This window comes from Lactuca sativa, chromosome 8 (assembly GCF_002870075.4).
Source record: "Lactuca sativa cultivar Salinas chromosome 8, Lsat_Salinas_v11, whole genome shotgun sequence".
NCBI lineage: Eukaryota > Viridiplantae > Streptophyta > Magnoliopsida > Asterales > Asteraceae > Lactuca > Lactuca sativa.
The window spans coordinates 76,059,643-76,131,731 of NC_056630.2; positions in this window are offsets into that span (position 1 = coordinate 76,059,643).

Genomic DNA, 72,089 nt, shown 5'->3' on the forward strand with positions numbered 1-72,089 from the left:
AGAACCAGACACTATGTGAAGCTGCTCGATCCATGTTGATCTTCACAAACCTATCAAAATGCTTCTATGATGAAGCCACTATAGTCGTTTGCTTCACTCAAAATAGATACCTGATCAACAACATGTAACACCCAAATTTTCAAATAATTTTTCACAATTTAAAAACACACTTTCAATATAATTGTTATTAAACTATCATTGTCTGACATAATCAGTTCATAACATCACATCCCAATATCATAAAAATGAAAAAAAAACTCCTCATGTGTGTACTGATCAAGCCGGCGCCTTCCCGCGATCCTCACTGGTACCTGAAACACATAACACAACACTGTAAGCATAAATGCTTAGTGAGTTCCCCAAAATACCACACACAACATATATTAGGCACTCGAGGCTATAACTCTATTTGAACCTCTGGTCAATGTGTCTCAATGGGACCCACCAGTCCCATAACTCTATGGGCCCTCTGGCCCTAACTCTGTGGACCTTCCGGTCCAAACTCTGAAAACTCTGTAACATACATAGCATAAATCACATAGAAATCTCATCATTCAAAAGCATACAAAATACTCAGTCACATAACTCTAATCACCACTCTAGGTAAAGTATAGTGAGAAGACTCACCTCGGGTAACATGGTAAATCTCGAACTCTGTAAAATCGAGTCTACCTCCGCCTAATCATATAAAATAAACACTCTAAATCAATACACCTCTAAAGGCTAGACTATTCCTTCTCTTAGTACTCTCAGAAGGGTAAAAGACCATTTTACCCCTCTCATGGCTCAAAGACCCTAAAGTTGACCTAAACCTAAAAGTCAACAAAAGACAACTCTCCGGGTTACGCTGCTCGTACCAAACATGTACGTTGGGCGTACCCGACGTTCTCACAGAAACGGCGTGCGCGACCCCCTACGTCGTGCGTACTAGGATTACGCCCCGCGTAACTCCCACTTTCAGACTCTAAGCTCTTGAGGTCTTAAACTGTTAAGACTCACGTCCAACTTCTAGATCTGACCATTTCTAAGCCTCTTAATCCATAAAGTTGGTGACTTTAATCCTTTGCATGGCCGGACAAGTCACTAACACCCATAACATTCCATTTCCTAACTCTAGAAAGCTCGTAACTCAAGCATGACCTCATAACAACGAACAAGATGGAAACTTTATGGATCTATAACACAAATATCACTGAAATGGGACAGATCTAGGTCCATGGAGTACATTACACTCATAAAGTCTCCACCTTTGGGACTTATAACCCAAGAAATGGTCCATGCAATCATCTAACCAAATAAAGAAGAGAGTTTTGAACTTTATACCTCTAGATGAAGCTCCCTTCACTGTAGATCTCAGATGCAAACTTGCACTTCAAGCCCTAGCCTCCATAAGCTCTTTTCCTTCTTCTTCACTAACACACCAAGACACTTTTAGCTCAAAAATACACACATACAAGCTAAGGACGATGGAAGGCTCTCTCTTAGGGTTTCACTCTTTTGATATGGAGGCTGAGGTGTGAGCCTTAGCATCCTTTAAATAGTGCACAAGCCAACCATTTAGGGTTTGCATCTGGACCCGTTACACCTAGCGTAACCCTAGGTACGCCCAGCATACTCAGGCGAGTCAGCGTCCAAATTAAGCGCATGAGTACGCGCAGCGTACTCCCAAGTACACCCAGCGTACTCATTTGCTACAAGAACTCTCTCAAGGGACCAATCTTGACAACTTGCTAAAATGGAAGGGTTAATTAGCTTACCTGAATTTCGGGATGTTACACAACAGGCTTGAAGTCACTAATTATGAAGTAATGAAAAAGAGGAAAACCAACATCAACTTCTTTCACATCTTTGGATGTCGTTGCTACATCAAGAACAATAGGGATCAACTTGGCAAATTTGCACCCACGGTTGATAAAGGTATCTTTCTTTGATATTTCCTTCACAATGCAGAGATAGAGGATAGATTCAGAATTCTATTACTTATTGTTTCAGAGGGGTTGAGAAGTAGAAGTTTGCATATGCTGTGTACCAGGTCGGATTGGAAGTCACGCAAAGGAGACAACATATGGCTAACAGATGAGAGGTATTTCATATATATAGCCTGCAGAGAAATAGAGTTGCATATGGTGTGTACCAGGTCGGATTGGAAGTCATGCAAAGGAGACAACATATGGCTGACAGACGGAAAGAAAAAAATGATATTCTACAGACCTAATTTATCGGAATTTACCATTCGCCCCATCCAACCGGAATTAAGGACAGAATCCGCACATCGAGGAAAAGTGAATCCACAGTTCTAGATACGGGTTATTTAATGTGACCGGTAGATTCCCATGTATATCTCCCTGCTCAACCTATCCGAGCGTCGTGAAATCAGGTTAAACGGATCTAACTAGGTCAAAGTTTGTCAAGTCCTTAAATTCATTAGGTTCAACTTTCCCTAGTCAAGTCCATTTAAAATCTTTCGTGCCTACCAACGCATCGAGCACAAAGCGTAGACGATTCAACTTAGGTACGTTACGCCTATTCAGATTGCCCGTTATCACTTTCTAATTTCATTTCCCAAAACATCTCCTGCAAGCACTTTTCATAACCAACATATTTTTTTTCATTTTCTGATTTTCTAATGTTTTTGGATTTTTTTTTAAATTTTCTAATTTTTGATTTGTTTTTATTTCTCCCCCTAAATTTGTGCATAGGAGAGAAACGAAAATAATTGCGCAAATTTAAACTATCCTAAAACAAAAATTAGTCTTTAAAGTGAATCAGCTTAAGAAAAACTCAGGAGTATAGAGAAGAAAACGCAAACCGTAATTCACCGATTGAATCTACATTCAGAAAGTCTGAGAACAACATGCGTAAACTCAAAACAGATCCGAAAATTCTTCATGTCATTAAGCACAAACCCCATGAGTGATCACTTCTTTTCTTCCCTTCCCGCAAAGGACACATTCTCCCAAACAATGTTTTGAGTGTTGTATAGTTGAGAGATGCCTCCTATCATGTGCCTGGAACAACTACTACCAACAAACCAAAGTCTGATGATATGCCTCCATAGCTGCTCCGACATAGAGCGAGATTAGTTGGTCTTTGGAAACCAGTCCATTTTAAAACTGGGTCGACCTTTGTCATCCTTGCACGGTACTCTCTCCCATGACATATCCTTTTTATCACAAACAGAAGATGAAGAAATATTAAAGCCATTAGTTGATTTAGGAGAGTGAGCGTTTGGAACCCATTTGTAGTTGGGTTTAACCCATTTCTTTTTCGATCTAATTGGTGGCTCAGTACTTGCTTTTGATCTTGATGTCGGCCATTGAGATGACTTTGATTTTGGCTTCACGAGAGCATCTCTTGGATTTGGCTTTTGGGCCAACATTCCCTTCTTGCCCTTGGGATTTTGATTCTTGGCCTTGTGGGTTTGATTCTTGGCCTTGGGAGTTGAATTATTGGCCTTCTTGGCATTCCAGTCATCAATGTCTGATCGAGATCGCGAGGGGTTTCTTTTGGAGTATCTCCCTCTTGGCGCGTTCTACCAGCCTTGTGCGTAGTAAGGAATGTATGCGCGATTTGGACAATTTCGGGCAATGTGACCAGGTGTTCCACAGTGAAAACAAGTCTTTTTCTTCACTGAGAAATTGTTTCTTCCTGCCCCTGGTGGCGTATCCTTGCCTTGTCTCTGATTTTTCCCACATGCACAATTGCCACAAGAACTCTGTTGTGTTGGAATTGGTGGGCTATATTTCTCAACGACAGGTTGATCAGAAGCAGTTGACTTCAAAGCAACAGATTCAGAGTTCAAGGAGTCATTGGTTTGTTCAGTAGTGCTCTCTTTGTTCTCATCTTCTGCTACTTTACCTGCACATGAAGCAAAAACATTAGTATTTTCAACATTAATAACTCCTCCTGACACAAATCCAGCTCGTTTTCCATATCAAAGATGTGGCTCCCTGTCAGTTTCGTCCTGTGTCATAGGGATGGATGTGTAGTTATGATTATAAGGAAGAGGTACACTATCATACCCTAGACCCTTGTTTTGATTTTCTTTGAATTTTAATTGGGTTTCATATAAGGACTCGACTGTCTGACTTGACGCAATATAATTTTTGAAACTAACATCTGTTTTTCCACACTTAATTTTTAAAGCGTCAAGTTCTTCAGTTACAGCAACAAGTTGTCTCTTAATATAATCATAATTTTCACACTTGTTGCTATACTCTTCCTGAAGCTTCCTAAAGTCCTTCGGTTTTGCTTCTAATTCAGTCTTCAGGGGTTTCTGTCCTTTCCTAAGTTGATATCCTTCATATCTCAGGTCCTCAACTTATCTTTTAAATAAATCAATTTGTTCCCGAAGAAATTTAATCGTGGCTTCACAAGCTGGAGTACATGTAACTTTAGTGACCGGAATGTTTTCAGAACTCATTGTTTCTCTACACTTCAAAGCATCAAGTTCTTGAATTACATCAGCAAGACTAAGATGATTGAGATCTTTTGTCTTCTTAATGATAGCCACGTTCATATCCCATGATTTCGGAAGTGAATTTAGCTGCTTTTTGTTTATCTCGGACTTAGTCAAGAAGATCCCGGCTATATTCATATCGGTAGTAAGTGTAGTAAATCGCTGCAACTGAGTTTCGAGGGTTTCTCCAGGGATATAATCGAACATGTTGAAATTTTGTCTTAACATCTCCTGACAACTCTCATTCATGTCTTCAATTCCCTCGTAAACTACAAAAACTATTAAAAGCACAACTAGAACTTAAAAGTCAAACCCAAGAAAAATGCCCTTTGACTATAAACCACAAAAGTCAACCTTAAAAGTCAAATTTAAAAAGTCAAACTCAAAGGTCAAACTTAAAAGCCAAACCGAAAAGCTAAATTTGAAAATTTAAAAGTTAAATGAGAAAGTCAAAGTTTAAAGTCAAAGGTCAAATTTTAAAATTCAAAGTCAACATTTTAAGTAAAAAGTCAAAAATAAAATTCAAAAATTAAAAATAAAATTTTTGCGATAAAACTAACTAATTGCGAAATTTGAAAGCAGGAATGAGATGTTAAGTTTAAAGATTCGAAGGGATGACTGTAGATGTAAAATTGTAAAAGTCGAATATAGTGTATTGTATAGTTTCGCATTTTATGTTATTTTACTAAGTCATATGTTTTGCGAAGTGAAAATGTCTAGACTTAGTATATTTTTTGTACACTCATGTTCCCTATAAATAGGGACTGAGGTTAGAAGTAGAAAGAGACTTTTCGTAACAGATATCTCTTTTCTGCTTATTTTGTAATCAGTCTTTATCAATATGAGATCTGATTAATATTTACTCTTCGTGTTCTTAATCTTCAATCACTCAAATCTGACTTTGTTTTCTCAAATCTCAATAACAATTCTCATCAATGACACAAATGGCTTGCTAGTCGACTTGGTAAGGCACGAGCTTGTTGAACCAGAGGTCTCGAGTTCGAACCCTTGCAACTCCAAATGCGCTTCCTAATTTTTTATATATGCGAAGCGAGGCGGATAAGAAGCTGCGAGGCAATGCGATGCGAGGACAAGGCTGCTGAGCGAGTCTGCTTCTTGCGAGGCCGTAAACTCCGAGGCCGCAAACCGAGGTGAACTCCTCGGACCGCAAACACCGGCCACAATCCTCCGGCGATTGTGAACAGTTTCCGGCCGTGAACTCCGAAACCCTAGCCGTCGGCCACAAACTCCGACCAAAAACACCGATTTTTCGACTTTGAAGCTCCAAAACTCGATCAAAAACACTTTTTTATGAAAAACACGAAGAACAAACCCCCCCTTATTTTTCAGAGATCTATCCAAAAACGCAAGAATATTTTGAAAATAAGATCAAATAATGCTCCAAATCTGAGAAAATTGACTGATACAACTTGGCTCTAATACCAATTGTAAGTCCCTAAATTCGCCTGTGTATCAATCAGATCCGTTTGATGGTGCGGAATCCCAATCAAACGGATGATGTCAGATCATAATAAGAAGATAAGGAGAAGAAGAATATTAAGAATCTTGATTTTATTGATGATATGAATGAAATTCCTTACAATAGATTCTCTCACACAATATGCTCTCTCTTCCTCTCTCTCTCTTAGCCGTACAATCTCTAGGGTTCATCAACCTCTACTCCTCACCCTAACACCTATATTTATACTTGGAGAACATGAGCCAGATAACATGGGCCGTAAATGGGTTTACGGCCGTAAGGTGTTTATGGCCGTAAACTCAACCGTAAACATGACCGTAAACTCCAGAAATATTACAGAAAAATATAATTGCCCAGAAAAGCAAAGTATAAACCATATTTTGACCCAACAAAACCAATCATCACCTACTAATACTTCTACTCCAGTCCGTGCTATTGAAGTAGATTTCAAATTCCTCTTTCAATCTCAACCTTTTTCCTTAGAATCAGAATACCTTACAAAAACAGCTTCTCCTTATGTCTATCAACCTCATCAACCGTCACAAGATTCTAGTTCCACCAAAGCTTAGGTTGAGGAGGAACCATCTTCGAATGATTGGGTAAAAGCAATGCAAGAAGAGTTAACTGAGTTTGAATGCAAAAATGTGTGGGACTTAGTGCCAACACAAGATAGAGTATAGTTTATCGGTTCAAGATGGGTTTATGGGAACAAGAGTGATGAATATGGAGTCATCATCAGGAATAAAGCCAGACTGGTTGTCAAAGGCTAATCACAACAAGAAGGCATTAACTATGATGAAACCTTTTCACATGTTGCCCCTTTTCCTAAATTGGATCACTCCTTTCCAAGGAGACACTTTCAGGAGTACAAAATCACCAACCTGAAACTCGAGCTCGGATCGACGCCTATCCGCGTAACTCTTCTAGCGACTCTGGGTCGTCAGCAACCTCTGTCTAACCTGTTGTAACTGCTCCGTCGTCTGAAGCACTATCTCAGTGCTGCCCATCAGTCGCTGCCCTACCTCTCCCGAACAAATGGGAGTCCGACACCTCCTCCCATACAATAACTCAAAGGGAGGCATACCAATGCCCGAATGGTGGCTGTTGTTATAGGAAAACTCAGCCAAAGGCAGATACGTGTCCCAACTCCCTCCGAAGTCCAACACACATGCCCGAAGCATGTCCTCGAGCGTCTGAACCGTCCGCTCACTTTGTCCATTCGTCTGTGGGTGGTAAGCGGTACTGAAATGCAGCCAAGTACCCAAGTCCTCCGGAAGGGCCAACACTAGGGCTTCGCACAATCTCTGGAGAAGTGTCTCGAATGAGGCTTGCTGCTCCGGGCCCCAATTGAAAGCCATGCCCTTCTGGGTCATCCTGGTGAGAGGAACAGCAATCCTGGAGAAATCCTGAATAAGTCTCCGATAATATCCGACCAACCCTAAGAAACTCCTGATCTCCGAAGGGGATCTCGGCACCTCCCAACTCATCACCGCCTCAATCTTGGCCGGATCGACCAATATCCCGTTTTCGTTGACGAGGTGTCCTAGAAACTGGACCTCGCATAACCAGAAATCGCACATGGAGAATTTGGCGTAAAGCCTCTCCAATCTCAGAACTCTGAGGATCTCCCTTAAATGTTCCTCATGCTGATCTTTGGACCTCGAATACACCAATATATCATCAATGAACATGATCACTAAACATTCCAACATCGGCCTGCATACCCTGTTCATGAGATCCATTAATGGTGCCAATGCATTGGTGAGTCCAAAAGGCATCACCATGAACTCGTAATGCTCGTAACGAGACCTGAACGTTGTCTTCTGGATATCCTCATCACACACCCTCATATGATGATATCCAGACCTCAAATCAATCTTGGAGAACCAAGACGCTCCCTGCAACTGATTGAACAAATCATTGATCCTCGGTAAGGGGTAACGGTTCTTGACCGTCAGCTTGTTCAACTCTCGGTAATCAATGCACATCCGGTGTGAACCATCCTTTTTCTTTACAAAAAGGATCGGCTCTCCCCACAGCGAACTACTCGGCCGTATAAACCCCTTTCCTAGCAGCTCCTGATGCTGCGAGGATAACTCCTGCATCTCTGGAGGTGCAAGGAGATAGCACGCCTTGGTGATAGGCATTGGCCCCGGAACCAAATCGATACGGAACTCCACCTGCCTTTCGGGAGGCACACCCGGTAACTCCTCGGGGAAAACATTTGGGAACTCCCGCACTCTCGGGACCTCATCGACCGACCTAAGTCTCTCTGCACCTACCCTAGTATTCATCACATAAGCCACATACCCACTACAACCTTGCTGTAGACTCTGCCTCGCTCTCGCGGCTGGACAAAAATCCGAACCAGAATGGGTACCCTCGCCATAAACCATAAGGACTCCCCCACTAGGGTCTCGTATGGTCACCAGCTGTCGCCCGCAGTCGATAACCGCTCGAAATCTACTGGACTAGTCCATGCCGACAATGACACAGACATCTCCCATAGCAATCGAGACCAAATCAATCGGTAGCTCCACGCCGAAGATCTCGAGTGCACTTCCTTGAATCACATCAGTGGCATACACTGCTCTCTAGTCAGCTATGGAAACTTGCAAAGGTCGACTCAACACCTCTCGACGAATACTAATGTGCTGACTAAAGGCTAAAGACACAAAAGACCGACTCGCACCCGAGTCAAATAACACCAAAGCAGGTACATAACACACAAGAAATGTACCTACGCATATCGCAACATAAGCATAACACCATAAACTCAAAATAAACAGAGGAAAGAGTACATACCAGACACAACATCGGGAGCAACGCGAACCTCCTCCGCTGTCAACTGAAGGCTCTCCCACGAGCCTTCGGCGCCTCGGCCTTCACCGGCAGACTCTCTGTAGCTCGAACAGCGGCAGGGACAGTTCTCTGAAAATCTCCCTGTGCTGACCCTCGTAACTGCGGACACTCGGCCTTCTGGTGTCCGTTCTGGTTACAGTGAAAACAAACTGCAAACCTCTTGGGGCAATCCTTGACCATATGCCCCTCCTTGCCACACTTGTATCAAGACCCTACTGTGCACACCCCCTCATGACTCTTTCCGCACTTGCCACACGTGTGGCCCTTCTGGTTCCTTGATCTCGAATCGGCGGGCTTAGCCCGCTTGGCAGCTGACTGGGACTGTGCTGGTCGCCGATCCCTCCACTGAGACTCTGCCTCCTCCCTGGCCTGAGTCTCTAGCTCAATCTCCCTCTTCCGAGCATTTGCTTGAAGCTCGACAAATTTCCGGTACGCCGAGTTCACCACGAACTCGCGGATGTCTCTACTCAAAATACTCAAATACCGACTCATACGTTCCTGCTCGGAAGACACGTGCTCAGGGCAGAACATCGCCTTCTCATGAAACATCCTAGTGATCACAGTAACAGACTCAGTACCCTGCTTGAGGGTCAAGAACTCCTGGGCCAAACACTCCCTTTCCAACTCATCACCGCCTCAATCTTGGCCGGATCGACCAATATCCCATTCTGGTTGACGAGGTGTCCTAGAAACTGGACCTCCCGTAACCAGAAATCACACATGGAGAATTTGGCGTAAAGCCTCTCCGATCTCAGAACTCCGAGGATCTCCCTTAAATGTTCCCCATGCTGCTCTCTGGACCTCGAATACACCAGTATATCATCAATGAACACGATCATTGAACGATCCAACATCGGCCTGCACACCCTGTTCATGAGATCCATGAATGCCGCCAGTGCATTGGTGAGTCCGAAAGGCATCACCATGAACTCGTAATGCCAGTAACGAGTCCTAAACGTTGTCTTCTGGATATCCTCATCACGCACCCTCATCTAATGATATCCAGACCTCAAATCAATCTTGGAGAACCAAGACGCTCCCTGCAACTGATCGAACAAATCGTCGATCCTCGGTTAGGGGTAACGGTTCTTGACCGTCAGCTTGTTCAACTCCCGGTAATCAATGCACATCCGGTGTGAACCATCCTTTTTCTTTACAAAAAGGATCGGCTCTCCCTACGGTGAGCTACTCGGCCGTATAAACCCCTTTCCCAGCAGCTCCTGAAGCTGCGAGGATAACTCCTGCATCTCTGGAGGTGCAAGGCGATAGGGCGCCTTGGCGATAGGCGCTGGCCCCGGAACCAAATTGATAAGGAACTCCACCTGCCTCTTGGGAGGCACACCCGATAACTGCTTGGGGAAAACATCCGGGAACTCACGCACTATCGAGACCTCATCGATCGACCTAGGTCTCTCTGCACCTACCCTCGTATCCATCACATAAGCCAAATACCCACTACAACCTTGTTGTAGACTCTGCCTCGCTCTCGCGACTAGACAAAAAGCCGACCCATAATGGGTACCCTCACCATAAACCGTAAGGACTCCCTCATTAGGGTCTCGTATGGTCACCAGCTGTCGCCCGTAGTTGATAACCGCTCCAAATCTGCTGGACCAGTCCATGCCCACGATGACACAGACATCTTCCATAGCAATCGGTACCAAATCAATCGGAAACTCCATGCCGAAGATCTCGAGTGCACATCCTCGAATCACATCAGTGGCATACATTGCTCTCTAGTCAGCTATGGAAACTCGCAAAGGTCGACTCAACTCCTCCGCTGTCAACTGGAAGGCCTTCTCGCGAGCCTTCAGCGCCTCAGCCTTCACCGGCAGACTCTCTGTAGCTCGAACAACAACATGGACAGATCCCTGAAAAGCTCCCTGTGCTGACCCTGGTGACTGCGGACACTCGGACTTCCGGTGTCCGGTCTGGTTACAGTGAAAACAAACTGCAAACCCCTTGGGGCATTCCTTGACCGTATGCTCCTCCTTGCCACACTTGTAGCAAGACACTGTTGTCCACACCCCCTCATGACTCTTGCCGCACTTGCCACACGTGCGGCCCTTCTGGTTCCCTAATCTCGAATCGGTGGGCTTAGCCTGCTTAGCAGCCTACTGGGACTGTGCCAGTTGTCGATCCCTCCCATGAGACTCCGCCTCCTCCCTGGCCTGATTCTCTAGCTTAATCTCCCTCTTCTGGGCATTTGCCTGAAGCTCGACAAATGTCTGATACGTCGAGTTCGCCACGAAATCGCGAATGTCTCTCCTCAAAATACTCAAATACCGACTGATGCGTACCTGCTCGGAAGACACGTGCTTAGGGCAGAACATCGCCCACTCATGAAACATCTTGGTGATCACAGTAACAGACTCAATACCCTGCTTGAGGGTCAAGAACTCCTGGGCCAAACGCTCCCTTTCCACCGGGGGAACATACTCATCACGAAACGTAGTGGTGAACCTCTCCCAGGTCACCGCAGCGAGCCCTGCTAAGGAATAGTGCGTTGTCACAAATTTCCACCAGTCCTTCGCCCCCAAGAGAAGCTGGTTCAGCGCGAACCGAACTCTCAGATGCTCCGGACACGAACATGTGTAGAAGCACCCCCTCAATGTCCGAGATCCCCCTCATCGCGACTATCAGATCTTGAGTCCCATCAAACTCTGGTGGCTTCTTGTTGCTGAACTCCCGGTACAGCAACCCGTCACCCCCCTGCGGCCTGGTAGCAGCAACGGCCGCAGAGGCTGCAGCAACAACAACATCAGTAAGAGCAGCATACCGCTCATCAAAAGTCTCAATCAGTGTGGTCTTGATAGACCCAAACATCTCTGGAATCTCAGCACGGATGGCAGCAGCCACCTTATCATCAATCATCTGAAGGAGCTCCTCATCGCTCACACCCCCTTGCTAGTCCCTGACATGTGGCGTGTCCTTACGATAATGTCTCTCTGAAATACAACACAAGATATCAGAGACTCGCTCGACTGTACACACACTCGATATCCCAATCCTACTTGATCCCTGGTACCCTAAGGATTCTTACTTAGGTTGGGCAGTGATCTGGTGCCTTCGGTAGTACGGGGCCAATACTACCGTCCACACCGCATCAATATTCACCCAAAGTCCTCCTCCTAGGATCCCAAATCCCAAGTACTCTACTCTCTCTCTATGCATAGTCTACTCTCTAGCAGATCTCTCATAAGCTCCTCACTGCTATCTATTCACTCTCAAGCATCTCCTAGCAGCAAAATCCCTAGGCTAAGGCATCACAAATCAGCACACTCTAGTTCTAATAAGAATACCTAGCCTACTCTAGCATGCATATCATATCATAACATATCTCATAACTCATAATGTAAGGGTATTTTCGGGAGCTAACTGATCGTACACACTGCTCTCCTCTGTGCTTTCAAAAACCTTTTACTCTTAAGAAAATTTTTGTGAATTTTATTTTCAAAATCTCTCAAATCCTCGGTTTGAGTTCAGATACGCCCTAAGGTGCACCCGAATCCCTGAAACCAAGGCTCTGATACCAACGTGTAAGACCCAAATTTTCAAATAATTTTTCACATTTTAAAAACACACTTTCATTCATAATTGTTATGAGAATATCATTGTATCACATAATCAGTTCATAACATCACATCCCAAGATCATAAAAATGAAAATAAAAATAAAAAACTCCTCATGTGTGTACTGATCAAGTCGGCGCCTTCTCGCGATCTTCAAGGTACCTAAAACACATAACACAACACTGTAAGCATAAATGCTTAGTGAGTTCCCCAAAATAATACACACAACACATATTAGCCACCCGAGGCTATAACTCTGTTTGACCCTCTGGTCAATGTGTCTTAGTCGGACCCTCCAGTCCCATAACTCTATGGGCCCTCTGGCCCTAACTCTATGGACCTTCCGGTCCAAACGCTGAAACTCTGTAACATACATAGCATAAATCACATAGAAATCTCGTCATGCAAAAGCATACAAAATACTCTATCACATAACTCTAATCACCACTCTAGGTAAAGTATAGTGAAAAGACTCACCTTGGGTAACTCGGTAAATCTCGAACTCTGTAAAATCGGGTCTAGCCTCCGCCTAATCATTGAAATAAACACTCTAAATCAATACATCTCTCAAGGGTAGACTATTCCTTCTCTTAGTACTCTCAAAAGGATAAAAGACCATTTTACCCCTCTTATGGCTCAAAGACCCTAAAGTTGACCAAACCCTAAACGTCAACAAAAGTCAACTCTCCGGGTTACGCTACTCCTACCAAACATGTACGCCAGGCGTACCCGGCATTCTCACAGAAACGGGGTGCGCGACCCCTTACGCCGCACGTACTAGGATTACGCCCCGTGTAACTCCTAGTTTCAGACTTTAAGCTCTTGAGGTCTTAAACTGTTAACACTCACGTCCAGCTTCTAGATGTGACCATTTCTAAGCCTCTTAATCCATAAAGTTGGTGACTTTAAGCCTTTGCATGGCTGGACAAGTCACTAACACCCATAACATTCCATTTCCCAACTCTAGAAAGCTCGTAACTCAAGCATGACATCATAACAACGACCAAGATGGAAACTTTATGGATTTATGACATAAATATCACTAAAATGGGATAGATCTAGGTCCATGGAGTACATTACACTCATAAAGTCTACACCTTTGGGACTTTTAACCCTAGAAATGGTCCATGAAATCATCTAACCAAATAAAGAGGATAGTTTTGAACTTTATACCTCTAGATGAAGCTCCTTTCTCTATAGATCTCAGATCCAAACTTGCACTTCATGCCCTTGCCTCCACAAGCTCTTCTCCTTCTTCTTCACTAACACACCAAGATACTTTTAGCTCCAAAACACACACAGAAGCTAAGGACGATGGAAGGCTCTCTCTTAGGGTTTCACTCTTTTGATATGGAGGCTGAGGAGTGAGCCTTAGCATCCTTTAAATAGTGCACAAGCCAACCATTTAGGGTTTGCATCTGGACCCGTTACGCCTAGCGTAACCCTAGGTACGCCCAACGTACTCAGGCGAGTCCGCATCCAAATTAAGCGCATGAGTACGCGCAACGTACTCCCCAATACGCCCAGCGTACTTATTTGCTACAAGAACTCTCTCAAGGGACCAATCCTGACAACTTGCTAAAATGGAAGGGTTAAATAGCTTACCTGAATTTCAAGATGTTACACAACAGGCTTGAAGTCACTAATTATGAAGTAATGAAAAAGAGGAAAAGCAGCGTCAACTTCTTTCACATCTTTGGATGTCGTTGCTACATCAAGAATAATAGGGATCAAGTAGGCAAATTTGCACCCACGACTAATAAATATATCTTTCTTAGATATTTCCTTCACGATGCAGCCCATAGAGTTCTGAAGAAGCGAACCAGGGTGATAGAGGAAAGCAGTGATGTCACAGTTCATGAATGCAATGTGAGGGTTCTGGATCCAAACCACTTTGGTCCTCAAATGGTAGTACATTTTGATAAAATGAACCAATCATCACCTGCTAATACTTCTACTCCAGTCCATGCTATTGAAGTAGATTTCAAATTCCTCTTTCAATCTCAACATTTTTCTATAGAATCAGAATACCTTACAAAAACAGCTTCTCCTAATGTCTATCAACCTCATCAACCATCACAAGACTCTAGTTCCACCAAAGCTTATGTTGAGGAGGAACCATCTTTGAATGATTGGGTAAAAGCAATGCAAGAAGAGTTAACTGAATTTGAACGAATCAATGTGTGGGACTTAGTGCCAACACAAGAAAGAGTATCATTTATTGGTTCAATATGGGTTTATGGGAACAAGAGTGATGAATATGGAGTCATCATCAGGAACAAAGCCAAACTGGTTGTCAAAGGCTAATCTCAACAAGAAGGCATTGACAGTGATTAAACCATTTCACATGTTGCAACAATCGAAGCCATTAGGATTTTCTTAGCAATTGTTGCACACAAGATCTTTAAGTTTTACAAAACGGATGTGCAGTGTGCATTCTTGAATGGTGAACTAGATAGGGATATCTATGTTCAACAACCTCCTAGATTCGAATTTCCAAAGTTCCCTAACAATTGCTATAAGCTTTAAAAGGTTGTATATGGATTAAAGAAAGTGTAACAACCCGAAATTTCATATCACATCTCGTAACTCAATTGTATTCCAATTCGATCAACCAAATGTCGTTTCCAAATTTGTTTCCGATTCTGCCATTTTATTTAGTCATTATCTTGTATTAACCTAAAATGACTTAAGGGGTGTCTTAATGCCATTAGGAATCATTCTAACACCCCATAGTATTATCGGAATAATTCTAGAATCGACCATATCGGGTCACAACAATTTGGTCGGGTACGACCAAAAGCCTCGCCTAATGCCGGTATTAGGTAGAATTCCACCGTGTCCAAAACTTAAACACTATATAAAGTGTTTTAAGACTCCATTTGAAGCCTTTGGCCAATTTCTCATAAAACTCTTCCAACCTCTCTCCTCATCCATAATCAAAGGTCCAAAACAAAGATTTAGGGCTTCAAATCAAAGAGGTATCATCTCTAACATGTTATTCAGCATCCTTAGACTTCAATTTGATGAATTAATTAAGTTTTGGGACCAAGAACATGAGTTTACGGCCAAGGAGCAAGCTTGGGCCGTAAACTCCACAAAATGGGGGTTTTAAGCCAAATTTACCCTTCCAAATCATAGTTGGGACTTAGATATGACCTTGAGGCTTCCAAATCTAGATTTGGAACACATTAAACATGAATTTTATGGGACAAAAGAGAGTTTACGGCCAAGGTTTGTTCTTGGGCCGTAAACTCCTCTAAAATGGGGATTTAATGCCTTTAAACATGTCCAAATGTCTTGAAACTTAACCAATAGCTTTGTGGTAAATTCTTGATCCATCTAAAAATGGTTTGGAGACCTTAAACACATCAAATGTCATACATATTGGAGTTTACAGCCTAAGCACATAGCCTATGGTCGTAAACTCATAAAGTGATGCCAAAAATGCTACTAATTCACCCTTAAGGCTTGGAAAAATTCCTAGAATTTCATATGAATGTTTTAAACATCAAAATTTAATTTTTCTCAACCATACTAGAGTTTACGGCCAGAGAGTATGTATCTGGGCCGTAAACTCATACAAAGGTGTTACTTGAAGCCAAAAATTGATATCAAGCCTTAGAAAATTAGTGAGAATCACATGTTATTGTCCTTTGTAGCTCAAATTAATCATTCTTGACCATGGGTGAGTTTACGTCTGTAAACTCCAAGTGTGTGGCGTAAACTCCCTTTTAAATGGTATAATTACATTTAATACATTCCAACGCATTTTAGTAAGTCATTCCAACAATCCCCAAGTCCATTCAAGCCATTAAAACCTCAAAATCACACCAACATGAGTTTACGGCCGTAAAATCATGTGTGGGTGTTTTTTGTGGTTGTAAACCCATTTAAATGTTTACTTTTGGAAAGTAAACTCAAGTCCCAAGTCCCTAGTGCCAATTCACGTCCGTAGATATCACCCGGGTCACTCCAAACGCTCGTTTTGAGGTGTTTAACCTCGTTGGAGTGTAATGTCCCAATTAATTAGTGATTGTAAGTCTAATTAGTTATATATGGGCATTATTACATTTTACATAGGGACATCGCAAGTAAACAATCCCCGAACCAACGCCTAGTATCCAAAACCGACACATTTCCGAGTCCGGTGAGTTCATACCCTTACCTTTTTCACTGATTTTCACTGTTTTCAGGGGGGAACACAAGCAAAGTACAAGGGTTCTTGTACTCAAAACTTATTTTCTTGTGTGTGTGTTTCACAATTTATATGTTTTTAATACTGATATACGTAACTGATAATTGGTAGAACATACAGATCATATAAACATTTATTTGTGAAACGGGTTTATAAATTGTTACGCTTTATATATTTCACAAATGGTATCCACATTTTATCAGTTAAAAGCATGACATTAGAACACATGAACAATATAATTTGTACACAGTTTTGTCCTCGGTAACATTCCACAGAGATACGCGAATGGAGGATTATCCTATTATTACTAGCAAATTTGTTATTTCTGTATGATTGGAGACACGACCTCGGCGAACACTCCACAGAGATACGCGAGTGGAGGACTACACCCGTAACCAGAATCTCTGGGATTTAGAGAGCGTGACTTGAGTGTATAGATCTATACGGGGCTGACTACCCCACACCTGGCTGCTAGCTACAGCTGAACCGAAATGGTTCAAGGGTGACGAAAGTCATAAGTATTGTGGACTACTTATTGCCACAGGTTCAGTCTATAGTATGGTTATGGAACTCGCAACTAGGATAACAGAGATTTACTTATAGTAATAATGAATCACTTATTACATTTTACAGATAACCAGGTTTCGGTTTACATCTTTTACATCTTTTACATAAGCTAACCAACATTCAGGAAGGTATGGGATCTTCCTGGGAAACCTTGTACATAACTAGGTCTAGCAGAATACATCTTTCACATTGAAAACCAGCATACAGGAAAGCATGGGGCATTCCTGGGTAACATTTACATAACCAGAAAAGTGTAACCAACTGAATAACATTACATCTTTTACAATAACTAACATTCAGGAAAGTATGGGACTTTCCTGGGAATACAATGGTACATAAACAGAATGGAACAATGAAATTGGATAACCAAACTATACCTTACTTTTGTGAAACAACAACCAACTTTTAAGAAAATGTGGGATTTTCTTGGCGTGTGTTACATTTCAGAAACAGTAAGGAAACATAAACATTTTCACAAAACAAAACTACTTATGAACTTACCAGCGTTATGCTGATTTTCAAACCGCTTGTGTTCTCAGGTCAATGATACTACAGGTACCCGAAGACTTACTTGATCCAGGACAGTGTGCATGAAAGGCTCGTTCGTTTTGTTCATATCTATACTATGTATCACAATTGTATAAACAATGTCTTTTGAAACAAATTGTAAAACTTTTAATATGTAATGTAATGTTTGTTTCACTTTACTTATTATGTACATTGGATTTGATACTCAACATGGAGTCAACCCCGGAAATGTTTCCGCCTTCGGTTTTCGGGGTGTGACAGAAAGCCCCTAGAGCATGGTATGGAACATTGTCCAAATTCTTGGAAGACTCCAAATTTCAAAGAGGTTCTATTGATCCCACTTTCTTTAGGAAAATCCATAACAACCATCTAATCTTCATGAAAATCTACGTCGACGACATCATATTCAGTTCAACTAGCAAGGACCTTAGTGATGAGTTTGCTGAGTTGATGAAAAGCAAGTTTAGGATAAGTATGAGGTCAACTGCTTCCTAGGTCTACAAGTTCGTCAATATCCTAAAGGAATCTTTATTAGTCAAGAGAAGTATATCAAAAACCTGTTGAAGAGATACTCCATGGAGAATGCGTCAACTGCAAAGATACCAATGTCTAAATCCTACTAGCTTGATTCAGACCTTGATGGAAAGTTTGTAGATCAGAAGCACTATAGAGGAGTGATTGGCTAATTACTATATCTTACAACTAGTTGAGCATACATCATGTTTTCAACATGTATGTATGTACGCTTTCCAGTAAATCCAAAGAATCACACCTCATGGCAGTCAAAAGAATTTTCAAACATCTGAAAGGACCTTCTTATGTGGGTCTATTCGATCATGTTAAACACAACTTTTATCTCCAAGCCTCTAAGATTATGGAGGATTCAAGCTCGACAGAAAGAGCACTTATGGTAGCTGTCAATTCTTAGGAGGCAGACTTGTAGCTGGACTTCAAAGAAGCAAACATGTGTTTCAACATTTATTGTTGAAGCTGAATACGTTGTTGCTGCCAGTTGTTGTTCTCAAATGCTAAAGATGCAAACACAACTGAGTGATTATGGATTCAAAATGCAACAGATCCCCATTTATTGTGACTCTAAGAGTGCAATTACAATCTCTCACAATCCAGTCAACCACTCAATGACCAAGCATATTGATATCAGGTATCACTTCGTAAAAGATAATATTCAAAAAGGTCATATTGAGCTTCATTTTGTTCCTACAGATGAAGATATTGCAGATGTGTTCACAAAAGTCTGGATGAATCCAAGTTCTTACACTTTCTAGGATGACTTGGCATGCTTAATCCAAATTCTCTAGGCATTTGAAGTTTTTTTCAAAACTTTTTTTTTAGAAAACTCCAAAAATGTTTTACTTTCTTTTTTATTTTACACAAAATAAAAATCCAAAAAGATTTTACTTTCATTTTTATTTAACAAAAAAGAAAACTCCAAAAAGATTTTACTTTCATTTTTAATCTACACCAGACAAAACTACAAAAATGTTTTATTATGTCATTTTTCTTTACTTTAAACAAAAAAAATACCAAAAGCATTTTATCCCTTAATTTTTTTCTCTTCCAAGATAAGGCAAGTTGTTATCACAACTATGCAAATGAAGAAGGATAATTGCTCCACATTTTAAGGAATTTTCAAAATACTAAATTATGTGGCTCTTCAGTTTGCTTCAGTACATAACTAATATTTATATTTCAGTGACCATTAACAAGCTTCATGGTTATAGTCTACTTAGATTTATAACATACATCAATTACTAATGTTATGTTGGATAATTTGAGGCGAACTCTAAAGTTTAGTTAAGCCAATGTTTTGTAGTATATTTGTGGCTTCCATGTCCTAGTGAACTCATGAGACAAAAACACGAACTTGTGTAGTTTGAGGGACATAAAAAAATTTGCTCTATGAATATCTATACCTAATAAAAAGCTTTTAAGTTAAAACATAGCGAGTTAAGTTCCAAGTTTCTTTGCTTAATTTCTGCACTTTGAGTCGAATTATATATTTTTAATAAGTTATAGTACAACAGTGTAGTCAATCTGTGACCTTTGGGACTCGATGAGTATTCCACCCGGGATATATATTTACATCTACTCACCTAATTATAAAAGCTTTGGTTGATCGGAAGAAATATCGTTTAAAAAGGTTTCATAGATATTCATGAACTCCATTAGTGACCTAAAAGATTTTGAGCACTCCAATGAATTTCTTAGAAAGTCACGAACTAAACTACAAATAGAAATAAAGTTGGAAATTATTTGCTTCTGTACTTTGTCAAAGTTAGAGTTATAAGAATAAATTCAAGAAAAAATCAAGAAAATAAAAAAAAAACAAAAAATAAATAAATAAAATTTTCTATAAAAATATAAAGAAGCATAGTTATATTATTATGTCAGTTATTATATATAGTATTTTTCTTTTAAAAATCGTGCCACTTGGAATTTGGCAATACCTTTTGAAATGAAAGGGGTAAATAAAAGGGTATAGGTGGTAAGAATATCAAAAATGAATGTTGTTCAAAATAAGTGTGGAACGTTTATGACGATTATCAATATTTAGGGTTTGGTAAGTAACTAGGCCTTAGACACAAATATACACATTGCGGCAAGACATAATTTCTGAGTACAAATCGGGTTATTTTGTGTGATGTTAATGAGTTCAAAAATTAATAATCAAAAAAGGAAATCTTTACAATGCGAAGTGAAGGATCATAAACAAAATTTAGTTTCTTGATAAATCTTTAAGTGACAGCAAGATAATCCACAATGCTTCTAAATCAATCATCCTTCTAAGTTTTAATGTTTCCTTAAGATTAGTTATTCCACATGCACACACTTCACCACATTTTACTATCTCCGTCTCATATTCTCGATTCACATGCATACACATCACCATTAAAGAAATATTATTTAGTCTTTGCATTTCATACTTTCTGTTTAAATCATGCCTTAGAATCTAAGTATAGCAGCTAAGTTAGATAGATAATATCACTTACTTGATCATGAAACATCCTTAGCCAAGTGAAGCATATTATGACAAGTGGACTATCCTCTTCAAGTAAACCATATGTGCTAGTATTGGTTCATGGAGCATTCTCGTCTTTAGTGAAGAAGGAAAAGATCAAAAGCATTAAAGGAAATTTGTGAACCATCTTGGACCAACGGGAAGCATCTTGGAGCAACTTCATGCACTTGGACCAACATGGAACAACTTCAGGGACATTGATTAACTTTGACCAACTAGAAGTATGTCAGATCAACTTCACCAACTTGATCACTTGAACCATCTTCATCCAACTTGGTCCAACTGCATGATTTTGGACCATTTTCACTTCTTTGGACCATTTGGGCAAATGAATGAAGCATCTTCACTCATCTAAATTATATTGAGGCATCTTGCACCATTTTCTTCAACTTGATCACTTGGACCATCATAGACCATCTCTACCACCTAGGATCAACTTGAAGTCACTTGGACCATCTTAGAGCATCTTCACCTACTTGGAACATGTTCAAGAACTTGGATCATCTTCAGCCAATTGGAGCATGTTCAACAACTTAGAGAATCTTCAACCACTTGGTACAACCCATCCATATGGATCAACATGTCCACATAGAACATTGCAAAGGTGCCCTGTGTGTTTTTAATGTTCCATGCCCATTTTTAATGGATTATATACGTGTCACTTAGGCCATTTAAGTTTCAAGTAGGTCATGCATGTTTCAAGTAAGCTATGAACGTCTCAAGTAGGAACATGAAAATTCCTTAGGTGTCATGTACATCTCTAAGATAACATCCATGCATGTTCCACCTTTTCTTTATTGGTTCTCAAGTTATCATTCTCTTGCTCGTAACTCAAGTTGATATTCTCCTATTTATACTTGAGTGTCATCCAAGCCTTCTGGGTCTACAAGCTGGCCCATGCAAGCCCCATTACGGCCCGTTGAGAAACCCTAGAAACCTCAACCTATAAATATTTTATTTCTTTCCGCTTCTACTTGTGATCATTTCATTCCTTAGATTAACTTCTAGTGTCATTACCTCTTGGTCCAACATCTCAACCTCGTGGCCAAACATCTTGTAGGCTTAAAATCTTGTTCGTCAAACTTCACTCACATGCTCAACATTATTGGAACATCACATCCTTGCTTTGAGCAACTACTGGACAAAACCCTACTTTAGACCTACTTCTCCATTTCGTGAACAAGACCTTGCAGCAAGACATAGGCGCAACTCCAATCCTTTCACAAGCATCTTGGTCTAACCCTTGATTTGCAGCATCTACTAGGCAAATCATCATCTTGGGTCAATCTGTCCATCTTGTGCCAATCTCTTCATCTTGTGCCATCCTACCTTGTGCCATAGTTAACCTGTTCTTGGAAGAAACCTTCTTGAACCAACACCATTTTTGTGTTCACCCCTTTGGCATATCATCCCAAAAAAGAATGTGCAACTTCATTCTTAGCACACCTTCGGCTTCATGAGCAACTTCTTGGTGCAACAGGCATCTTGGATCAACCTATGGCGCAACCTCACCTTATCTTTATGAAGTCCTATTGCACCATCAGAACCTACAGCTTCAGTCAGCAGCTCCTCCGCTTGCGCATCCTAGAGAGCTTTGGGGCAACGCCTCGTAGCAGGCCTTGTCACAGCACCTCACAACCTCTCTTGGCACAACACCGCTTGTCGCAACTTCGGACTCGTAAAACCTCTTGGTGCAACTCCTCCCATTCCCTTTTACGACATCTAATCTCTTGCGCCATCACACCTTCTTGTGCCGTATACCTTCTTACACTATACACTTCTATTGCGCCACATAACTCTACTTGCACAATTCCCTTCTAAAGCCAACATCAACATTTTTTTGGTGCATCTGATCAGGTCTCTCACTCCCTTGGCGCAACATCTCACATGCTAAAGCTCTTAGCCTTAAAACCCTCTTGCGTCATCTCTTACTACTTGCAACCTTCCTCCTCGTGAGCGTCCTCCCTCCTCGAGAGCAATCTCCCTCTTCAGCCTTCTCATTGGCGCTTCCCCCTCTCCCCCTCCTTCTTGCGCCATCAATTTTTTTTACTATTCTTTTTCATTTATTTATTTATTTTTGTAACTAAATGTTTTTGGATTAAACAACCAATTTTTTTTTAATAATTTTTATTCTTTCCAAAATTTAGTATTTATCTGATTTCAAAAGATATCAACAATTTAAAAAAAAAATTATATTCTGAAAGTACCATTTTTCTAAGAAAATTCCATTCAAAGTTTTCTTGATATTCTATATTCATTTAAGGCCAAGACTTAGAACCTTTGTTTTATCATAACACACTTTCATATGATTTACCAAAATATCAAAGTTTTTATTTATTTTTTCCGTTTGTAGAAAAAGATCAAGTCTTTCATTTTTATTGAACAAGATGAGTTTGCAAGTTATTCCTATCTTTTACTTTATTTTTCTATCTTGACAAAACAAATTTTTGTCGATATCGTGCAAATTTGAACAATTTTTTGAATCAATTCCATTTTTTTTTACAATTTTCATATTGACAGTTAAATTTTCTTTAAGAAATTATTTCAAGTTCGAGGAAGATGTTCTCTCGAATTATTTTTAAAGTTCTTTTTGTGTGTCTGCTTCAACAAAAAATTCTAATAAAGCGGAGAGAGAAAATGGTAAAACAATATTTCTCCTTTTACACACTTTTAGGACTCCTTATTTCAATAACAATCACATAGAGAGGAACTGTTGGAAATATATAATTGTCACTTGAAATAAGTTGAGTATTGATTTACATTTTTTAACAAACATTATCAGAATTTTGTAGGTTGGAATGATCTGGAAGATTCAACAAGTGTTTGAAGAATCAGATGTTAGAGCACTTGAACTTAACATGGAGCACCTGAACTTCACTTGGAGCACTTGAAGTTGACATGGAGTAATTGATGTTGACATGGAGCATTTGATGTTGACATGGAGCACTTGCACTTGACATAGAGCACTTGCTGTACACAGAGCATTTGAAGAAAGCAAGTTAGACCATCATGATCTCAGATGGCACATCTAGATCATATGTCAGGCATCATGATATTGGTGGATCATCTGGAATATTGATGGATCATCAGAAACATATTTGGCTCTTCCACGACTAAGTGGTTTAACAAGACGGTGATGGATCAACATGAATACTGGGTGGCTCCACTCAAGTCAGTGGATCAACATGATCACATTGATGACTCAATAAGATTGCACATGGCTCATAACATATGATGATGGCACGTCCAAATACTCAATGGCAATAATTTTCATCGATGATCCATCTTGAACATGTGGTTGTACATTTTCAAGTTCAAGATACATTCCTACATTCAAGAAACAACTCAACTTGATCCATCACACTTCTGGAAGTTGTTGATATCTTAGAAGACAATGGAGCAACACGATGCTCATGTTGCTCATCATACTTTAAATGTTGATCAAGAAGGCTCAAAAAATATGAAGACTCAAAACATGAATGGAACCCTAATGGAATACTAACGAAATTAGAATATTCCACCAATTCTATATTAAGTAGTGCAAAGGTGTCAACTAATGACTAAGTCATGATGACGTGTCAACATTTGATTGTTCAAGACATGTCATGGGCTTCTACAAAGCCTATAAATAGGCCCCTTGAATTCATTATAAACTAGCTCAATTCTGCTTTTGCTGCTTCAATCCTGCTCATTTTGCTCAATTGTTGTTTATGCTAGTTTTCAAAGAGCCATTTGAGTGTTTTAGTGTGTTTACTATTCAAACACTTGTAACTAAACCTTTATGAATACAAAACACTTTTGAATCATTTATCTTGAACATACAAAAACATTTTTATCAATAACTTGGTTGATTCATAACTCTTTATATTTCGCATTACACACCACTTGACAATTGTGAAACTTTGTTTCAGTATTTTCAACACTTGGACTCTTCAAGTCTTAGTTTTACTAATTTTCCCATTTCTTCAATAACAACAAAATGAATGATTCAAATACAGAATCGGCTCTGATATCCATCAGATCATCTCTCTATATCAGTTTAAAGGCCCTCTTACCACCTTCTAGACTCTCAAAAGTGCAGTTTGGAGTTTTATTTTCTTTAGGAACAAATTAGCGTTGAAGATATGTCATTAGGGTAATTTTTAGATCTATTTATAGCATTTAACATCTTCATGGCATCGTGAAAGGGTTGCCACGCCATGGTAGATTGTTTCTTCCCGTCCACAAAAAATTCCTGACGCACCGCATCGTGGTAAGTTGTATCACGCCATTGTCACTGTGAATTGTCATTTCCTCAAAACACGAAAGTTGTCCTACATTTTGTCTAGTTTTCATAACATTTTAAATCTCATCAATCTGAGTTATGACTTATGAGATATGGGAAAAACATTGATGAGGGTCAAACTGTCCAGCAACATCCTTCTTGCGTCTTTTAGCTCCTTTCTCCTCCTTTTGTATTCCAACTCGCACTTTAACTATAACTGAACATTTCACATCATATTAAGTATCATATATCTTGAAATATAACATTTTTACTCAATGATATTAGGATAATGGCATATAATATATATTTAAATAAGGTCATATCAAAATACCCCACAATATTCTTTTGGTTGTCCCCAAGCAAAACTGATATTATTATTTTCATACCATCACATCAAAACACTAGCCACCAATATCGCAAAAGACAATCCATTTTAAAATTCTCCGATACATCAAGATCGCAATGCATGTATTTTTGTGTCTAATTCCTATAAACTTCCCAATCCTAAATACTCACAATCCTCATAAACACTCCTCTACTTTTTTGAACAACATTTATTTTATGCATCCCTCATAATATATCATCAGAATCTTTCTTAACCTCGATGTAATTTTTGAATAAGCTCGCAAGAAAACAAATGGATAAATAACCTAGAAAGAAAAATTACAATAAATTGAAATACTCAATTGACTTTTGGCAATTTTTTTTATTTTTCAATATCTGTAGTCTCCAGAATTTGTAAGCTTTTATTCACTCAACATTTCTCTTTTTTTTTTTTTCCTTTTTTCAAACATCTGACTTTTTTCATACAAAACTCGAAACCTAAAGAAAAAATATATGCTTAAGAAAGGGAACTTAATCTTCAACCCTTATTGGTTAAAGACATTAGTCTAGAGTGCAATGACTACATAAGCTTTCATGGATACATTTCTTATACACGATGCTAAATGTATTATGTACCTCAAACATAGAAATTTTATGTTTTTGTCTCATGATTTCACTAGGAGAGGGAAGCCACAAATACACTAGAACAGGGAAGCCACAAATACACTAGAGCATATGTTGGCTAAAATTAACATCAAGGCTTGCATCGGATTATTCAACAAAACACTAGCAACCTAGGTCTCAATAGAACAATATAACAATTTTTAACTAGATTCAATTTTTATACCATTATTTCATGTCTTTATATAACAACATTTTTAAATCCTAGTCATTTTCGTTTTTTTTCTCTTTTAGTATGATTGTTGTCTTTTTCGATCCCCTACCCCATACTTAAATTATACAATGCCCTCATTGTGTATAAAACAACAACATATAAAATAAAAGAGGGAGAAAAGGAACAAACTCGCCATGGGTATATAGTTGCATGAACCAAATCGACTGTAGTGGTTTTCTTCGAAATGTGAGCTGGAATGATGATGCTTCGGATTTTGTTGGAAACTAAAAACAGGAACTACTTAACTTTTATGCTCATGTCGGGACTTGGTGTGCGAAATAATTGGTGAAAACATCATATAGCAATACAAAATGTAAAATCTGGAATTCGTTTCTTGGGAAGTTTCTTCACGGAAGCGATGGCAGCACATCGTGGTTACGCATGGACCACGGCTTGGTAGCTGAATAGTGGATTTTTCGCGACTAAAAAGTGAACTCTAGTTGTGTCGACCAAACACTCGTCTCGTCTCTCGTATATTCTCTTCCCTTTAGTAGTGGACTTTAATAAAAGCTTCGATCCCTCTCTCATGTCGGTAAGTGACCCCACACTTATGTGATGTTATGCTTCTCATGAAAATTTTCTCTTCACAAAACCGCACTCGACACAAATTGCTGAAATTTTGAAAGCATTTGAAGGGCAAACTATTTCTACAAAGATCTAAAACAACAAAAGCATCAACATGGAAAATAAAATTAAAAAATAAAAATAAAAGCACACTAAAATAACAATAAAGGATATTACAATCACTTGTGTATTCGTCGAAATCATGCAAAAAATGTTGATTAAATTTCTTGCATGCAAGAAGTGGTTTGTGAAAACAAAAACTTTTGGGAACTGTCAGGCTATTTCCTTTGTTTTCTTTGTACCATTAACTAATACGTAGCAGAAGAATTGACCCAAATATTCAATAGTAGCAAGACTTCAGTCTTCCACTTAAGCATCGCAATACATTTTGCTATACTACGCCTTGTGGAATGAGTTGGACAAATCACCAAAATAGTAGACTAAACAGGTCAAGAATTCCCTAATAGCTTGCAATTTCAAACTCATGCGAAAAGGTAAACCAATCAATGCGTATGATCACAAATTCCTTCACATAACAACGAAAACCTTCCCGAAAAGTAACATGTTATCAAAGAAAACAAAATAAAACTAAAAAAATGAAAAAACAAATAAAAAATAATCAAATAAACTAAATTAATTGCAAACCATTCAAAGACAATGGCGCCAAAAACTTGATGTGAATTCTTATGCACTAGTTTTTTATTTATAATTCCTAGTCTATCGCATCTCCTCCTTTTGCATTCTATCTCCCATTTTAACTGTAATTAAACATTTCAAAGCATATTAAGTATCATATATCTTAAAATATAACATTTTTACTCAAATACATTAGGATAATGGCATAAAATATATATTTAAATATGGCCATATCACATTCGTCTTCCCATCTTTCGTTTTCAATACAGTAGCTTCCTTTCACGTCTTTGGTTGTTCAACTCCATAAAGTTTTTGGATTTTTACTCCTTTTAACTAAAATTTCACATTCTTAGGAGTAGATACATGAGGATCAACACCCATTGATTTCATGTATTGAATCAAGACAATATTCCACTAAACTACCAATTGAGGCATGGAATCAGGAATCCTTCCAACTGACAGAAACTTAGTTGGATCATCAATAACATTCTTTGGGATTTGTAGATGAGAAAATTAAGCAACTTTGAACTAATCAGGAACTTGAATTCCTGCTTGTTGATATGCTTCACGTAGAATTAAACTCCAAAATCTTACACTCGCTACCTCTGTCATCTTCTTATAATGCTTAACATGCGTACTAAATTCATCCCAAAGCAAAAAAGAATTATCTACCTTTAATCCATAGTACAAATCAGGCATAACATAATACAATTGAAGCTTTTCTTTTTCGATCCTACAGTTCCTTCCCATCAAACAACAACTGATAACAACAAACGAAACACACCATATCGCATGTAATTTTGACTTTCCAAAATCAATAATGATAAAAATAGGAGGATATTACCCCATTTCATTCAATATCCAAAGAATTTGATTTAAAAAAGGTACTTCATATGGACCATCATCCCCCAACGAAATAATTTGAGCAAACAGCTTCTTCACCAACTTCTTTGTTCTTTTCATTTCCATCTGAAATGTAACCACATCAGCAGTCTTATTGTAAATCATAGTAGAACATGTTAACGACAACCACTACATTAAAATGGAAAAGGATGTAGATAGAGCAGGAGAAAGAACAAAATCGTTCAAGCATCGAAGGAGTATCTTTAGTTCTTAAGGATAAGCAGACAAATTTGGAACAAACTAAATGTTTGTTGATAGAATCTTCATTTGTAGAATCTAAACAACTTCGTCAGTTGTATTGAATTGATCTACAGGAGTCTGAATAGTAGACATGATAATCGGCGTAAAATGAGAATTTTGTAGAGAGAATTTTAGGGTTAGGGTTCTTGAGAATGTTCAAAAGTGTAGAAAAATTGAATTGGAACTCTAATAAACCCTTTTATAAATGGTTTTTTTATTTATCGAAGTTAATGTATTAGCAGCATAACATCAGCATTATCTTGATAACAACAACAGTATCGAATATTTTTTAAACTTTGACAACTCAAACTTCGATAGCAATCATGTAACAATCTTCTATAGCCAAGGCATGGTCTCATTCACTTATGGGTATTGTAAGTGAAATCATAAACTAGGCTTTGCTAAATTTTGATGTAGGTTGGTAATACCCAAAACCTCGAAGATTTCAATGCCAATATATACCCGAAGAAAAGGAAACAATCAAACAAAAAAAATTGGAGAAGTCGTGATATCAAAGAACCTTGATATAATGGCAGTAAGATCATGGGAAAATATTCTCTTCCTTTGACATCAACAGAAATACCAAAGTGCTTGTGTGGCTTAACGTGAAGTACAATCGAATACTTGTAAAGAAGTATCGAAGGGCCTCTTTTAGTCAGTAACGAAGATATGTTTTATTTTTCAAACATGTTCGCAACTTAATATAAGAGAAAAAAATGCAAGAAAAATTCTTGAGTGATCAGAGTAATCAATATCAAGTAAGTTTTGGTAATTTTTAAAGTGACTAAAGTAATGAAAAAATGTTCAAATATAATTCTCAGTTCATGAAAATACAGTGCTGGATATAATTTGGTAGAAATGACTTGGGATTAGCCAACTTCAGTAAGATCACACAAAAGAATGAAAATTAGATTTTGAACAATACAAATGCTACATTGAAGCATAAAATTTCATCTGTATTGTTTTGTAGGTCTTACTATCATCGTGGTTACAATGATTTAAAGATCACCAATACAAAGTTGTGGCACACCAACATCGTAGTTGTTTTTTACTAAATATGTCTTAGGATATGCATCATTGTGTGTCAACAAGTGATAGAAATTTGAGATAAGAAGTTGGAAAATGACTCTTTCACAAACTTATGGTGACAATAAGGAAGGTCATTAAGACAATTTTTTAATAACCTTAACTCCAAGTTGGTTCAGACCCAAAATGTCAAAGGTTCAATAAAAATCATGGTTGGTTAATTCATCAATTCAACTTAGTTAAGAAAATGAGCCATATGTTTAGGTTTGTGCATACCCAAGAGGTCATCGGTTTTCAATATTGGTTAGGAGAATCATAGTACCTATGCTATGAAATAATGACCAAGCAATTATCTCTAAAGTCCAAAATGAGTAGAAATAGGTAGCTCTATGACTCTGTTAATATAACATATTGTGAAGAAATTCTTAGAAGAAGAAATTTCATTAACGCTTTGCAAATACAGAGTCTATGAGGCATAATATGATATGTTGCATCACACTTCTAGGGACAATTAACAAGTCAAATTGTATCAAATAGTACTTGATCCCTATGAACTTCGTTATTTCATGCATAATCGACAAGTGCTAAAAAATCTTGTATGCCCAAAAGTTATAAGAATTACAAAATAAAAGAAAAATATTTTTGTATTTTTGAAAAGTTTTATAAAAGAAAAATCTTTTTGAAAATTTTGGATTTTTGAATGAAAAAACAGAAGATAAAGAAAATCATTTTGGAACTTTTGATTTTTTTTTGTCAATTAAAATACAAAAATAAAGAAAATCCTTTTGTGATTTTTGATTTTGATTGAAAAGAAAAAAATGGAAAAGTGTATCAAACCTTCAATATTAAGACAGGTTTGCTGAATGATTCATAGAAAATATCAAAATCAAAGCTCTGTCTTTGAATAGTAATCTATGAATAATCTTGTTTTACTGTTGAAGTATCGTAGTCTGAAAAAAAGAACTTAGATATTTAGATCAAAATTTGAGTTCGATTTCGGAATGTAACACTTCCATCATTCCCAATTACTAATATCCCATGAAGAAATTGAAAACCTCCAGTTCTACTCTCTCAATCAAGTTGACAACATCCCAAGTCAGCATCAGAATATGCTTGAATGAAAAACCATGTATCTGTAGGATACCAAATCCCAAGTGTAGGAGTTCGATTTAAATATCGAAAAATATTCTTCACATATGTAAGATGTGGCTCCCTAGGATTGACTTGCTATCAGTCACAATTACACAAAGAAAACATAATATTAGGTCGACTAGCTGTTAAATACAACAAAGAACCTATCATGATTCGATATGTCTTGAGATCAAAATAGATTTATCTAAGGACAGATTCAATCTTGTGACAACAATCGTAGCAACTGTTTGCATCTGAATAATTAGTCCTTAAAAATCATTCGATTAAGTTCTGTATGTTATTCTCCTGATTGATAAAGATGCCTTATTTCACTTGTTGAATGTTCAAACCCAAGAAGTGATTTATTTTGCCCATCATGCTCAACTCAAACTGACTTTTCATTAGATTGTCAAATTCCTTCGACAATGCAGGGTCAGTAGAACAAAAATAATATCATCAATATAAATTTAAACAAGCGTAAGATGATCCCCTAGTTTATTGAGAATAAAGTAGGATCAACTGATCCTTTCTTAAGTTTGGAAATTTTTAAAAAAATTAGTTAAAATTGCATACCATGCTTTTGGTACATGTTTTAAACTGTAAACAACTTTGTCTAGAATACACCAATGATTAGGAAATTTATCATTTACAGTCCAAGTGGTTGGTCGACATACACCATCTCCTCAAGAACTCAATTCAGGAATGCACACTTCAAGTCCATTCGAGAAACATCAAAGTTCTTGTGAGCAACATATACAGGAAAAAATCTAACAGCTTCGTGCCTTGAGACAGAAGATAAAGTTTCATCATAATCAATCCTTTCTTGGTTAGGATTACCTTTAATAACAATTCTTGTCATATTACGAACAACATTCCCTTCTTTATCACTTTATTATTAAAAAACCCATTTAAGACAAACCATAAAAACATTTTTTGGTTTAGGAATCAATCTCTATATTTTATTTCTATCGAACTCAGCCAATTCGGCTTGCATTCCAACAACCCAATCAGGATGTTCTAATGCCACTGTAATTGCCTTAGGTTCAATCTTAGAAATAAATACATTAAACATACCAAACTCTTGCTTAACATCAAGAACTACATTTCTAGCTCTAACATGTGCTCTTGTTAATGAACCATAGTTAGGATTACAAAGAATATGTTCTTTTTGATGATCATGAGTCCATTTCTCCATTGGAGAATAAGATGGATCAAAATCAAGATCAGCATCCTGAAAGATTTCTTCTGCATATGAAAACTCAAATGCAACAAAAGGATTATCCTTAATATCATCAATAATATATGCATTACATTGAGCATCTTGTTTATCTTCAGCATGTATAGAATTGAAATATTCAACATGTGTTTGACCTTGCTCCCCCTGAACACATGAATCAACTATATGTTGCTCCCCTTCAAAATAGCACTCAATATCAATTGCTCCCCCTCAACTGGACCGATATCAAAGATTGACCTTCTTCAATATGAGCATTTGGTGTCGAAGTTACATGTTCATTTGATCATCCATAAGTAACTATCGAATCATCAAAATGTTTTGATGCCTCAAGAACTTGATTATCTTCAATATTCACTTCAACATTGCTTTCCTTGTTAGGAATACCAAAGACTAGATCAATGTCAACATTAAAAGTAAGAATTTGTTCAGAATCCTAATTACAATTAGAAAGAATTGATTTTTGAGGAAAATAATTTTCAACTCGTTTAAAATAATAATTATCAAATGTCAAATTGAATGTTTCTTAGATGTTCCTTGTTCATTTATTCAACACACGATATATAACTGAATTTTGTGAATATCCGAGAAATACTCCTTCATCACCTTTGGCTTGAAATTTTGAAGATGATCTTTTAAATTTATAAAAAAACACCTACAACCAAAAACATGGAAAATTTTAACATTTGGTTTTCTTTTATTAATGATTTCATAAGGCGTAATATTGAATCTTCGATGAATGAAACAATGATTTTGAGTGAAACTTACAGTAGAAATAGCCTCTTCCTAAAAGTATTAAGGTAGATTCACATATGTAAGCATCATTCTAGCTACCTAATACAAGAATCAAATTTTCCTTTCCACAACTCCATTCTGTTGAGGTGTATATGGTGCTGAAAAATAATGAGAAATGCCAAGATTTGTCAAGAATTATTCAACAACATAATTCTTGAATTCTATTACATTGTCACTTTGTATACATCAAACCATTTTCATCAAACTCACATCGATACTTTTGACAATGTCAAAAATCAATTGAGTTGTATCATATTTTTTTTGAGGAAAATGAATACATGTCAAACATGAAAAATAATATACTATGACCAAGATGTACTCTCACTATACCAATGGGTCGAAGGCACTAACATCTGCCCATTACTTCATATGAAATTTTTATAGTTCAATATGTAATGGTTTTTTATTTGGTATGTATTGATTTACATGAAGACCATGGGGGAGCGCATGACACTTGGTAAGAACATGAGGGGGAGCCCATGGACCTTGGGTATAAGACCATGGGGGTATCCCATGGTATCCCGGTTGAAGATCATGGAGGGTGTCCATGGCAGATTTTAGTGTATATGTGCATGGCATTATATGGTTATGCGTTTTGTGTATTTTGGGAAACTTACAAATCAGGAAACTCTAGCCCTAAAATATGAAATACCTAGCCTATCTCCTACCATGCATCACTAATATATCAGTAATAACTCATAACATAACTAAGTAAGGGTACTTTGGGAAATCACGGTTCGAGCTCTGGCTGATTGTACACACTACTCATTCTCATTTTCTCTTAGAAACTCTTGCTCGTTTTAGAAAAATCATTTCTTTTGAAAAAATTTCTCAATTCCCCAGTTTGACTCCAGACATACCCGAAGGTGTATCTGAATCCCTCAAACCAAGGCTCTGATACGAACTTGTAACACCGTAAATTTTCAAATAAATTGTTCATTAAAATCGCATAATTCTCATAAGACATCTCACAAAAATCTTGTTTATTTAATTTACAATTCGCAACTCCATAATTGTTTGATACAAATCCTGGATCCTCAAAACATAACTCTTTTACTGGTGTGTACAATCAAGTCGGTGCCTTCCCGCGATCCTGAGAAAACCTGAAACACATAACACATAACACGGTAAGCACGAAGCTTAGTGAGTTCTCCAAAATACCACACATATTTCCTAAGCCACTCGAGGCTATAACACAATAAGACCCTCCGGTCAATGTGTCTCAGTGGGACCCTCGGGTCCCATAACTCGGGTGGACCTTCCTGTCCTAACTCAATAAGCACAGAATAATACATAACATAAATCACATAGACATAATGAAGGATATCACAGTACTCAATATAAACACATAAGACCCTCTGGTCACATAAGAATTACCACACTGGGTAAAGTATAGTGAGAAGACTCACCTTGCAAGCAAGCAAGCAATTATCCTCGAACTCGAATCTCGAACTAGCCACCACCAAACACATAGGGTAAATATCACTAATTAAAACTCGATTCTCGACTCTAAGTAACCAAATGTTATTCTTCTCTCTCTAAATCTTGAATTGGGTAAAAGACCATTTTACCCCTCCATGGTCTCCATTACTCATGATGACCAATCCTTAAATTTGATAGAAGTCAAAATTGAGTCAACATTCCATGTTTAACCCAACTCGTCGAGTCCCCTCGTTTCCTCAGAAGTCTCAAGAAAGTCCAGCTCAACTCGTCGAGTTGACCCCCAACTCGATGAGTTATCACACGATCAATCTCATTGGGACAAACCCTCACCGATGTGACAACCCAAAATTTCTATCTTCTAAAGCCAAACAATTCAATCAGAAGTCATACTAGTTTATTCTATCTTTTATCATTGTTAAGTGTCTGTTTGAATGTTCTAAGCCTAGTACATTCAAGGGTTATGTGTTAGGATGTGTTAACTTTAGTTCATTGAGTTGAAATCAAGCCGGAAACACCTTCACCAGGAGTTCATGGACACAAACTACGGTTTACGGCCGTAAACCCATGGCCAGCTATGAACCCCTCTCGTAAGTGTGAAGTTCCTTCATTATATCCTCATTTCTAACATCTTCAAGTCAGGAACACTCATTTCTCTTTCAAGTATCATCAAGAACACTTCCATTCCTCTTAAAATTTGTAAGTGTTTCTTCCATTGTTTCTTGATATCCTTCTTATTCAAGTGAAACCCTATGATTTCATCCATGAATTCATCTCTTTGGGTTTAGATCTTCAAATCACCAAGAACACACATTTGTTCTTCAGGTCGTAATCACCCTATAAGCTTCTATAAAGTAAGTATCTCTTCGTTATACTTGTTATCCATTAGAAGCTCTTGATTTTCAACCAAGAAACAACCATATTTGCATGATCTTCAAGAGTTCACGTCCGTGAACCCTTCATAAGATCTTGATTGTGCCGTGAACACTTCATCCATGGCCATAAACCCTTCTTAGATGCAAGTTAGGACTTTGAACACCCTTTCATACAATCACATGTGATTGTAACACTTCATTTCAAGTGTTTCCTAGTCCCTCAGGTTGTTCCCTTACATGATTAGCTGTTATATACAATAATTATGTACATATATGTGTCATTATATGCTTAATAGGATCCGTTGTGCTCGAGATTTCACTTGGCATACTTAGCATCCTATGTCGATCTTACATTTGAATCACTCACTACAGGTGAGTTCATATCGCTAAACTTATCTTTTAAATGATTTTGTGGGGGGATGGGGGAATACGTGTAGAAAACAATATAGTTATAGTATCAATCACATGTGATTTATAACTATCAAACAAAAAGGATTTCTTCAACTTCAAAACTGTGTTATCAAACAAACTGTTTCAAATTATTTTATAAACTGACATCAAGTCATCAATAACCATTCAAATGGTTAAAACTCCTTTTATATAATAAACTCTTTATCGTTATACAAAATCTTTTAAAACTTATATATTGTCAAAATCATGTCTATATAGATATAGTTATATAAATAAGGTTGAAATGGCTTAGGACTGATAACTCGCCTTATTTCATGTTCCTTTTTTGGTTGTGGACTTAGGGTATTGGTTGTTTGTCCAAGTATCGTTTAACCTTAGTTATATATTATGTATATGTATGTAGATATAAAAGTTCTTCCAATCAGTTCAATACCTTTGGGTAGCAAAGGTGTACAAACATGATCAGTCATTCAAATACAGAGCTTGCTAGTGAACTATAATATGTATAGTTTAGAGGATACTATTTAATACTTCTAGAACAATGAAACTTACAAGAGTCGGTTCATACATGAGTCAATTCAAATATACTATAACAAGAACAAAATGATCATACTGCACACTAGAACAGAAAGAACATACTATACACTAGAACAGAAGGAACATATTATACACTATAACAGAAGGAACATACTATTCTAATACAAGAACAAGATAACATTAATGAGAGCCACTACTTCAGGGCATGGCATTTTACAATTGTGTCAAGTTTTGTAACCAGAGTCTCCTGGAGGGAGAGCATGAGTTTGTGTATTGATCTATACGGGATTGACCATCATACACCTTGCTGCTAGCTACAATGGGACCTGCAGGTATATAGGTGATGAATGTCATACCATTTCGACGTCTTTGATCGTCGTGTTTTACTAGTCAATCAAGTATGGTTATAATCTCATCACATTTTACCTTTATTAAACAGTTGGATTAAGGTAGTTAGTACATTAGTAGTTACTTTATACAATACTACTATACATCTTCATTTTTCCATTACATTCATATAGTGATCTTCTCACATAAAACAGTAATGTAAACTGCTTTCTGGTAATGATAGTCATACTTGAGAAAAACACTCACTTTTACAAAGAACAAACATACAAAACAGTTGAGTCTTGGTAGAAGACTACTTTTAGTAGAAAATATAGGATTTTCTAGGAAGTATACAAACATTTACATCAAACACTTACGAACTTTACATCAAACATTCACAAACACTTTCATTAAACATATACAAACATTTGACACTAAAATACTTATGAACTCACCAGATTAAATGTTGATCTACTCTTTGAAAATAACTTGTATTCTTAGGTCACTAGTAGACACGTACTGTGACAACCCGAAATTTCCATTCTGTACAAACTATATCACTTCAATAGAAGTTATAGCAGTCACAGTTAATTTTCAGATTTTTTTGTGTACGTTTGAGTAATTCAGGGTTTACACTTCAGGAGATATCAGGATAGTGGATGCACTAGGGTTTAGTGCAACACTGTTATTCCAACACTCTGTTATATGAGAAATCATTTCAGGAATAAAAATATTTTCTGCCAAAAATATCTCAGGACTATAAATAGAATTCTGAACCAAATTCATTCATTATTCGCATTTCCAACTAGAGAAAAGCCATTTTCTCTCTCACGGATCTTCGGGTTTTTATACCAAAACGTGAGTAACTCTTTCTAGTAGTGTTAGAAAGCTTATTATGTGTTTATAACATGATTTAGATGGCTAAATCACTAGATTTAGGAGTTTACTCCCCAAGGTGTTCTTGGGCGGTAAACTCCCGAAACAATGCCTATACCTTTCCTTATGATATGATACTACCTTGGACTTGTATAGAAGTGTGTTAGGGACAAGAAAACATCAAATAATCACCCAAGTTTAGGTGTTCATGGCCCAAGATGATCTTGGACCGTGAACTCCAAAATCATGGACAAAAGGGTGCTTTTTAGGCACCTAAAGCCTTGGACATTTACTAGGAATTGTTCCCACTTAAATCAAGCACCAAAACACATCAAAAACACCCCTCAAAGTGAGTTCACGGCCCCAATTAGGTTCTTGGGCCGTGAACATCAAAGAAGGGCACCAAAGTGTTCCTAATGCCTTCAAATGCTTGGGATAAAAGTCTAAGACCTATAGCACATGTATAAGGGACTTGAAAGCAACAAAAACACCATTTCAAGGGAGTTTACAGCCGTAAAATCCAAAGGAAATGGCCTTGGGGCCCTAAACTCCTCTAAGGAGTGTTTCTATGCCTTAAACCCTTCCAAGGATTTAACCACCAAGTTAGAATAATTCTAGGAATCATTTAGAACTTCAAAACAAAAAATACCACCAAGGTTGGGAGTTTACGGCCGTAAACTCAAGAGTTTACAACCGTAAACTCCATGTGTGAGGATATATGGAGAGTAAACTCATATATGGGGTCCTTTGGAACCCTAAACCCAAGTACCTTGTGCCACAATAGCTTAGATGAAATCCTTAGGGCTTAAAACACTTATATAAAGTGTTTATTATGTTGTAGGATTTCTTAACATTATCAATTAGTAATTTAAGACTAATTGAGTGCATATATGTGTGATTATATGTTCTTTAGGATCGTAGTGTGTGTGCAAGTCCTCACTTGACACCTAACAATCCTACGCCGTCCAGTTCATCCAAACCACCATCTACAAGTGAGTTCATACCCCTAATCAATGTTTTAAATGATTTTAAATGCTTTAATGGGGGGGGGGATACAAGTAGAAAACAACATGTTATTAAATCATCTATATGTATTTTATAACTGTGTTTTCATTCAAAGATTTCACATACTACAAAATGTGATGCATGAAATGGTTTTCTATCTTTAAAATACTTTGTTATAAAATGTATTACTTTTGAAATGTTTATCAAAATGACATCAAGTCGCTTGTAAATTTGTTCAAAACTCATAGATGTCTTACAAAACCATATTTCATTCTTGAACTAAACTATGCATATACACTTATAATCTTATATATGTATTGATGTCATAGTTTACATCTTTCATTTAGTTTCCCATACCCTTGAGTAGTAAGAGTGTATAAACCTACTTGAACAACCAATTACCTTTCAGTAAATTATCATAGGGATAATTTGAAGAATTCAAACATTATTCCTATTACAAGGAATCACACAAGAGTCAATTCATTCATGAGTCTATACCAGTACATTACATGATACCTGAGTACATTTATCTAGGAGTACATGATACATAGATACATTTATCTGAATACGCTTAGATGAGTACTGTTACATAGATACATTATCCTGTATTCACTTACCTGGATACTTGTACCTAGAGTTATGAGGAAGATTTATTCGTACCTTCTGTGTAAATTTTCCTGCATATCCCTATTCGACGGGATGTCTTGACGGTACTAACCATTCTGGAACCTAGCTGTTAGAACCACTGGGTGATGAACATCTACGGATGTCTAAGGTTATCACTTATCATAGATAGATTGATATCGGAACTAACCATTCCTCCATCCTGTTGTTGCAACAGAGGATGAGATGAAAATATTCGGATGATCATTAGGTTACCACTTATATTAGGAGTCGGCTATGGTACTAACCCTTCCTCCAACCTACTACTGCTACATAGGACAATTGGACCATCTTCGGAGGTTCATTAGGTTATACATATCGCTTACTACGATGGCGTGTTAGTCCTGGTATCTAGGGATAACACTTACATGGTTATATTTTTCCTATTTACTTTATTTTTGTGATATATTCACATAAATGATGAGTTTGACTAATTACTGTTTGTAGTAGTCAAAAAGAAGGAAAAACTATCATTTTACTTACAAAACATTCGGGTCTTGGTAGAAGACTACATTATCATAACAAAAAATTCGGGTCTTGGTAGAAGACTACATTATCATAACAAAACATTCGGGTCCTGGTAGAAGACTACATTATCATAACAAAACATTCGGGTCTTGGTAGAAGACTACTTTATCATAACAAAACATTCGGGTCTTGGTAGAACACTACATTATCATAACAAAACATTCGGGTCTTGGTAGAAGACTACATTATCATAACAAACATTTGGGTCTTGGTAGAAGACTACATTATCATAACAAAATATTCGAGTCTTGGTAGAAGACTACATTATCATAACAAAACATTTGGGTCTTGGTAGAAGACTACATTATCATAACAAAACATTTAGGTCTTGGTAGAAGACTACATTATCATAACTAAACATTCGGGTCTAGGTAGAAGACTACATTTCATACTAGTAGGAAATAAGGGATTTCTTAGGGCTTTTCATACTTATATCAACTGTCTTACTTAAAGGTTTTACATGACTTTTAAAACAGCTTTTCAAAGCAAGACAATGACACTTAAATACTTATGAATTCACCAGCTTTAAAGTTGATAATCTCTTTCAAAATAACTTGTATTCTCAGGTCATTAGTAGACAGGTACGGTGGCCAGGTTTTGAGAAGACAGAGCAGACAAGTCTCGTCTTTTATTTTGATTATATATTTTTGGTGTGTTATTACAATGAAAGAACACATGTATTAAAACTTTACTTATAATGCAATGGATGATGTTGTTGCTTGTTTACTACTTTACACTGTTATGATATTGTACATGACGTCCTCCACCCCTGAACGTTTCCGCCGTTCGTGGTTTCGGGGTGTGACAGGTACAGATGACTAGGTTTTGAGAAGACGAGGCATGTTAAAGACTCATCTTTTAATTTGATATATATATATATATATATATATATATATATATATTGATGAGATTAAAACTTTAATCTATGAAGATCGATTAGATCTTAAACAGGTAATTAATCATAAAAACAGCAAGAACACGAAAATAAGAATAAGACAAGAGTGAATCAATCGTGTCGAATGATTAAAACAAAATTCTCAGAAGAGCTCGATTAAGAACATCAACTGTAGAGGATTGGTAGGTTACAAAATGATTAAAGAAATCTAAAAATACTATCGTTATGCTCTAGATCAATCGTTTAATCATTAACCTAATATGCATGCAAGCATATACTTATATAATAAACAAAATGGGCTCTCGGTTGGACAGGCCCAAACCGGAATACAAATTAAACAAACAAACAGCTGAGCCCAAATGACGCAATCTGCAACAAAATCTTCAGCCCAACAATCTCCCCCTTTGCGTTAATTGGAGCGAGATCTTCACTTGTTACTTGGGCCAGCAGCTGAAGCAGGTACCTTCTTCTTCATGGTGTTAAACAGACATTTGGTGAGAGAGAGTATTGTCTGTCTAAACCTGACGTACCACTGGATCATGTCTTCGAAGTACTTGACATCATCAGCTGAATTCTCTTTACACCTTTTGATGATTGATAACACATGCTCCAGAAAAGCAGTGGTGTAAAGGTGTTTGTCAGCTAAAGCAAAGAGACATTTCTGTCCTTCTGCTCTAGTGAACATAACCAAGTTGCGTCTCGGGTCGATCTTGCCCATTTGCATTTGGTTGAGATCACTGGCCGATCCCACAGGAGCTATCTTCGGTTTCTTCTTGAAGACTGTGGCAACCTCCTGATCCATTAGGGCAACCTCCATGATGTAGCAGACTAACATCCTTTTCATATGGTCTATAATGGGACCATATTCGGCTTCATTTGTCAAAAGGATATTATGCAGTACGATCCAATCATGAGGATTTAAGTTAGGTAGATCTGCCAGGGAGATATGATGTGCAGTTTTCGCAGATCCCCGGATCACCTTGAACCGAACGTTTATGAACCTCCCTTCGGTGTAAGGCTTCAGTACCCGAACGTTCACTATCTTCTGGGCGCTCCAAGTAAGATACTGAGGACGAGCAGCCTTCAGATAGAAGTCGATAAGCTCCCTATCAAGTTCAGCATTTGGATGAGGGACTTCAGAGATATTTGAGAAGGCGTGGAAGGTAAACGCCTTTCGAGTCAGCGGCATGTCGAACTGCGAGTCGACAGAGTTGTAGCAGTCGAACGAGATAACCGGCTCGAGCCATAAGATGCTGGGAGTATCTATGGCCTCTTTGATTAAACGCTCCCGAGTCCAGGCAGGGAAGAGAGTCTTCCTGCTCTCGAGGAGATCGTGGGCTTCCTTCTGCTTGCGTTCGGCTTCTTCAGCCTCTCGCGCCACACGATTAACATCATCATCCACATTGCGACTGTTCTTTCGTTTCAACATGTCAGCAATGGTTTCATCATCTTCATCTTCATCTTCATCCTCAGCTAAAATTTTCCCTTTGTCCTTCACACCCGAACCCGAAGCTTGACCAGTCAGAGGTGGTTCGGTTGTGTGAGTAGCTTTGGAGGAAGGAGGTGGTTTCGATCCGGTTTTCCGGTGTAAGTTCCCTAGGACCAGTTGCCCTGAATTCCTTGATCGTCCGGATAAGTCTGCTGTCAGAGGGGACGTCGCCATACATTGTCTCCGGAATAGATCCAATGAATGAGAATTTAGATGCGTCCGAGACGATGATCTTCTTGGTGTGGAACGTACCGACAGAAGACATCGATGCACTTGCAGCAGTGGGAATGTCGAACTTGTCCATCGCCCACTTTGTGATTAAAATCCAGAACCGGGCCAGCGACACCTCAGAGTGTCGTTATGATGAAGAAAGGCTCTGGATGAGCTGTTGCCAGAGGACCATGCCAAAATCCAATTTGACCCCGTTGTAGACTGCATACATGATCGACAAGAAAAGTCGACTAGCCCCGTCAGATCCCGAGCTCCGTTCCGACAAGCCCTTGAAGAGGACCGTGAACATGCCGTTCCACTGTGGCGGCAAGCAAGATTTCTTGAATTTAGCGACGGAGGTGAGAACCTCCGTGTACCCCATGTTGTAAAACATGTTATACAGATACCCAACCGGAATCGTCTCCAGATTTATTCTCGATGGGTCAACAGCCAACCCTAGCATTGTGCAGAAACTTTGTCGAGAAACAGAGGTCTTGTGTTCAGCAATCTCGAAGAACACCCATTCGACCGCTTTGTCGTAATAAGCAATCGCATAAACCTGCGATAGGGCCACCATGGGCACAGACTCGATTCTGGAGAGAGCCGTAGCGATTTGGGAGTACTTCAGGCACTCGATGATCGGCGACATGTAGGAGTCGTACGCCAGAGGGTTGAGATCGATCACCAGGCATTGTTGCGGACGAATAGGAAGGATTTGTGAGGTAGCATGGACTGAGGAGGATTCCGCCATTGTTGAAGGTAGTAGAAGAAGAAGATGAACAGTGAAGCTTTTGGGAGTTTTTGCTCTTTAGAAAATCCGGAAGCAGTAAAAAGGTAAATGAGAGTTTAGACTGCCTTTTATAGAGAGGGAATGGAGAGAGAAAAATCGTTTCAAATCTTCTATGCGATGATCACGTAGGAGAGAGAGTGTCAGATTCCTAGGATCACGCCACCCAACAAGCGCCGTTTCAGAAGAAAAACGGTTCAAATCCTCACGCGCCTTTAAATGCCAGAGGGATGTCGCTTGGATTTCGCACACGCGTCCATGATGTCAGTGAAAGTATGAGTGTTTCAAATTCACACGCGCCCCCTTTTTACCGTCGTTTGAATTTCAATCCGTTTAACTCCCGCCGAGTCAGCAACCTTTCGTCTTATCTTTTTAAAAAGGCATCTTTTGAATTGAATACCCATGTGGATTATTTTTGACCACAGCTTCACAATTAACCACCAAAGTAATAATACAGCCTGTAATAATTAGTAACGGAGATTTGGAAAATCAAAGATTTTCGTGCAAAGAGTGTAAAAGGAAAAGAAATAAAGCAACTCTTTTAAGGATTTTCTGTGATGTCAATAATGACACGAAACTGATGATCCCGGGCACGAATCTCTTCCTTCAAGGTCAAGAGAGACCTTAAAGTGTCAGTGTGGATTCCCGTTGAATTACGATCAAACACTTATTAATAAATGTTGAAAGGCTTCTTTTAATTAGGCTAAATAAGGGTGGCTTTCGCTTTGATTCAGCAATTCTAATCTTGAAATAAGAAAGAAAGTGAACAAAGTACTTGTGAGACCGGTGCAGCCTGTTGAACAAGTAGGTAGGAATTTATTTTAAATTGGCTTGGAAAAATATAAAATCTCAGATAAAAAAAATTAAAAAATTGGATCCTAAGGGAAGAAATGTGATGGTGTTTAACAATTTCATAGGAATCACGCAAAATAAAAGTTGAGATTTCATGAAGGTACATTCGTTAATTCTTTGATGAAAACTTGAGCAAATTAATTGTTCACCGTCAATTCAGATTTGGTGTTGATTTTTGGGTTTCACTCAGCTCGTAGTGGCACGAAACTAAGATCATAAACACAGATGTTGTGTAACCATAAACCTCAGTGGTATTTTCTGAGAGTCTCAAGGGTTACGTTGAGGAAACTCTTATCTAATGTGAGAAGAGAGTGAGGTAGCTCACGATTAGAATAAATGTGTTAGCCTTATTGGGAAGACAAGGTTTGTGTATACCAGGTCATGAAGGCTATTATTCAAAATCTTATGAGGCTTGGGACACATACAACAGCATGCTTCTAGGGACACTTAATTAAGCCAACATTTATATTCCCATAAACGAATGAACACACAATAAAAAAATAAAAAAAATATTTTTGGAGTTTTTGAGATTTATATATAAGAAAAATTAAGTAAGAAAAAAATGAGGTAAAAAAACTTTGAAAACCGAACCCGAACGTTTGGTTGGTGTTGGTTGGAAAAAGTTTGAAAAACCGAACCCGAGCATTCGGTTGGTTTCGGTTCAAGAAAATTTTGAAAAACCGAACCCGAGCGTTCGGTTGGTTTCGGTTCCAGAAAATTTTGAAAAACCGAACCCGAACCTTCGGTTGGTTTCGGTTCAACAAAATTTTGAAAAACCGAACCCGAACCTTCGGTAGGTTTCGGTTTTGGAAAATTTTAAGAAACCAAGGGATTTAGACATGCAATTGGAAAATACTTTCAATATTAAGAAAAAGAATTTTTGTACAAGAAATATACAACCAAGAAAAACTACCTTTGTATTGATGAGCAAATCAGATGGTTTAACCGAACCCGAACGTTCGGTTAGATTCGCTTCTTACGTTTGAGGTTGAGAGATAGTGTGAGGTACTGACTCTGATTCCATCATACCTAGCCCTTGCAGTATTCGGTTGAATGATGCTTCAGGAAGAGCTTTGGTAAAGACGTCAGCCAGTTGATCAGTGGTTCTTACGAAATGAACTTCGACGTTTCCATCTTCCACGTGATCTTTGATGAAGTGATACCTCAGTGTTATGTGTTTGGTTTTAGAGTGTTGCACTGGGTTATGATAGATCCTAATTGCACTTTCAGAGTCATAATATAGTGGGATCTTCTTCATATTGAGTCCATAGTCTCGAAGTTGACTCTGGATCCAAATCACTTGGGATGTGCAGGATGCAGCGGCAATGTATTCCGCTTCGGCAGTAGACAACGACACACACGTTTGTTTCTTGGATTGCCAGCTGACCAACTTCCCGTCAAGGAATTGATAGCCACCAGTTGTGCTTTTTCTGTCGAGTCCACATCCTCCAAGGTCTGCATCTGAATAGGCTTGAACGAAAAAGCCTGAGTTGGAAGGATACCATAGACCTAATGAGGCAGTTCGCTTCAGATAGCGTAGAATGTTCTTCACTGCAAGCATGTGAGGTTCGCGTGGGTTTGCCTGAAATCGAGCACAATAACATACAGAAAACATGATGTCAGGCCTGCTAGCAGTAAGATACATTAGTGAGCCTATCATTTGACGATAGAGCGTGATATCGACAGCTGGTTTGTCAAGGGATGGAGTTAGTTTGGTGCCGAATGCCATTGGGACTTTGACTTTTGAGTCTCCCATCATACCAAACTTTGCTAGGAGAGTCTTCGTGTAAGCTTCCTGATTGATAAAGATGCCTTCGGGTCCCTGTCTAATATTTAAACCAAGGAAAAAGTTAATAGGACCCATTGAGCTCATTTGAAATTTAGTCTCCATTAAATTTCTGAATTCAGCTGTTAAGCTGGGATTCGTAGAGCCAAAGATAATGTCATCGACATAAATTTGAACTATCATAAGGTGGTTACCTTCCTTTTTGCGAAAGAAGGTTGGGTCAACCGAACCTTGTTTGAATTTAGACATCTTTAAAAATTTTGTTAGCGTTTCATACCAGGCTCTCGGAGCTTGTTTAAGGCCATACACAACTTTATCCAGAATGCAGCAATGATTTGGATCTTTTTCGTTCACGAACCCAGGAGGTTGCTCCACATACACGGTTTCTTCAAGTTCTCCATTAAGAAATGCACACTTGACGTCCATTTGGAAAACTTCAAAGTTTTTGTGAGCAGCATAAGCCAGAAATATTCTAACAGATTCTAGCCTAGCTACTGGAGCAAAAGTCTCTTCATAATCAATCCCTTCCTCCTGACAATATCCCTTTACTACCAGACGAGCCTTGTTCCTTATTACATTCCCTTCCTTGTCCATTTTGTTCCTAAAAACCCATTTGAGACCAACAACCGAAGCATCTGGAGGAGTTGGAATGAGGCGCCAGACTTTGTTCCTTTCAAATTCGTTCAGTTCGTCTTGCATTGCTTGAACCCAATCAGAGTGATCGAGGGCAGTGTTAACTGTCTTCGGTTCAACTTTTGATACGAATGAGTTAAACATACAAAACTCAACCTTTGAAAATAAGGATGTCTGTTTTGCTTTCAGTTGTGATCGGGTCAGAACCATTTCAGAGACATCACCAACTACTTGAGAGATAGGATGATCTCTGGTCCATTTGGTAAGAGGTGGGTAATTTGGATCAAAGGTTGGGTCTAGTTCAGCATTGATCATTTCTTCTGGCTCAGATTGGCTATCGTAGTCAAGCGTCATATCGACATGCTCCCCCTCGATTGATGAGCTTTGAGAAACTTGAGGTTCAGGAGTTTCTTGTGACGCTGGCCTGGCAGGCATTGATACACCTCCGGTTGGAGAAGCACTTTCGGTTGCAGTTGTAGAGCTTGGCTCCCCCTCGACATATGAGCTTGGCTCCCCCTCGACTTGTGAGCTTGGCTCCCCCTCGACTGAAGCATTGTTGGATGGAGGGTCATCAGTAGTCGATCCTCCTTCATTCATTCTCCTGGCAGCTTCTTCGGCAATTTGTTTCATGTGGTCGACCTTGTTGTCTGCTGCACTTGCTTCTGAGAGAGAAGCTCTCTCTGGCTCGTCAAAGAGCTCCAGAAATTTATCGTATAAATTAGCGATCGAGACTGTGACTTGCCCAGTTTGAGGAAAGATTTCCCCAGCGGTGTCTTCTTGTAACTTTTTGACATAGCCATCGTCAAAGGTCACGTAATATGTCTCTTTAATTTTTCTCGAACGCTTGTTTAGGACTCTGTATGCCTTGGATGTGAGAGAGTATCCCAGAAAGATTCCCTCGTCGGCTTTGACGTCGAACTTGTTGCGGTGTTCTTTAGAGTTGAAGATGAAACACCGTGAGCCGAACACTTGGAAAAATTTCACATTAGGCTTTCTATTATTGAGAATCTCATATGGTGTGAGCGTGAAGCGTTTGTTATGATAAGACCTGTTCTGTGTAAAACAAGCAGCAGAAATAGCATCAGCCCAAAAATAAAGAGGTAAGGAAGCGAAACTTAGCATAGTTCGGGCAGCTTCACACAAAGATCGGTTTCATCTTTCGACAATTCCGTTCTGTTGTGGTGTGTAGGGAGCTGAGAAGTTGTGACTTATTCCCTTTTCTGCAAGAAATTCTTCAAACTCCCTGTTCTTGAATTCCAGACCATTGTCGCTTCTGATGTTGCGAACGACCTTCTTAAGCTGTACTTCAATCTGCTTGATGAACACTTTCAGCTTATGAGTCGCTTCAGATTTGAGCTTTAGAAAGAACACTCATGTAAATCGCGAAAAGTCATCAACAATAACAAGAATATACTTGCTACCACCGATGCTTTCGATAGATGAAGGACCACACAAATCGATATGAAGTAATTCGAGTGGTTCAACAACTTTTGTGTTAATTACAGATGGGTGACTTTGACGACTCTGCTTCCCCATTTCGCATGCAGCACACAAATGATCTCTGTCGAACTTGAGCAATGGAAGACCCCTAACATGACCTCCAGTGACAAGTCGGTTGATATCTTTAAAGTTGATACGAGAGAGTCTTCGGTGCCACAACTAGCTTTCGTCAGATTGAGCCTTTGATAACAGGCATATAGCTGGATTTCCTTTGATGGGTTTCATGTTTAGAGGAAACATTTCACCCTTTCGCTCTGACTTGAGAATTACTTTCTTTGTCTTTTTCTCAATAATTTCAGAACCTTCATCATCGAATGAGACTTTGAGACCTGTACCTCCAACAAGCTGAGATACACTGATGAGGTTGTGTTGGAGTCCTTCCACATAGGCCACCTTCCTTATAGTAAAGTCACCATTTGTTATCATCCCGTATCCCTTTATGGTGCCGAAAGAGTTATTTCCAAACTTGACATTGCCACCATTTGCAAGAGACCTGTATTCCCTGAGCTCCTCTTTCCTCCCTATCATGTGACGTGAGCAGCCACTATCGATGTACCATTCTTCGTCGAACTGCTCGTCACTCATAACCTGCAAAAATTAAGCAGATTTAGGAACCCAAAGTTTCTTGGGTCCACGTGAGCTTTTCATGGGAACAGGAACAGTAAGAGAAATGTCAACAAGATATGTTCGTTTTATAAGTGTTGATTCATCTTTCTTTTTAATGGTAAAAACTTTTATTTTATTAGGATTGGGTGCGTTCGGTTTAGACTCTGGTGTGGATGAAGAGACCTTCTGTTTGCCCTTTTGTTCAGACGACGAATGAACAGAATGAACTTTAGAGCAAGATGGAGACGAGTTTGTGGAAGTAGAAGAATTAGATGAATAAGAAGGAGTGGGTTTAGATTGAGAGGACTTCTTGGCCGGAGATTCTAAGTGACCCTTTTGCTTTTGATCATTGGAGGGACTAACCTTAGAGTTTTGATCTCTTTTGACTTCAGAACCGAACCTTTGCTTTCGGTTGGAATCGTTCTCTGAACCGAACCTTTGCTTTCGGTTGAAGTCATTCTCAGAACCGAACCTTTGCTTTCGGTTGGTATTTTCCTGTGAACCGAACCTTGGCTTTCGGTTGTTGTGACTCTCAGGTTTTCCGACAGGATTGTTTTCATACTTCATATTCTTGTCTTGATGTGAGAAGTATGCATTCTGGGATTGCCAGAATTGTCTCCTTTCAGAGAGATTCTTCCTGTATCTTTGGTTCCTTTCTCGTTTCTTATTCCTCATCTGCTTCGGTTGATGATGAACATTAGCCTTCATTTTTGGTTTCTCCTTGGCTGGTTCATTTTGAACTGTAGGAGTTTCATTTTGCACTGAGGAAGTAGAGGGAACGTCTTCTGTTGCCGAACTTTCATTCTCCTGAGGAATATCTTTTGTACCGCTGGTACTAGGTTCATCGAAATTATCTGGCTTATTTAAGGGTTCAGGTATGTATCTACCTTTACTCATCCAAGAGGTTCTTTCTAATAAGCCCACCGTTTCATCTGCATTATCGATTGGAGCTGACCAGAAGAACTCATCACATCCATCAGCATTGTCTTCGTTTACAATAGCTGTGAGTTCAGCGGTCTGATGTTCGGTTACTCCAGTGACCTTGTACACTTGATTTGGAGTGGTCTGGACCTTTTGATATACAACCGCTTTCTCTACTAAGATTGGGGACTTTTGTTGGGACAATCGAGCGAACTCCACTAAATTTTCAGAAATTAGATTCTTGTGGTTTTCAGGTTCGCTTTTTACAAATTCTGAGCAGTCAACCGTGTCCTCTACAGAAATTTCACTCATGTTGTCATCCTCGTTAAGCTCAGATGCATTTTCAACATCAATTTTATTTTCTGAGCTTACGTTGGCGTTTAAAGAGTCAACTTTTTGTATGGTTTCGGTTCTAAGTTTAAGTCTATCATTTTCATCCAAAAGGTTTTTAAGCATGTCCTTGTGGTCCTTGGATTTAATGAAAGATTCAATTTTGTACAGTCCATACATGTAGGTCGGATTGACATCATCAGATGATATCACACTCTCACAGTTATAAGCTTCGGCATCAATTTCATCCTCCTTAAACTCCAGGAAGGGCAAAATCATGCGATGGATCTTTTGGCCTATTTCACAGTCTAAGTGAAGTTGAGTAATATTAGAATAAAGACGTTTTGCAATTAAACAAAAAACATTCCGCTGTTTTAACAACTTTAAATTGTCTCTTTGTAAATAAATGTTTTCGTCTTTAATTTTAACTAATTCAGACTCCTTCAACTCGATCCACATGCGCCGCTCCTCACTCTTCGATGACACCCTGCTTAATTGATCAGTTAGGTTAGAATTGGTGACTCGAGTTTGAGTTAAGGTACTATCTAGATGAGAAATTCTTGTATTAACATTTTTTAGTTCTTTCTCATATGAGGATTGTGGTACTTTAAATGAAACAAAAACCGATTGTACCTTCTTTATCAGTTCATCAAGCTCATTGAACTGTTGGCTGAGTGGTTTGGCCGTAAAGCACATGTCCTCCTGCACCTTCGTATCATTGCTTCCACTATCAGTGTTGTATCCCCTCATCTGAGATACATCGGACACCATGAAGCATCTTCCTCCACTGCTTTCCTCCTTTGCCACATAAGCCTTTCCATGATTAGGCTTCCTCACTTCATCGTCTTCTGAGTCAGTAAACCAAACTTCCACTCTACCGAACTCGTCATCAGCAACCGAACCCTGCACAATAAGAGCATTCATAGAAGGGTTAGCGGTAGACTTCTTCTTTCTCATCTCGTCGAGCCTTTTCTGCAGCACAGCTTCCTCATCCTTTTCATCATCCTTTTCAGCCATCTTCTTAAGGACACAATCTTTAGCATAGTGGTTTTTCCCACCACAGTAGTAACAGCTTACTCCAGAATCACCATCAGCCTTTGGTTCATTGTTAACTTTTTCTGAACTATAACTCCCCTGCCAGTTTCGGTTTTTATTGCTGGGGAATCTCTTCTTTATGAACCTCTTGGGGTTAGACACCATCATAGCATAATCCTCAGACGTGAGGTCATACTCCTCCAAGTTAAGGTCTTCATCCTCCATTGCAGCTTTACTTTTTGACAGGAGGGCCAGCGAACCAAGGCTTGAAACAACGTTCTTCTCCTGCAGTACAATCTTCTCCTGGGACTTGAGAATACCCACCAGTTTCGCCAAAGAATATGATTTAAACTGCTCATGGGCTTTGACTGTAGACACCACTGCTCTCCATTCAAACCTTAGACCATTCAAGAATGTAACCTTCTGCTCGATAAGCTTCCTTTCGATGTCATGCTTGATCATCCTGTTGAGAAGATGATTGAAGTGATCGAACGTCTGGGTCACTGTTTCTTCGGCTCCTTGCCTGAATTCTCCAAACTCCGATAAGAGCAAGGTTTGGATAGAATGTTCAAGATCCTCGTCTGTAGAGTACAGTTCGCGAAGTCTATCCCAAACTTCCTTTGCCATCGTGCATGAGCTGACCAACCTGAAGGTGTCGGATTGAAGGGCAAATCTAATCAATCTTAATGCCTTGATATTGCACAGGAATTTATCCTTTTCATCTTGTGCAATATCTTTAACATCCTTCAGCAGATCATTGTACTCCTTTTGAGTTTTGATAATCCTGGACGTTGCAGAATGAGAAAAAGGTCCATTAATGATAGCTTCCCATATGAGGTATCCATTATCCTCAGATCCTATCACGTAGTCTTCAAAGTGATGCGCCTAGACTTCATAGTCATGGGTATATAGGATTGGAATCTTTGTCGTCGAACCGATGCTGTTGGAAATATTGATAGGATTTGATTGCGATTCGTCCATTATGATCGAAAAAACCTGTTAAAAGATCAAACTTGTAATAACTCAGATTAGGGCAAAACAATAAATATCAAGATACATCAATAATGAGATGACGGCTCAATAAATATCAGTAATTGCGGAAAAACCCTAATTGAAACCTTTTCACAGAAAAGATGTGTATCGATTACATAGCCTCCTGCTCTGATACCAATTGATGAGATTAAAACTTTAATCTATGAAGATCGATTAGATCTTAAACAGGTAATTAATCATAAAAACAGAAAGAACACGAAAATAAGAATAAGACAAGAGTGAATCAATCGTGTCGAATGATTAAAACAAAATCCTCAGAAGAGCTCGATTAAGAACATCAACTGTAGAGGATTAGTAGGTTACAAAACGATTAAAGAAATCTGAAAATACTATCGTTATGCTCTAGATCAATCGTTCAATCATTAACCTAATATGCATGCAAGCATATACTTATATAATAAACAAAATGGGCTCTCGGTTGGACAGGCCCAAACCGGAATACAAAATAAACAAACAAACAGCCGAGCCCAAATGACGCAATCTTCAACAAAATCTTCAGCCCAACGCATATATATATATATATATATATATATATATATATATATATATATATATATATATATATTGGTGTCTTACAAATACATTCAAATCACACATGTATAAGTTATACTATTAATGCAATGGATGATGTTGTTTCTTCTTTTACTACTGTGCATTGTTATGATATTGAACATAACATCCTCCGCCCCTGAATGTTTCCGTTGTTCAGGTTTGTGGGTGTGACAGATTGGTATCAGAGCTCTGTTTATAGTGAATTCAGTATATCAACCCATAAAAGATAGAGAACTATATGCACATCGGGATGAAAATACTCTGACCAAGAGTTTATACTTTTAAATAATAAAATATTTAACTAAAGTGTACATACAAGCATTCATACTAGGATAAGTGTCATACTAGAACATAACAAGAGTATAGCGGCTTTTTGACAAAACAAGTAGGCTTGGGGACATATAATTAGACATGGGAGTGATATAGCCTGATCAACTATATCTTTCCGAGAAGTGATTAGCATGTGCCTAGGAATGGTTGTGGTTTTGCATCAAGTCTAAAAACTTACCAGCACCACTACAACGAGAACTTTAGAACAGAACATAAACATAAAATACTATAGGAGTATTTTGTGTTACTAAAATTACTTATTTGAGAACTAAAAGTCTTTATTAGTAGGTGAATAGTTGTTGAGTGGATACGCTAAGGTTATAAGTGACTAGGGTGTCATACACTTAGAATTTGTGATCTTTGCTTTACGTCTTGTTCCTTGTTTGGTTGTGGACATAGAGTTAGGGTCACTTATTCGAAGGCGTATTTTATTTTGGTTACATATGACTGGTATGCACTACGCAAGTGTTGAAGTAACTGATAAGGATCATCCTATAATTATCTTAAGTAGTACGTCTATTAACTATTTCTTTTATCTTATTCTCGCATAGATAACATGGCTGGTTTCCATCTCCCCGGCGACCCGTACTTTCCGAACCAAGGAAATGGTGGATGGCTCAATGCAGATCCAGAAGAGAATCATGAAATTCCTTTAAATGATGACTTTGTAGAAAACTTCCCATAGGATTCTGACTCCAAGCCAGAAGTCAATGATCTACCCTAGTGGCTCCAATCCCAAATCCTAACCCTCGTCCGACTTTTCAAGGCCCGACGCCTTTGTCAGCGGAGTACTTGGGTGGATGGAGTCAAGATCAAGGTCAACCCTTACCCTACAACGGAGACCGCAGCTTCTACAACCTATGCGAGGGAGGCTCTGCAGACAGAGTTCTTCCCATCTTGGTTCGCCAAGTGGCTCGAAATGTCGAGCTACGAATGACAGCGATTCAACAAACCGTAGAGCTTGATGTGGACACAAACGCCAATACAAATCATATTCAAAATCTTGAAATTGCTCATGGGAGAGCTATTAGAGACAATGATTTTCTACAGCAAGAGTTGGCTGCGACTCGAGCTGAAGTCATAAAGGTTCGGGCACGCCAATCAGTGTACGAGAGACACCTTCTTGAGGTGTAGCGTCCGTTGGCCGATTTATGTGTTCATCCAAGGGGTGCTCGTCGCTGGTAGGAGATGGTCTACTCATCCTTTCTTTTGGTTTAAGGAATAGCCTTATTATTTATGCTCTAATTAGCACTTTTCCATGTAAATATTATTGTCTTGCAAGTACTATTTCACTAGGTCTTTAAGCTGTCGAAATTTTCTCTTTCCTGATTTGATGTAAGACCTACCTTAAGGTCATTTTTACGAACTTGTTACATCAGTAATGCCAATGTTATTGACAGACATCTAAACTCATGGTAAATCTATATCCAAATGCTTTCATCCTTCTATCAATATATCTCTATTTCAATCATACTCTCATCTATAGTTGAGCTATGGCGACTTAGTTCATGGATCACTCTCATTATTCTTACTATTAAATTCTTACTATCGTCTTCATCTTTGTAAACTTTTAGTTGAAAGATGCCTCCATGTAGACTAATAATATGTAATCCTCCGATAACTCCAACTGAACGACCACCTACTCCACCCAATAGCTATCCAAGTTGTGGTGGATGCGGCTGTTACAGCAGACTTAGCTCAATTCAGCGCTAACGGTAGTAGCGGGGGTGGAATAACTGTGCATTCCACTCAAAGTGATGCTCCAGTGTGCTCTAGAGAGTGATCGTTTAAGGACTTCACCGATTGCAAGCCCAGGGCCTTTAACGGGACTGGAGGAATCATTTCCCCCTCGCAATGGTTCGAAAAAGATTGAGTCGATCTTCGAGATATGCTCCTGTCCAGAAGGAACCAAAGTAAAAATTGTTGCCTGCACCTTCTCGGACAGAGCCCAAACATGGTGGAATAGCCATGTCAAGTAATTTACCTTGATAGTGGCTAATGCAATGGTTTGGGTAGCTCTGAAGGAGCTGATGATTGAGGAGTACTGCCCAAGGGGTGACGTTTAGAATCTTGAACAAGAACTCTGGAGCCTAACCATGAAGGGCTCCGACATAGTTGCCTACACCGCCAAGTTTAGTGATCCGGTGGCTTTATGTCCAGGAGTGGTCCCTACTGAGGGAAAGAAAGTCGAGAGGTATATCTGGAGGCTGGTGCCTCTATTTTAGTGGAATGTCTTAGCTTCAAACCTGTCACACCCCAAAACCATGAACGGCGGAAACGTTCTGGGGTGGAGGACGTCATGTACAGTATCACAACAATGAATAGTAGTAAACAAGCAACAACATCATCAATTGCATTAATAATATAATTTCATACAAGTGTGTTCTGCCAGGTTATATAGACACCAAAAATACATATCAAAATAAAAGACGAGTCTTGAACGAACTCCATCTTCTCAAAACTAGCACCTGTACCCATCTACCGGTGACCTGAGAATACAGGTTATTTTGAAAGCGAGTATCAGCTTTAAAACCGGTGAGATCATAAGTATATTATGTTGGATTAATGTCTAAGTCCATAACTATATTTGGTAAGACTTGACCCGACCTGGCATGGTCCATTTGGGTTGCATACCATCATGCACTTGAATGAGAGAAATAAGACACTTATGGTTATTAATATATTATAAGTTCTAGTATATTAATAATAAGAATAATAAGATTATTTAATTAGTATTGATCAAGAATTAATCTAGGATTAATTAAGTGATCAAAAGAAGACTAATTAAATATATGGGTTGATTGTGTAAATCATCCATACTTGTATAGTGGGCTAATGCTCCATGGATAATCAAGTTGGGCTAAAACCCATAGGATGGTCCATGGATGCTCCATGGTGTATTTGTACCCATGGATCCAAGGAAATGGAAAGCCATGACAATTAAGAGTTCACCCTAATTGTGTAACTATATAAGCATCTTATTATTGAGGAAAAATCGGCCACTAGAGATAGTGAAGAAAGGGCTAGCCGATTTTGAAGAGTGTAGAACTCTCTCAAGTCATTCCAAGTGTTTTGATGATTGTGATTCCATTTGAGGTGTCACACTTGGGGCACTAGGCACTCAAGCTACATGAAGATTGTCTACACCAAAGAGGTATGTATTCTATCTTGCTATAGTTATTGTTTTTGTATGCTAGATTAGAATAATACCTTGGAAGTTCTTATTTGCATGTATAATAGAGAAAACATAGATCCAAGGTATTTAGGGTTGCATGTACACTTAGGAAGTGTTAGAATGCTCAAAACCCAACAGTGGTATCAGAGCCACGGGTTGTTTTCTGTTATATTGATGCAAATATTTTATTTTCAAAGTTGGAAAAAAAAACCATGAAGTTTGTCAAATTTTAAGATAATTACTTGTTCTTGTGAAAAACTAATTATTTGTAAAATTTGAATAATTTGCTTTATGAGTTGAATTAGGTCAAATTTAATAAAAGATAAAATAATATGATTATTTTATTAGTTTTAAAAGTTTGATCTAAAGAGTTTTATTTTTTGAAACCTCCATAAGTTATGGATATGAAAAGGTTTTAAAAAAAAAAATTTTGATTCAAAGTTTTTTTGGAGTTACAAAAGTTGGTGTTAATCCAAATTAATCTAAGAATTGATTCTAAAATGTGTTTTTGTAACTTGTCCTCAAGTTATATGAAAAGTCACATTTAAGAATCATAAAACTCATAAAGATTGGCAAAGGTTACAAAAATGAAGAGTCTAGTTCTAATTAAATGGTTTTATGACTCCATAACTTGTCCTCAAGTTATGGAGGACCAAGAGTCTCTTCATTTAATAAAATAAAAAAAATAAAAAAAAAAGGTGTAACCTTAATTAATTCCATAAGTTATAAAATAAAGAAAAGTTAATTCTTTTATTAGTTTAAAGTCTTCCATAATTTGTCCTCAAGTTATGGAACTTGAAGAGTTTTTGGATTAAAACTACTTTAAACACATAAGTTATGGAATTAATTAGTTTTGAATAGTTTCAAAACTTGCCCTCAAGTTTTGGAATTTGTAAAGTTTTCACTTATGAATACTTTAATTCCAAGTTAGCCCTTAGAATTTTAAAAGTTAAAATTCAACCCTTATGCTTTATAATATTATAAGTTAATAATATATATATGTATAAGAGTAAAGTCAGTCTTACCGCTAGTACGCCTCATTCACGAAGCCGGTCTATAAGGTGGGTATAAGGTTGTTGCCTATAAAATGGCAACTTAATGGGTGTCCACTCTCACCCACCGCTTGCTTGACTGGTGGAGGGTCGTTAGCCGAACGGGTTTGACAGGACTAGAATTCTCCCTTCATTAAAAGTATTAATGAAAAATACTAAGTAACTAAACTCTTAATAATACCCAATCTTAGTTACTTAGGAAAAATGTGAATAAGGTGCTAATCCATGAAATTACACTTTACACTTTGTCTAAGTCGTTAGTGGAGCGTGTGTGGTTAACCGGCACACTAACTTGGACTTAACAAGGTAGGTAAAGGGTGACTTAATATTTATCATAGTATCGATGGAGCGTGTGTGGTTAACCGGCACATCGATTGAGGGGTAATTTATTAAGGGTACCAAGTGATTTGCATGGTTACTTCACACCTTGTTTTGTGATCCTCGGCATCCCAGTCACAAAACCTGAAGGGCACACTCGAGATTGAAACATGCCTTTGAAAAGTTCAATGAATCTCAAAGATCTAGGAGTTTCAAAACCAATTAAAACCTAATAATACATTTCGTTTATCTTGGTGGAAATTGGTGAATCGTCATTCACCTACCTTCAAATATTTTATAGCTTGGATTACGGCATACCTCTTCTAAGTTATAAAATAGTTTGTTGGGTCCTAGCCTTAATATTTCATATTGGGTGTCATATTAAGGACTTAAGATCAACTATCTTGAATATCTCCCAAAAGATGTCTGGTTTAGACACTTATGATCTTCCCAAATCTCTTGAAACAAGGTTTCCTAATGAAGATGATGTCCCATGGATATCATACTTCTTTCTCCTCCTCCAATTATTCTCCCTAACCCACAAGTTCTTGAAAAGTTTAAGGTCACTCAAGCCCTATTGGCAAGGCAAGGTCTAGGTGTGAACACATCTTGGAGATGTAGTCACATATTGACAAGCCGGGAGAGTTGGGTGTCAAAGTCTTGAGAAAGTTGGTGGTTCAATCACTTTCTAAGTCACATAGTGAGTTCCTTTGGGACACCTATGAAACAGACTATGACAAGACCCTTAATGATCTTATCTATTTGCTAAGATCAACTTCCTAAAACTTTATGGACATTGATAATGATGACATTGGTTATCCAGTAAAGCATTCTCTTCCCAGTGGATAGGGATCGGCCATAGTCAACTCGGTTGACCAAATGGTAAAGAGAAAAGCTAAGTCTGTGATAGTCCCATGTACCATTATCAAAGGGTCCATATGTTTATATTGCCAAAGGAAGGGGCATTGGTTGCGAAGCTGCCAAATTTACCTAAGGATGTTAAAGTCAATAAGTTTGACTCTACTTCAGGTAAAGTCCACTATCTAACTCTGTTAAGTTTCTATTCTGAGATTCTTGATACATGATGTGACTGGGTCACATGGTGATGTTTTAAGAATGAAAGAAAAGTGAAGAAACTTAAAGAAAGAATATGCTGAATCTGATGGCGTAGATGGATTTCTATCGCGTAGTTTGAAGATCGGATTCTTGAGATACTTCTTAGGAGTTATGAGATATTGCTTAAGGAATAGATAACAACAAGTTTTCATATGGATTGTAAGGATAAGTTTTTCCGCAAAGTTTTAAAATAAAAGAAAATTTTTTATTTTATTTATTTTAAAATATCCTTACAATGGCATTTGAGGAAAAATTGTTGCTTATATGATTCCATTAAGAGCAAGAGTGGAAATATGAAATTGATTCTTTCATTTGTGGTAATGTCTAAATTTACCAAATAAGGAAAGATTCTCATCACCCAAGTTTCAAGTGGACCGGAACTTGGAATCATGCAAGTTGTATAGCATGATGAATGAGAACTTTCAAGTTTTGGAAAATTAAGACTAATTACTTGTTCACATGGATGTGTGAGTCAAGTAAAGGACTTAGGGATCGAGTACACATTCTTGTGCACTGATTAAGTCCACCACAAAAGATCGATAAGAAAAATCAAATAAGGCAGAAGGATAAAAGTTTCTCAAATCTGAAAAGATGGGAGAGTACTTTAGTATCAGTTTTGTGATCATCTTAATGATTAAGAAACCATATCAAAATTAGTTCTCTAAGGAAATCTTAGTGCATTCTTATGACTAAGAAGAGGAACTTGAATTGTTGAAATGGTTAAATCAAGAAGATGAGTCATACTTCGTTCCAATACAAGTCTTAGAGTCATACTCCAAGATTGTCATTTGAGTGACATGTCTTAAAGAAGGTTTAAAACACTTGTCAAATGTAAGAGTAAAATTTTTCTACTCTTGTACATTTGAAATTGGTAAGTTGTGATGTTTTGGATAAAACAAAGACTAACTTAGGCCAATTGGGTAAAGTGTTTTTCTTGATTAGAATCCGCACTACCTCTTGGATGTTTGACAAGGGAGTCTTATAGGTCAAGAGGACAGTGGGAGTCTTAAAGGTCTTGAAAGTCTCAAGAACTAATCAAGAATAAAACCTGAAGTTCTTCACTAGCACACGACTTGAGGTTTATAACCATGTCTCAGTCCATATGATATCTAGAATGGAGGAATATATGATCCCTTATCTAATGGACAAGTCACTGACAAAGGTCAGAGTTCATCTACAAGGTCAGAGTTCGACAGAAGCTTTTGAGAGCTACGATTGCCGGTTGGTTCCTGAAGTCATACGCAATAATAGTTTTAGACTTATCCAAGTGGGAGACTGTTGGATTAATGTCTAAGTCCATAACTATATTTGGTAAGACTTGACCCGACGCGGCATGGTCCATTTGGGTTGCATACCATCATGCACTTGAATGAGAGAAATAAGACACTTATGGTTATTAATATATTATAAGTTCTAGTATATTAATAATAAGAATAATAAGATTATTTAATTAGTATTGATCAAGAATTAATCTAGGATTAATTAAGTGATCAAAAGAAGACTAATTAAATATATGGGTTGATTGTGTAAATCATCCATACTTGTATAGTGGGCTAATGCTCCATGGATAATCAAGTTGGGCTAAAACCCATAGGATGGTCCATGGATGCTCCATGGTGTATTTGTACCCATGGATCCAAGGAAATGGAAAGCCATGACAATTAAGAGTTTACCCTAATTGTGTAACTATATAAGCATCTTATTATTGAGGAAAAATCGGCCACTAGAGATAGTGAAGAAAGGGCTAGCCGATTTTGAAGAGTGTAGAACTCTCTCAAGTCATTCCAAGTGTTTTGATGATTGTGACTCCATTTGAGGTGTCACACTTGGGGCACTAGGCACTCAAGCTACATGAAGATTGTCTACACCAAAGAGGTATGTATTCTATCTTGCTATAGTTATTGTTTTTGTATGCTAGATTAGAATAATACCTTGGAAGTTCTTATTTGCATGTATAATAGAGAAAACATAGATCCAAGGTATTTAGGGTTGCATGTACACTTAGGAAGTGTTAGAATGCTCAAAACCCAACATATTAGTGTCTGTATTTGTATAAACGTATTTGTAAGATGTTTGTAATGTATAAGTTTTGTAAAGTTTGTATTTGTCTGAACTCTCCCAGAAAACCCTATGTTTCCTACTAATTGTAGCCTTCTACCAAGGCATCTAGTATCTGTATGTGTGTGTCTCTTGTAAGAATGTGTATTTTCCCAAATCTGTCTATCATTAACAAAAAATATAGTTTTTACATTATCGTGCATCATGTGAATATTCACGAAGTGAATGTAATGGGAAAATATCATAGTACTATAGTATTGTAGTAAGTAACTACTGCTGTACTAACTACCTTAAACCAATTCTAATTTAAAGTAACATGTGATCGGCCTGTATCCTCCTACCGACTCTAGTAAAACGATGATGTAAGACGCCGTAAGAAATGACATTTGGCACCCGTAGACTTGCAAGTCCCACTGTAGCGAGCAGCAAGGTGTAGGATAGTCAATCCAGTATAGATCTATACGCAAACTCATACGCTCCCCAATTAAGGAGATTCTGGATACAAAAACGGTCATGGCAGGTAGTGCGACGCCCCGTTTATTGGCGCACATAATGGCATGAGTGTATATGTAATGAATGTGCTAGCTGTATTGTGTGTTCTTTCTCTATCTAGCTTGTATGTATTGTAATGTTCTGCGTGTGCTAGCTGTAATGTGTGTTCTCTCTCCATCTAGCATGTATAGTAATGTACTGTGTGTACTAGCTGTATTGTGTGGTCTCTCTCTATCTAGCATGTATTGACTCATGAATGAACTGGGTCATTGTATGTTTCATTGTTCTAGTAATAGTTTTACTATCTTCCTAAACTACCCCTATGGTAGTTTACTAGTAATGTATGAACATGTTTGTATACCCTTGCTACCCAAAGGTATGGAACAGATTGAAAGAACTTTTATGACTATATATGTATGCAGGATATACAATTAATATTTAAACGACCTTCGGACGGATAACCGATGCCCTAAAGCCACATCCAAACAAGGAAAAGGAATTAAAGCGAGTTGGCCTTCCTAAGTCTTTTAAACATTACTTATATAACTATACATATATAAGCATGCATTTGACAATATATAAGTATGAAAGAGTTTAAGTAAAAGTATTTGACAAGTAAAAGAATTTGTAAAGCAGTTTGGTAACATAGTTTGAAAGGTCAGAATCCACTAGTTTGGTAGTTATTAATCACATGTGATGGATATAATAACTAGAATTGTTCAACTTGTATCCCCCCCCTCGATAAAAGCATTTAAAAATATTTAAAAGGTTAATTAAGGGGTATGAACTCACCTGTAGTGAGTGGTATGGATGAACTGAAGAAATAGGGTTGCTAGGTGTTAAGTGAAGACTTGTACACACTCAATGATCCTAGTTAACATATAAATACACATATGTGTATCCAATTAGTCTATAAACAACAAATTAACAAACATAAGACATCCTAAGAAAATTTAAACACTTTATATAAGTGCTATAAGCCACAAGGATTGCATCTAAGTGTTGTACGACAAAGCTATTGGGTTTAGGGTTCAAAAGAACCCTTCTCTTGAGTTTATGGTTTTGTGACCTCAACTCATTGAGTTTACCGTCGTAAACCCATGAATTTATGGCTGTAAACTCATACTCCTTTGACCATTCGTTGATTTGAAGGTTTATTAGTCTCTAGAAGCATTTCTACTTGATGTATAAGCCTAAGGAAGAAGTTAGGGCACCATTTCCCTCCTTTGAGGAGTTTACGGACCTAAGACCATTTCCCTTTGGGTTTACGGTCGCAAACCCTCACGGATCATGGTATTTTGATGTTTTCAAGTCCTTAACATATCAATGAAGGGATTCATGATAGTTACTAAGGCATAAGAAGGGACTAGGGTCACTTTGGCCCATAAAGAAGGGTTTACGGTCCAAGGTGTTCTTGGACCATAAACACCTTTGATCTTGGTGTTTCTATGTGTTTTCTGGATGTAAAGAAGTATAATAAGCTCTATGATACTCTAGGATAGAGGTGCTTACAATATAGAAGGTTGAAATGAGCTAAAAGTCCAAGAACACTAGTGTATGTTCTTGTTGTTCTCGGTGAAACTTGAAGAATCAACCTTTTGGAAAGATTTCATGGATAGAAGTGTGTTAAATGACTAGATTAAGTGATATACTAACTTGAAAGGGATAGAAACACTTAATAGATTGAAGATCTTGAAGAAAACTTGGATTATACTTGAGAGAGTTTGAGATTTGGATCTTGAAAGTTGGAAAAATGGTAAAAATAACTAAGTGTTACCTTTATACCACTTTCCTTTAGGGTTTATGGCCATAAACTCCTTGTTTTGGCCGTAAGCTCTAAACTTTTGATGTTTCGGTACTTTATTGTTGCACAATAAACCCTAGGGCATCCTCTCTCCTGATATCTCCTAAAGTGTTAATCCTAAAATACTCAAACTTATTCTAAAAAGTCTGAAAAATTAATAGTAACTGTTCTGACTTCTATTGACTTGATATGTGTTACAGAATAGAAATTTCGGGTTGTCACATCATCCCCTCCTTAGAAGGAATTTCGTCCCGAAATTAGAGTTTAAGCAAATAAGTAGTTACAATTAACTAAGTAAAAAGATGAGGATATTTCAGTTTCATCTGATCCTCACGCTCCCAAGTGAATTCAGGTCCTCGCTTGGCGTTCCAGTGAACCTTCACTATCGGGATCTCAATTAGTTTGCTTGACCTCCCAGTCCATGATCTCTACTGGTTCTTCCACGAAGTTGAGGCTCTCGTTGATCTAGATCTCATCGAGTGGGCTTACAAGAGTCTCGTCAGACAGACACTTTTTCAAGTTCGATATGTGGAAGGTAGAATGTATGTTAATGAGTTCGCATGGCAAGTTAAGTTTGTAAGCTACATGGCCGATTCTTGTGAGAATCTCGAAAGGCCCTATATACCTTGGATTTAGCTTTCCACGCTTTCCGAAGCATATCAAGCCCTTCCAGGGTGAGACCTTCAATAGAACACGGTTACCCACCTGGAATTCCAACGGTTTCCTACGTTTATCAGCGTAGCTTTTCTGTCGGTCTCTGGAGGCTTTCAATCATTCACGGATCTGAATGATCTTCTCCGTCGTTTCCCGTATGATCTCCGGACTTGTGAGAGTGTTGTTAGGAACTCGTCCTTTAGCTAACTGGGAATCACCCACCTCAACCCAGCACAGAGGGGATCTGCACTTTCGGCCATAGAGGGCCTCGAATGGAGCAGCCTTTATGCTCGTGTGATAACCGGTTTTGTAGGAAAATTCGACAAGAGGTAAATGAGTATCCCATGCTTTCCTAAAGTCGATTACACAGGCTCGCAACATATCTTCCATGGTTTGGATAGTTCTCTCACTTTGCCCGCCGGTCTATGGATGGTAGGCTGTACTCATGTCCAACCTAGTTCCTAAGGAACTTTGTAACGACTGCCAGAACCTCAAAGTAAATCTACTATCTCTGTCCGAGATAATGGATGAGGGAACACTGTGCAGTCGTACAATCTCTCTAATGTAAGTTCTTGTAAGTTTCTCCATCTTGTCTATTTCCTTGATAGGCAGGAAGTGGGCAGACTTGGTCAATCTGTCGAAGACGACCCATATGGTATCAAGTCCACCCGTTGTCTTGGGAAACTTGGTTATGAAATCCATAGTGATCCGCTCCCACTTCCATTTCGGTATCTCAGGCTGTTGTAGTAGACCGGAGGCTTTCTGGTATTCGACCTTGACCTTTGCGCAAGTAAGGCATTTACTCACGAAGGTAGCAATCTCTACTTTCATGTTAGGCCACCAGTATAACTTTTTAAGATCCAGATACATCTTATCTGAACCCGGGTGCACGGAATAACGAGTGTTGTGCGCCTCGTTCATGACCAAGTCTCTGAAACCACCGAGTTTCAGGGTCCAGATCCGGTCCATGAAATAGTAAGCTCCGCCACCCTTAACCTCCAAGTTCTTATCCATCCCTCTCAGGGATTCACCCGCCACATGTTCAGGCTTCAAAGCGTCGAGCTGAGCTGCCTTAATTTGTGTGGACAAGTGTGAATGGATAGTCATAGTCAACAATTTGACTCTATGACCAGAATATTCCTTCCGACTTAGGGCGTCAGCTACTACATTGGCTTTACCCGGATGATAACGAATTTTGCATTCGTAATCACTGAGTAGCTCGACCCACCGCCGTTGTCTCATGTTGAGCTCCTTCTGGTTGAATATGTGTTGTAAGCTATTGTGGTCTGTAAAGATAGTGCTTTTCGTACCGTACATGTAATGTCTCCAGATCTTCTGAGCAAACACAACTTCTCCCAGTTCAAGATCATGGGTCGTGTAATTGACCGCATGTGTCTTTAGCTGTCTCGAGGCATAGGCGATGACCTTACCTTGCTGCATCAGAACACATCCGAGCCCTTGATTTGACGCATCGCAATAGACAATGAAGTCTTCTATTCCTTCGGGGAGGGATAGTATTGGTGCGGTGCACAAGGCTCGTTTGACCATTTGAAACGCTCTTTCCTGATTCTCTTCCCAGTCAAAGGCCATGCCCTTCTGGGTCAGTGTTGTAAGAGGTTTCATAATGCGGGAGAAGTTATGAATGAACCTGCGATAGTAGCCACCAAGGCCTAGAAATTGACGAATTTATGTAGGCGTCTTCGGTGCTAACCAGTTCTCAATGGCTTTGATTTTAGAAGGGTCCACGTGTATTCCCTCTTCGCTAACCACGTACCCTAAGAATTCGAATCGTCGAATCCAAAATTCGCATTTCGAGAACTTCGCGTAGAGCTTCTCCGAACGTAATGTTTCTAGGACTTGAGCAGATGTTGACTATGCTCCTCCTTACTACGAGAGTTGATAAGTATGTCATCGATGAAGACGATGACAAACTGATCTAAGTAATGACGACACACCCTATTCATTAAGTCCATAAATATTGCGGGTGCGTTTGTTAATCTGAACGGCATCACTATGAATTCGTAGTACCCATAACGAGTTTGGAAGGCTGTCTTTGGAACATCCTCCCCTAGCACTCGTAGTTGGTGATATTCGGATCTCAAGTCGATTTTCGTAAAGAAGTTCTCCCCTTGAAGTTGGTCAAATAAATCGTCGATACGAGGCAATGGATAACGATTTTTGACGGTCAGCTTATTGAGCTCCCTGTAGTCGATGCACATACGAAACGATCCATCTTTCTTCTTGACGAACAATACTGGAGCTCCCCATGGTGAGAAGCTTGGTCTTATAAAGCTCTTGCTGAGCAGTTCATTAAGTTGACAGGACAGTTCTTGCATCTCTGCAAGTGCTACACGATAGAGCGATTTGGATATGGGGGTGTCGCCTGGAACTAAGTCGATTCGGAACTCGACATGACGTTGCGGAGGTAATCTTTTGAGTTCTTCTAGAAAGAAGTCGGGAAATTTGTGTACTACTGGAATGTTATGAATATCCTTCGTTTCTTGGCTCACATCGACCACATGAGCAAGGAATGCTCGACATTCCTTTCAAAAGAATTTCTGAGCTTGAATGCTCGAGATAATACAAAGATTCATGTTGGGTTTGTCGCCATAAACTATTAGGATTTCGCCAGACAACAGATTAAGGCGAACAGCCTTTTCATAACACATGATATCAGCACGATGTAAACTCAACCAATCCATGCCCTATAATGACGTCAAAACTTTTAATTGAGACCGACATGAGATCGATCGAAAATGAATGGCTATCTAAAGTTAGGGTACACCCTATGAATATACTGCTAGAGCTCTCTGTCTTTCCATTATCCATTTCTACAGTGAACGGTTCATTAAGTACTCGTGATTTTTGCTTAAGTAAATGAGCAAATTTTTGGTTCATGAAACTCCTCTCCACTCCAATATCAAATATAATGCATGCATAAGAGTTATCGAGGAGAAATGTACCAGTGACTACTGTGGGGTCGGCAACCGCTTCCTCATGGCCTATGGCCAGAACTCTTGCCGCTCCACCGGCAAACCCTACCTTCAGGCAGTTCCTTTTGAAGTGGCCTACCTCGCCACATCCGTAGCAAGTTTGGCCTACTCCAGCACCGGTGTCACACCCGAAAACCGGAACGACGGAAACGTTCTGGGGTGGATGACGTCATGTCAAGTATCACAACATATGCAGTATAGTAATCAAAGTAAAACAACCATTGCATTAATAGTAATAGTTTTACATAGTTTACATTACATAGAAATATCAAAATAATACAAGTAATAATATAAGTGTAGCTTGGTACTAAATTGTCTTCACTGAAAGCTCCTGGGATGTACCTGTCTATTGCTGACCTGAAAATACAAGTTATTTGAAAGCGAGTATCAGCATTTTTATAAATTCTGGTGAGTTCATAAGTATTTAGTGTCATTTTATTCAAATAACTTTATAAAAAGTAGTAGTTTAGAGTCAACAATGTATTAGAGTCCTTTCCAGAAAATCCTATATTTTCTAAATAAAAGCAGTCTTCTACCAAGATCCGACAGTGTTATGTTTTAAAGAGAGTTTCCCTGAAATGTTATTATTACCAAAATACAGTATTTGACTATAAAGAAAGTAGAAGGATATCACAAGTAAAAACATTAGAGAAAATAACATATGCCTCAGCAGGAAAGACTACTCACTAAGGCAAAAGAAATCATAGACTCCAGCAGAGAATCAAATGAACGACACGCCTGGCTCAGTCTAACGAAAGGAGACACAGACCCTAGACGGTATCAAATGAAAGATACAACTAGCAAGGTCTAAAATAGTGAGCACAGACCCCAGACAATATCAAATGAATGATACTTCTAGCAAGGTCTAAAAACGAGGAGTGATCTTAAGTGTGTTGTTTTTGAAATACAGTGTTAATTCCCGTTACCTTAAGGCCATGAATTATAAGGTAACCCCGAGATACTCGCAACCATACTGATAGACACTAGAGAACTTGACACCCTGCAAGCATCGGAAAGAATGTGACATTTGTCACCCCTTGGCTTGGTAGGCCGTGGACTGTAGCTAGCAGTCAGGGTGTGGGGGTGTCAATCCCATATAAATCTATAAACACTATGCCCGCTCTCCCTATAGGAGACTCTGGTTACCAACCTGGCAACAGGGAAGGTCGTGTCTTGAAGATGCATCTCGTATAGTGAGTTCTGATGTAAATACTGGGCTAATGATAGACACTCACAAATAAACTGCCCGACGTAAACCTATAAGGCGAACTAGCCTTCCTAAGTCCTTTAAACATTATTTATATAACTATACAAGTACATGCATACATTTAACTAAAATGAAACATTTAACGAAGTTGATGTGTTAAACGAAGTAGAAGCGTTTCACAAGTAGAAGCGTTAACAAGTAGAAGCGTATCACTAAGTAGAAGCGTATCACGAAGTAGAAGCGTTAATAAGTAGAAGCGTATCTGTGACAACCCGAAAAACTTCTTGCATGCACTCTTCAATTCTTTCCAATATTAGACTTATTTTACTATATGGTAGTACCCTTTAGAGACTAATGAAGCGTTCTAAATGTGATATAATTAAGGTAGGAGTGTTAAAAAGGGTTAACTCGAAGTGTAGGAATCAAAACCGGGCCAAACACTCCAATACATGGAGTGTGCGGCCATAAACTTCAGTGTGCGGCCACACACTCTTGTTTGCGGCCTCACACCTTCCCAACCGCACACTCCACCTATATATGCCACACTTAGATCATTCTTGAACCCTTCCTTTACTTCTTCAAGCATAGAACACGAAAATCCTCTCAAGTATCATCCATTCTCCTTGAAGATCTTAATAAATGGTACCAAGAACACCAAGAACACCAAGATCTTCATCTGGCCGCACACATGGCAGCACACACCACCTGGCAGCACACATGGCAGCACACAGGGCCGCACACTAGTGCTGGCAGCACACTAGGCCGCACACCTGGCCGCACACACACATATAGTGTGTATCTTGGCCATACACCCTCTTGTATAGCCTTATAAACCCTCATACAATCATATATGATTATAACACTTCATTATAAGTGTTCACTAGTCCCTAAGGTGGTCCCGAAATCATCAATTAGTTGTTCATAACACTAATTAAATCCATATATGTGCCTATATATGCTAAATACGATTCGCGCGTGTTCTCAAGTCACCACTTGACACCTAGCACCAAATCCAACATTGTCATCAGAACCACTCACTACAGGTGAGTTTATAACCCTTTAATTAACCTTTGAAATACTTTTAAATGTTTTAAATGCCTTTATGGGGGGAATACAAGTTGAATACTTATAGTTATTACATCAATCACAAGTGATTAATAACTACCAAACCAATGATTTCATCACTATTTCAAAATGTTTATCAAACTGTTTTACTTCAAAATGTTTTACAAACTCTTTTACTTATCAAATACTTTTATTTAAACTTTATTATACTTCTTATAAATTGTATGTCCATATATGCATAGATATGTAAGAAATGTTTAAAAGGCTTAGGAAGGCCATCCGCCCTATTTCCTTTTCCTCGATTTGGATGTGGTCTGGTGGGATGTCGGATAGCCGTCCGAGGGTCGTTTCAATATAAATTATATATCATATGTGCATATATAGACACAAAAGTGCTTCCATATTCATGCGTATCAGTTACATCATTAGTAAGTTACCATCGGGGTAACGCAGGATTACACTTATACTACTACTAGATCAATGAGTCAGTTCATTCATGAGTCAATAATTATTACTATGAGAACATATACATTACATTACTATGAGTACATATACAACTATATTAGAAAGAGAACATCTACAACTATACTAAGGAAGAGAACATATACAACAATACTAGAACAGGAACAATACATATACATATACATACATACACTTTCATAAATGTGATCCACTGTATCGGAGCATGCCTTAAATGTCATGACCCGAGTTGTAACCAGAGTCTCTTGGAGGGAGAGCGTGAGTTTGCATATGGATCTATACTATTTTGACTATCCTACACCTTGCTGCTAGCTACAGCCGGACCTGCAGGTCTGCGGGTGCCAAACGTCATACCTTTTTACGACCTACATTTGTCGTTGTTACTCAGTCGATAGTATGGTACAACAAATCACATGATACCTTAATATAAATCCGGTTTAAGGTAGTTAGTACAGCAGTGGTTCCTATAATACAACACTATAGTACTACATTAATTTACCCATTGTATACTTTTAGTGATTATTTCACTTAAACATTTATGTACAAACTATATTTTGTTAAATTATAGTTACACTTGGGAAATTACACACTTTTACAACAAACGAGCATACAAAACAGTTAAGCCTTGGTAAAAGGGCTACTTTAATAGAAAATATAGGTTTTTCTGAGAGATTCAAACTTTTACAAATACTTACAAACATTTACTTACATTTTACAAACTTACACTTGAGACATGTTCAAACGTTTTGATAACAAACACCGACACTAAAATACTTACGAACTCACCAGCTTAATGCTGATAAACTCTTTCAAAATAACTTGTATTCTTAGGTCATTAGTAGATAGGTACCGAGACCTGCTCTTGAGAAGATGGAGCGCATACATGACTCATCTCTTTATTTTGACCTACATTATTTTTGGTGTCTATACTATACAGAACACACTTGTAGTAAAATTATATATTTAATGCGATGGATGATGTTGTTTGCTTGTTTACTATTACTGTGTTGTGATACTTTACATGACGTCCTCCGCCCCAGAACGTTTCCACCGTTCTCGGTTTTGGGGTGTGACAGATTGGTATCAGAGCATTGTTTATAGTGAATTAAGTTTATCAACCGATAAAAGATATACTAAACTATAAACCCATTTGGGATTAAAAACACTCTTACCGAGAATCTATACATTAAATACCAAAAATATTTAATTAAGTATACTAGACTGCATTCATACTAAAATCAGTGTCACAATGACGAGAACAAAAGTATTACGATTGTTAAATATCACAGGTAATCTCGGGGATGTATGGTCAGTCTTGGGAATGGCATAGCCTGATCAACTATGCTGGTCCGAGGAGTGATTAGCACATGCCCTAGAATGGTTGTGATGTGTTAACAAGTCTAAAAACTTACCAACAATACCACAAGAAGATCAGTAGAGACTAAACTTAAAATACTATAGGTGTATTTTGTACTACTAGCTACATATATACTATATTCTTATACCTATCCTCTCGCGTAGATTTAAATGGCTGGATTCCATCACGACGACCCGTACTTTCTAGATGAGGACAATGCAGGTTGGATCGAAGAAGAGCCCGAAGATGAGCATCCAATCACCTCGCTGAAGGCTTTTCTGACGGATCCGACTCCGAGCCAGAAGTCAACAATCTACCTCCCATAGGTCAAGCCCCAAATAACGATCCCCGACCAGCATTTCCAGGTCCCACTCCTATGTGGGTAAACAACTTGAATCGCTGGAGCGACGAGCAGGGTCAACCTTTACCTTACTTTGGGGACCGAACCTTTTACAACGTTAGCAAAGGTGGTTCTGCGGATAGAGCTCTGCCTGTCATGGTGCGTAGAATTGCTTGAAATGTCGAACAAGGTCGAGGAGAACCAGGCGTTAATACCGTCCGCATTCGACATCTAGAAGAAGCACTTGAAGGGACGAGGAGAACCAATGACGCACTGTGAGAGTAATTAACCACTGAAATCGCAGAACTTCGAGTTCGCCAAAGAGCTCACGAACGACACCTTCAAGAAGTGGTTCGCAAGCTGGAATATATGAGGATTCGCCCTAGGAATTCTCGTCGTCGTTAGAAGATGTCTAGTACATCTTTGTCTTTCGATTAAGGAATAGCCGTTAGTATCTGGACTTTTAGTAACGCTTGTCGGTAAAATATTCCTAACTCTCAGTACGCTAACTAGGAATCTCGTAACTGTCAAACTTTTCCGTATGGTATGATGTAAGACCTACTGTTAGGTCGATTTTTCCCTGAACTCGTTACATCAATAATACCAGTAATATTGACAGCTAGCTAATGTGTGAGAGAATCTTTATACTTACGTTTTCCTGCTATTCTTCCCTATTGTGAATTCAATTCGTACACTCATTCAACTGTTGGACTATGGCTATTTAGTCCATGTGTCACTCTCAACTTGCTTATAATTGATTCTTAACATTATATCTGTCTTTATAAACTTATAGCTAAAAGATGCCTCCTCGCAAATCTCCCCGGAATAACCCTGCACCTCCACCACCTCCTCCTCCTGTCATCGATACCGCGACTCTAAATACTGCAGTAGGATCGGCAGTGGCAACTGCCATGGCTTAGTATCACTCAACTAACAACAGCCAAGGTGGAACCCCTGTTGAATCCACTCATGCTGAAATCCATGTGCGCACGAAAGAATGCTCCTACAAGGATTTCACCAACTGTGAGCCGAAGTCCTTTTATGGAACCGGCGAAGTCATTTCCCTCTCGCAATGGTTCGAAAAGACTGAATCGGTCTTCAAAATTTGTTCATGTCCTGCGGCAAGCAAGGTTAAATATGCCGCCTGCACCTTTGAAGGAAAAGCCCTGACGTGGTGGAATGGCCACGTTAAAGCTCTAACTCTCGTCGGAGCCAACGACATGGGCTGGGAAACAATGAAAGACCTCATGATTGAGGAGTATTGACCGAGGGGCGAAATCTAGAAATTGGAACAAGAACATTGGAGCCTGACCATGAAGGGCACCGACGTGGTCGCTTACACCGCCAGATTTACCGAACTGGTGGCTCTCTGCCCCAATATGGTTCCCACTGAAGGGAAAAAGATCGAAAGGTACATCTGGGGGCTGGTGCCTCCGTACCAAGGAAATGTTCTATCATCAAACCCCACTACATTCAACAGTGCCAAGCGACTGGCACAGCGACTCGTTGACCATGGAATTCAATCCCCAACAGCGACAACCACCCTAGCCATCCCGGAACCCTCCAAACCCGTTGACTCTAAGCAGAAGTCCTGGGATGACAAGAAGAAACAGCAAGCT